Source organism: Amphibalanus amphitrite, unplaced genomic scaffold, assembly GCF_019059575.1.
Source record: "Amphibalanus amphitrite isolate SeventyFive unplaced genomic scaffold, NRLGWU_Aamphi_draft 000962F_arrow, whole genome shotgun sequence".
NCBI lineage: Eukaryota > Metazoa > Arthropoda > Thecostraca > Balanomorpha > Balanidae > Amphibalanus > Amphibalanus amphitrite.
Genome location: NW_024882456.1, coordinates 72305 through 142487, shown reverse-complemented (window position 1 = coordinate 142487; position 70183 = coordinate 72305). Strand labels below are relative to the sequence as shown.

At 49.7% G+C, this 70183-nt stretch overlaps 5 protein-coding genes and 1 non-coding gene across 9 annotated transcripts; 1 reads left to right on the top strand and 5 right to left on the bottom strand.

Annotated features, from left to right (window-relative positions):
* Positions 1–354: 354 nt before the first annotated feature.
* On the bottom strand, positions 355–427 carry Trnak-cuu. The gene has a single exon. It is a non-coding gene; the product is annotated as a tRNA-Lys (tRNA).
* Positions 428–19666: 19239 nt separating this feature from the next.
* On the bottom strand, positions 19667–24663 carry LOC122368626 (mitochondrial import inner membrane translocase subunit TIM50-like). 2 transcript variants are annotated; one of them, XM_043342767.1, is made up of 8 exons: positions 24602–24663; positions 22833–23499; positions 22505–22617; positions 22002–22229; positions 21643–21774; positions 21239–21362; positions 20350–20453; positions 19667–20211 (listed from the first exon to the last, which is right to left on the bottom strand). In XM_043342767.1, exons 2-8 carry the CDS (start codon positions 23317–23319, stop codon positions 20113–20115), a joined length of 1287 nt encoding a protein of 428 aa, XP_043198702.1. In that variant the 5' UTR covers positions 23320–23499; positions 24602–24663; the 3' UTR covers positions 19667–20112. The 2 variants fall into 2 exon arrangements, with proteins under 2 accessions (XP_043198702.1, XP_043198703.1); XM_043342768.1 differs by lacking the exon at positions 24602–24663 and adding an exon at positions 24565–24593.
* A 62-nt stretch (positions 24664–24725) lies between these two features.
* On the top strand, positions 24726–36509 carry LOC122368617 (KIF-binding protein-like). Its single transcript, XM_043342753.1, has 12 exons — positions 24726–25035; positions 27632–27838; positions 28152–28429; positions 28687–28821; positions 29127–29278; positions 29721–29822; positions 30222–30399; positions 30714–30898; positions 31135–31279; positions 31648–31769; positions 32050–32200; positions 35266–36509. The coding sequence occupies exons 2-12, from the start codon at positions 27667–27669 to the stop codon at positions 35425–35427; spliced, it is 1782 nt and encodes a 593-aa protein (XP_043198688.1). The 5' UTR covers positions 24726–25035; positions 27632–27666; the 3' UTR covers positions 35428–36509.
* Positions 36510–37711: 1202 nt separating this feature from the next.
* LOC122368620 (synaptobrevin homolog YKT6-like) lies at positions 37712–39099 on the bottom strand. Its single transcript, XM_043342759.1, has one exon. The coding sequence runs from the start codon at positions 38770–38772 to the stop codon at positions 38176–38178; it is 597 nt and encodes a 198-aa protein (XP_043198694.1). The 5' UTR covers positions 38773–39099; the 3' UTR covers positions 37712–38175.
* Positions 39100–39648: 549 nt separating this feature from the next.
* LOC122368618 lies at positions 39649–45508 on the bottom strand. Its single transcript, XM_043342754.1, has 2 exons — positions 41473–45508; positions 39649–41364 (listed from the first exon to the last, which is right to left on the bottom strand). The coding sequence occupies exons 1-2, from the start codon at positions 42514–42516 to the stop codon at positions 41320–41322; spliced, it is 1089 nt and encodes a 362-aa protein (XP_043198689.1). The 5' UTR covers positions 42517–45508; the 3' UTR covers positions 39649–41319.
* On the bottom strand, positions 39649–50959 carry LOC122368619 (dnaJ homolog subfamily C member 4-like). 3 transcript variants are annotated; one of them, XM_043342758.1, is made up of 7 exons: positions 50934–50959; positions 49905–49997; positions 47604–47697; positions 47153–47340; positions 46683–46853; positions 45515–46347; positions 39649–39827 (listed from the first exon to the last, which is right to left on the bottom strand). In XM_043342758.1, exons 2-6 carry the CDS (start codon positions 49982–49984, stop codon positions 46194–46196), a joined length of 687 nt encoding a protein of 228 aa, XP_043198693.1. In that variant the 5' UTR covers positions 49985–49997; positions 50934–50959; the 3' UTR covers positions 39649–39827; positions 45515–46193. The 3 variants fall into 3 exon arrangements, with proteins under 3 accessions (XP_043198693.1, XP_043198690.1, XP_043198691.1); XM_043342755.1 differs by lacking the exon at positions 50934–50959 and adding an exon at positions 50738–50765; XM_043342756.1 differs by lacking the exon at positions 50934–50959 and adding an exon at positions 50302–50554.
* Positions 50960–70183: the final 19224 nt, after the last annotated feature.

Genomic DNA, 70183 nt, shown 5'->3' with positions numbered 1-70183 from the left:
GAGCTCACGTGACCTATTTGACCTTAGGTGACCTTTATGAAAAAGTAACAGCTTAAAAGGACTCAGTGAAGTACCATCCCCTGGAATAAGTTGTTTTACAGAACATTGTGGAATTGTGTCATTTTAAGACGGTGCAGAAATTAACGTATGACGTCATAGGTATCATACAATTGACCTGACCTGACCTGCAAATGCGGTTGGTAAGAAACAGTTTGACTTGAATAAGAAACACGCTGCGCCGAAATTCATCGACATAGTTATCTCTCGTGCTCCGAGCGAACTTCGCGCAAACCCTGTAAGGAGTCCCATAGACAATTTTTGGGCGAGGGGGTCAAGGCGGGCCCCCAAAACCATCGCCCAACGTGGGGCTCGAACCCACGACCCTGGGATTAAGAGTCCCATGCTCTACCGACTGAGCTAGCCGGGCCTGCAGAAACACCGACACCATATTGTAACGCGCGCAGTTTGAATTGGCTCCCAGCCAGCGGGCAGTATAATTATGTGCCCCGGCCCCCGCAGGGCGGACCGGGCCGAACGCACCGGTCCGCACCTGTCGCTCCCCCTCCCCGTCCCCACCACCGCGCGGCCCTCAGCACCTGCCAAAAGAGGCCCGGGTGTCGAGAGCGCATCCTTCAACCGTTATCTTTCGTCTGACCAAAGAATGCGCCCACCGTGGAAGGCACTGGCACCGTAGAAGAACCACGCCAACAATAGAAGCCATGCGGTGTAAAAGGATGTGAACTGAGACAGAGAGTGCCAGGAGCGATGACACTCGTTGAGGGTGAACCGCAGAGTTCGGCCGTCCTCTATACCAAATCCGTTAAGAGGTCACCCGATCCGAACCAGATTCTCGGAGAGATAACCGACTCACAAGGTCGTCTGAAGTTACAGCGCGTCCTCGAGGGAGGGAATTTTGAGCACAACCGCCGATTACCACGCAAAAACAAAAGACATTTGCAACTCAAATGAGTAACGTCATAATAGTTAATTGGCTTGCTACAGTTTCTAGCGGCACTCTCGCTCGCCTCTACAATCAGGCTACCCTGGAGCAAACCTGTCTGCGCCTCTACGCGTTGGCGTTGTGTTTGGATGCGCTTCAGGCCGTATATCGTAGGTATTATTGTTTATGGGACGGTCGGAATCTGGGGCGACGCTGTTCTTGACACTGGGCTGTCACAAAGTCGAGCTGCGTCACATCAGGACGAGGTGCGTCATACATGAACTCCAAGAGACCAAAAACCATATGCTTGTGTTTGTGTATGGTTTTGTGTCACGATGCTCCGCGCACGGCTGGCTTCTGTATGTGGCGAGAGGCTGTTGTGTTGCATACAAATCATGCTAATAGGATGTTATTATTCGCCACTGCCTTTGCATGAATACACAAATCTCTTCGCACAGTACAAGAGGCACTTGGCATTGATTCTGATAGGCCACTTGTGGGGTCTCCTGGGTTAGATAACCACATTATTCACACTCAGAGACCTTCTCTTTGCTTTCTGGGCGGTGCCCCGAAACCAAAGACACATTTGTAAACAGTTTTGACTAGCCTCGCTCAACACCGAATGCTGATGCACGTATCTAATTGCACAATAATGTCCGCAGAACAAATATCAGGTGCCTACGATGAAACATTTGTATAAAATTCGGCAATTTAGTCAATAGACCATAGTCTCAACTAGCATACGGACTCCGATGACAGCACAAGTGGTTATTGATCAGCGATCACCCAATATTCATCCCCGGGCTCCATTTCTATTCCAAACACACCGGGTAGCCACACCAGCCGAACATTACGTCCTGGCGACCCGCGAGACATTCATCTCTCGGCTGATATATTGTGGCCGATTGACAGTTATGAGACACTATCTGTTCGGCTCGCAGGCCGTTTTGTCCTCCTGTCCAGGTGATACGATCACAGTGACGCGGGGCAGCACGAGTCCAGCCCGGGCGTCATGCGCCGGGGGTGGCACGCATGCGGAATGAGATTCCTCAGAGGACCGTCCGTCATGGATAACGGATGGTCATAGACCGGCAAAGGCTGCTGCAGAGTCTGCGTACCGGGCATACTACTTACCAGTATAGCGCCTTTTGGGGCGACTAACGGAGCGAGCGAGGGGGTGAGTTTTGCACGTGCGAAATTTCGCGGGGGTACCTCCAACTGACTTGTGCACGGCACCCTAGCCTGACCGGTTTCTAGCGATGTGCCAAATTTGAGCACAATCGGCCCAGCCGTTCTCGAGATCTGGGAGCGGCACCCTGCACGTGTGCACGTGCAAAATGGGTCCCAACTGACTTGTGCACGGCACCCTACTAACTGGTCCCTAACCGTGTACCAAATTTGAGCGCCATCGGTCCAGCCGTTCTCGAGATCTGGAAACGACCCCTGCACGTGCGCACGTGCAGCAGCACCCCAACTCTGGCACATGGATATGCAGTGCCTAGTGGGTGCCTACCTACATGCCAACTTTCAGCGCAATCGGCCAAGTAGTTACCGAGATATTGCAACAATTACAAAACTGACGCCTCTTCGTTTTGCACGTGGCACGTGCATAAGGGGTCACCTATATGCATCGGGAATAGTCCAATACTTGGTAGAAGGAATGAAGCTACCCTACAAAAATTACCGCGTGTAAATCGGTCAAGTGGTTGCTGAGATATAAGCCTCGCAAAAGCGTCCGCACGGCCGGGGCCGGCCGGCCGCTCATACTCAGAAATTTCCGTTAATCTAAGGAAAGACTTCGCTCGCTTCGCTCGCTCCGTAACCAATGTGTTTGAGGTCACTTATTGGACGTGGATGCCGGCCCTAGTGTAGTGACCCAAAGTGGCCACTCGGGCTGGAATGGGTGCTGATTCAGACTTACGGAGCGTTACGTAAACCGAAGGTATTTATTACGTAACGATAAATGTTCCTATACTAGGGTGTTCCCGATGGAAATCTCAATGTTCTTTCGCAAAAACATCTGAAGATTTACATTTTTGCTCTTAGTTACTACAAACGCCAAACTCAAGTTATCAAAAATAATAAGCAACTTTCGCCACACCAAACAACACTAACCTACGAGTAGACCTCGTTTCTGATTCACCATGTCTAATCGCCGGCAATCGAGTCATTTCTCGGTCAATTTTCAGTGAGCGCAATACTGGGGCGTCTGCCCGCGGCTCGTCCCGAGATGTGACAGCTCGGCAGCACGGCTCACCCGACTGTCCGGTGCCGGCAGCTTCACTCAGGACGAAAACGAAAGTCGGGTCGGGGGCCGCCGCGGCTCGAGACCTTGTCAAATACGCCCGGTATGTGACCGTCAGCTGTCGGGGGGGGGGGGGGGGAGGGGGCGCGGACGGACGACCTACACGGAGGACAAGGGTGACGGTTAAGAATTCAGTACCGTAGGTCTGTAAGTGGAGGGGTGCTTGCAAGGGGTTCAATGTTGGTCTGTAGGTGTTTGTTCAATGAATAGCTATATAGGCATACGGAGTGTGTTGACCACCATCAGATGTCTGCTATATCTCTATGAGCTGCAATAATGCCGCTGACCCTGCTCCTGCTGTATGCTGTCGACGCTCGGTGATGTGCCCCTGTGTCACGGCCCCTGAGGGACGCCTGACACAGAAGTCACAACTCACAGCAACTGATGTAAGACGTGGGACGCTCCCTATACCGTGAGTCGTGACACGTCAGCTCCAGCGCCGCCCCGCCTAATGGCACAGATAGCGAGGGTCAGGGCCGGAGCAGCATCTCAGGTAGCGGTCCCGTACTGAAACTGTCATTACAATTTATTGAAGGCACTCTGGCACGCTAGCTTCTTTTGCCATAGTAATGAGATACGTGTATGAAATAAAGCTTGACAAAAGAAAGGGCATAGCCAAGCCCGATATGCCCCCCCCCCCTCAATGTCTCATTTTGTTCCACCTTATTTTGCCTAATTACTGCAAACGCTCAGTGATCTGAATGAAAGAAAAACATCGCGTGCGTTTATCATTTATCAAACGACACCTAAGCGCCCCACATTTCGCACCAGTTCGCTGAATGTTACCTCACAAACACACCCCACAAAGCCCCGCGTTTGGCTGATTTTCTCACAGTCACAACCGTAACGAACGTGGGAGTAGTGATTCGCACGGGACTCACCAGAGTGACAGGGGTGGGACGCCCAGACGACACGCGGCGGCGGACCGGCCGGGCAGCGGGCGGGGCTCCGGACTGGGTCAGGGTCACGCCGCTGTCCCGTCTCTGTCGCGCGGCCGGTGACCCTTGATGACCCGTCCGTGTATCGGGATCAGGGCGGCGGGGAACCGTTACCATTCCCTTTCGCTCTCCGTGATGTAGAGCGCTGTCAACATGGCTCAGAGAAAATAAATCGATTTGAATGCCATGAGTTCGCGGTAGCGCTCCAAACTGAGGCCAATTGAATCTATAGGCCTCAGGTTCCAGGGGGTAAATTGGTTCTAAGAAGGTGAAAAAGACCAGCATAAATTAGGCGTTGGACTAAGTGGTAGCCAAATGCATCTTTTGCATTATGTTAGAATTTGTGTCCCTCCCACTCTTGACAGACATATCACAAAATCCTTCTCTGTTCGCATCCTGCTTTTCAGCGCCATCTCCCGCATGGAATGAGGATCCGGGTGTCTTTCAGATAGGCCTTGATTGCGCCCTACACCAGGGCGAGCCAGCGTGATGCCCACCAGACGTGAATGTATTCCAAGGCAATCGAGAAATCGTCGCCCAGAGCACCGCGACTACGTCACCTGCGCATGATACTGCAGAGACATGAATAGGACGCTCATGCTACGTTACAGTCATCAAATCTGCATCTCCGCTGTGGGTCGCCGTCGTGTGTCACCATTCTGTGTCGCCGTTAAGGCCCCCCGCGGGCCGGCGGTGCCGTCTGACCCCTCACGCGCAGACTGGCCGCTCTCCGAGTTGACCTCGGCCCGGCCACTTCCTCTCCGCTCTGTTCCGTGCCCGGAACAGTGGAGGGATGCACGCGCGCCGTCAGATCAGAGCCCGGTGACCTTTATCCCCGCGTGACCGGTCGGCAGCGCCCCAGGGACCATGACCTCGCCAGGTGGCCGGCCCGTGTGAAGATCGGCCGCCCCTGGCTCAGTGCTCACCGCCCGACAATTCGGAGGGCGGGATGGTTGTGAATACCGTCTGGGTCCCTCTCTGGCACACAAGGTCGCACGCCCACTGGCCCGCGCGGCGGCTGGCACTGCGTCCGTACATCGGAGAACGATCGTGTTTCCCAGATAAATGGTGTTGTTACATGTGGCGCTGGGTGGATGACGCCGGTTAGAGGCGTTTAATGACGGCAAACCCTAAATGGTGACAGCGGAATCGTGTTATTCGATAAGGTTTCATCAGGGCGACATCTTAGGTCCGATCGTCCTGTAGAACATTATGGGCTGCTGTTAGTATACCCACTCTGGAATATGCATAAGGTGGTAGGGCGGCACTTCTAAGGAACTGTAGTTCATGATGTCCGAAGTTTGATAACATCATGGTGTATCGTGTGTTCAAAGTTACACCGCTGTAATCCACTTGAATGAAATGCATGGATATTTTTACCCGAGGAAGCACATACGTTTCCCTAAAAATCGACGCATTAATACAACTGCTGTATTTCATTTTTACCGGGTAGGCGGCTTTCCTTTCCTCAGAAAGAAACGCCAGATATCGGCTGCTGTGCTAGTGTTCTATGCGACAATGCAGTCTCCGTCGGGCGCGTGATGTTAGTGCCCTGTGCCTGTCGCAGTCTCCCTAGTGTTATTGCCCTTTGCTTGTCGCAGTCTCCCGTGTTAACGCCCTAGACGCAGTAGCAGTCCCCGGAGACGTTACGTGGTTGTTGTCTTGTGCTGAATCGCAGTTCCCGCGGCAGCCTGGGTTCACTGTAATGACTGTGAGCTCGCTATCAGAATGTGAATGATGATTGTCTCCGTCTTACAAGTCTTCCTCTGAAGTACCTATGCAAAATGCTGCTTTTGTATGCATTTCCTTTACTTTTATAAGGCAATTATCGGCACAGTTGAGCACTACAAAGAATGCATTTTGGCCGCCACATAGCCCAGCATTTACATATCTCGTTACCACGAGGAACTCCATGTACTACTGTCTCTCATCACCTCAATGAATCGCTGATGCCCGAACACCACACATAATGCTGACGACGCCAAACGGCGCCAGCATCCTGAGCGAAGGGAGGTGGGATCCCGGTGCAGGGCCCATGGAGCCATAGAATAAGTGGTCGTCATATTTTCTGAACACGGCAGGTGAATTATTCAAAAGGTGTAGATGCTAACAGCAGCCGCGCATAAGAAAATCAGCGTTTTGTTTGCTGTCTGACGCATGCTTTATTACAGCCAAATTTCAGTACGAATTTATGTTAACACAAACGTTTCATGTACGGTTATAGGCTTGCTGCTGTCGAAGGAAAAATGGGACGAATATTGTCAATGTTTACAACCGGGACATTTTGCACAAGGAAGGAGTTCGAATATCAACAAGCCGTATTTACAAGATGCAACGTGAATAATGTAAAAGCTGATTCGAAGGCTAATAAATAGAGCAGTAGGTTTGACAATCAATTACATCGGTGTGAGCTCAACATCTGGATTTTCCGTGCTAGAACAGGGATTGTTTTACTGTTCCAGTCATCTCTCGCCCGTGCTACATCGATCCTAAGATCAGCATCGGACGGAAGACGGATGAAATACAATTTATAAAAGGTGATGGAATGATGTTTATCGTGTCAGAATTGGGGCAATTGGGTTGTTCTTTCACTACCTGCCACCAACACCAATTTAGATGTTGGAAAATGGTCTCAACATTTTGACATTATTGTAGGTATAATAATTGATACTTATTGCACACTGAAATGCATGATTGTCGATTGACTTTTCCTCAGGCTGATTAATTTCAATAAACCCAAACACCAGTTTTAATTGCAGCGAAATGGAATACACATAACGTCACAACATAAATTCAGCCTATGCATACCAGCCAATTAAAGCCGCAGTAATCAGGGTCGCTGACGAATACGATGGGCATGACGTCAGCCCAATATTCGCATGTCGGCGACGTCCCATCACTCACACTCCGCTCACTCTATAATGAGCGGCCTGGACGATTCTTTTCTCGCTTGTGTCATCATGTCAACACGAACAAGCGGCGGCCAGAGCCTCGGTCGGCCGCTCCGTCACTAACGACCGTGAGACGAGTCGAGGGGCTCTTCAGACCGACGCGAAACAATGCGTCTTCTTCGTTAATGGCACCCCGCCATCTCGGCGGCCTGACAGCTGTGGCCACGATCAGCTCTTGACCCGGTGAAGCCCAGGGCAGCGTTTATTTGTAAACACGCAGCGACCGGGGTCGCCGTGCCCCATCTGGCACCAAGAGCGAGAAATGGGCGAATAAAAAGATGAGAGTGCCGGCAGATAACAAATAAAGCAATGACAAGTAGTTTAAGGGCTGTTCTGTCGTTTTTCTTCCCTCGGTCAAGGTGAATCATAATCTAAAGAATGCCCACTTTGTATGAAGAGCTGTCTATTGAAAACGTTTGCGTGTCTGTGTAAGAAGATTCAGCCTTGTGAGGCTTGAATCGAATCATGCTTGCTTACACTTAGCACCGAATGTGTTTTTAATAGCCTAAATATCTTATATTTTACTACTTTAATCGTCTAATAATCTAAAAGTTTGTTGTAAAACATTACTAGCGTTGATTCCATGGATGCTTAGCCGGTATCAACAGGGCTAAGCACGCTGATAATTTCATTGCCGAATCCCATTTATTCTCTATATTCTCTCAACACCTGTGAATGCCGTGTAACACGACCTCAGATGAAGGCACTGTCGACCCAACTCAAAACCACACAACATGCATAAGACACTAACCAGGAACCACTCACTACAACGGCTCCATTTAGAACCAATCCAATGACGTCACGGGCCGCTCGTTTGCATGAGGCTATCCGCTGACACGCTATTGAACCGTGGCGCCCAATAAATGCTCCACGAGCGCCGTCCGCTCGTGACCGGGACGAACAAAACCGATGTCTTGGAACAATGGTCAAACAACGCTAAGCCTGTCAGGTAAATTATTTGCGCCATTGGCATGCATGTGCAACACACTAGAGGCAATTTTCGCGGTTATGCATGCATTTTCTCACCTTCCTTACTTTGCGAAACATCACTGCGAAACTATTAATTCACGCTTAGTGAGTTTTATTGGCGAATTAATGCACTAACGGGTTACGGTTGGTTAGGAAACAGCTTCTAAGTCACCATGAACAATGAACATGAACACGTTTACCAAGAATGCCCAGTGGGGCGTATCCTAGAGCTCTGGCCATATCTCACATTGACCTTAGGACGGCCACGGAGCGGAATCCACAAGGACTCTGACTCTGGGACTCCCGTCTCGGCTGGTCAACTACTCAGCAATGCAGGGCGACGCGTCACGTGACTCAGCATTGGTGAGGCGCCGGAGCCCACGTGACTCAGCGTTCGTGAGAGAGTGCGGATGACCGGCGATCACGTGACTTAATGACGTCACGCAGGCGATACCTCTGCGACAGGTGACTATTCTGCATCGTTGTTGCATGGTGGGGAATGAGATTCGATGATATTCAGCCACGTTCATCGATAACTAGAATAAGCTGCTTTGGAGACCAGCATACCGCGATGAAGCTCGTCCGCCGTAGAAATCGAAAATAAAACATGATTTCTATTTCAAATGAATAGGTGATAACAAAGTTGATAAGAAAGAGTTTCAAATGAAAGTTTTGTCCGTACCTAACTCTATAATGTCATGAGTATTCAGTGGATCAAACTCCTAGGCCGGACGCTTAAAATTTTTAAACACACATCGACCAAAAATTGACAGCCCACTTCACATGGGCCGTCTCTCTGCCGGTGTACCGACAGAGTCGGTATGAGTTGGCTAACGAGGCAGCTGCCCGCCTCCCCGTTCCCTGCCGTGGGGAAGGGGAGGGAGGGGAGGGGAGGGGTGCGTTTAGTGCGTGCGGCGCGTGCCTGCGGTCGCACCGGTGAGAAGCGGGCCACTGGGGAGGAGGGGGGGGGGGACGGGTGGTCTGTTCGGGTCAGATGGGTTGGGAGGAGCTCTCATGGTGTGTGCTCGTGACCCGAGGTCAGCTGCTGACAAGATCGAGAACTGGGCTCGGGTTAGGACACCGCAGTCAAGCACGTGATCTGTTTGATTGGCCCTTTCATCACCCTTCAGAATTATGTTTATTATTTATTTCAAAATGAAATAGTTTTAGAAAAGAGTCCGCAAACTCTCCTACACAGCAAACTTTCGCAAATACTGTGTCCCATCAGTCCAGTAGTTTAGCTGAGCGACTGTCGACTTTGCTATTGATGTCCGGCAAAACAACGATTTCCTCGCAAAAGGACATAACAGAGTGCAGTAGAAAATATTAGCATCTATTGAGGCCTACGCAATGGGGTTGTCACTCGCAACTCGCCAAAATTTAAAAGTGGTCGGCTGGCCTGACAAATTGAAAAGAAAAAAAAAGGATTTACTTAATGATGCATTTCTTTCGATACTCGTCATAACAAATTTCATACAGTTTTATTGACTTAGTTCTGCTTGGCACTTTCACACCACTCCATATGAGGGAATGTTTCGAAACTGAAGCGTTGTTTATAAAGTTCGTTGGCATGTATTAATTCATTGACCACGCTCTATACCTGCATACGGCGTGTTTGTAAAACACAATCGCTGTTGCACCTTTCGAACTCAAGTCACTTGGCATTTACGTTCCAACAAATAAAATTTATCGCAAACGAAATCCCCTCAAATTAATGTTTACGTGTTATCGTGAATGTGCTATTGAGTTGACTCACGCTCAAACCATCGTACATTTAACTTTTGCGGATTGCAGGCAATAAAATGTCAGCATACTCCATGTTCATTGCGCTTATGCCCATTTTTAAAAGATATTAGACGCACCATTATCCTTGGCTGTTGATATCCGCCCCTTTGTGCTTTTTGTTGAACATCACACCGTAACGGGTGACATCAACCCTGATCTAATCCTTGAGCTTAGAGGTATATTTGATAGAAATAAAAATAGGGCACTTTGTGGGTATGTCTGCGGCGCAATGATGCAATGAAATCCTATAATTGGACCAGTACGGAGCTGGTTGCACCATTCGGCAAGTGCTCACAATCCCGCGCGGGTCAGATTCGGCTCTCACTATCAAACGATCACAGGCAGGCGGGTATATGCGAGCGTAACTCGAGCTAACCCCACGCTCAGTGATGAAACAACCCGACCGGCACCGAGACCGCATGGAACGAACTGACGGACAGTGCCAACTGCCAGTGGTGGGGGACGCGGAGGGTGCCCCGGGACAGGACACAGCGGGCAGAAACGAGCACCAGAGCCATGCAGTCTGCCTTGCGCCCGTCTGCGTGTGAGAGTTTGTAGTGGGGGGAGGACTTGCCGTCCACCCAGTAGTGGGAAAGGTCACAGGTCACGCATCTCGGTGACAGCATAAACGCTAATGAGGGATTCAGACCTCGGTAAATGAGGCACCGCCCTACGGTGGATTCTGGTGAAGGTCAAGGGCTGTGGTGACGTGATGTACGGTGGAACAGTGTAAATGCGTCTTCTATGTTCTTGTTTTACGCGCCAGCGTTGGTAATAAACGATTGTATAGCTGAGAATTCGGCGTTTAGGGCGTCGTTAAAACGTCGTACTCGCATGATGGTCCAACACAATGGGAGTTATCCAGCATTATGTGATTCAGGGAATAATCAACAGCAACAACATACACCGGCAATGAACACCGTGACGCAATCTAGCAAACAGTAAACAGGCGTTAGACGGCATAGAGTTGAATAGTCCGGCCTTTCGTGACTAGATATGTATCCTGTACGACCTTCCTCGACGTCAGAGGCCCACTATTTCTTATGATACGATCATATGTCACGCTCATCGTGATGTTTCCTTTCAGCAGTTCGCATTCACACTATGAATAGCCGTATGGAGAACCACAGAACGGATGTCATTGAAAGAGCCACCAACAGATTAACACGTCATCAACGATTGTTCGGGTAAAATCCGAGACCCGCCCAGTACTTACAGAACTTTCAAGGGTGTCTGTAAGATCATGACACGAGATGTAAATCAAGTCAGGGTGACCCGACCCGTGACTTCTGCTTACGTCATCTACCACTCCGTGAAGTAAAACACGCTTCCACGAAAGATCGACTAATCTCCGAGAGGGACAATCAGGATATCAACCTTGTCGTACTGAGCCGTACCTGGCCAATGTGACATCACGGTATTTGCCTTAGCGTGTATTCACATACCGTTCTTATGTGATCTGCGTAGTGTAAACCATTGCTGGAAATACCGCGGAACTGCGCAGAGCCCAGTGGCGCATCTGGCCGGCGTTATAACCGGGCAGTGACCGGGTGGAGTCGGGGCCCGGTAACACCTTGGCGCCAGTGGCGTGCCATCCATCTGACGCTCGCGAACAATGCCGTCAGTGACAGAGGAGCAAATCGAGCGTCAGTGATGTCCGCCTCAGAGACGCCTTGGTCAGAGCTGACCAGGTGACTGTGGAAAAAAATCCAACGATGAAATAATAAATCCTTATATTTCAGCTTTGATTAAATAGTAACGAATATAATAAAATATAATTATTTAGCTTACTTTCACGAAGTTAATCCTAGGTACAATGTGGATTAAATCAAACTAGAACAGACTCTTAACAGACAAACGACCTCTCAGTTATTTCCAGTTGCCCCATTCTGGGTCGGTCGGCCCTGGGGCCTGGGAGGGGTCATGTGCAGTATGATCTTGATCCCATTCAGCTCCCCAATCTGAGAGCTCCGGTTTCCGATGACGGCACGAGGTCGTGCACCGGGCCACAGGTCACCAGGTCACGCAGTTAGAACGTCGACAGTTACCTGATTACGAGTTACCTGATTAAGCAAAAGGCGCCATGATTCAAGTGTTTAGGCACTTTTGCGCCAATTGCATGCTCATCTTGTTTTTATTTTCATTTGTGTTTGTAATAAAATTCGTTGTGTGTGACAGAGGAGCGCTGCCGAGGTGGCTGACCGCATGTGACCCGTTCTGACCTGACGGGAAAAATTGCCATGAAGAAGAATCAGATACTGTCTCAGAAAAGGCAAAATCTGCTGGAGGGACTTGGCGAGCATATATATGGATTTCAGCGCAAGGGATGGCCGCCTATGCCGTGACGTTGTCAGTAAAAAGACCTCGGTTGGGGACATTTGTGGGCGGCGCCCTGACGAAAAGAGCGCGGACGAGGGTCGTCTCCCATGCAGATCCTGTTCCCACCATCGCGGATGCCCTCTTGGGAGCGCCCTTGAACAGGTCGCAGACGGTGATTAGCCGTGACCCTTTGAAGCCTCCCGTTTGCACAGGCGAGCATGCGAGCACTCAGACAAAAGAGTGTCTAAACAAACGGTGCAGCACAACCGAGGGATCTGTGTGGGACTAAAAGGCTGATTACTTCAGATGATTTTTTATCTAGTGAAAATTGAAAATGAAATTTAGTGTTTTAATGCAGACGTAGGTACGAAACAGGACAATAAATCATCCAGTGAAGGTAATTTAGCAGGTCAAAGTGTTTCTATGGGTACACATCATTAGTTCACTGTTCACATTCGGCTTTTTATATAATTGCGAAGTTTGATAACTTAATGCTAAAAGCATCACTGTCTTCATCAAAATCACATAGCACCAAAGCCTTATCGTAAGACATAGATGTTTGACCCGACCTCGCGCATCACCCATCTCTCCGTGAGCAACGGGAGCTGCAATGAAGACATACGATACCATCCGATACCTCTGTTCTTTGACGAGACATGACAGATAACAGCGCCCTTGCAAAACGGGCTCCTCCCGCGATTAAATCGTCGATCACGCCTGCTAGTTCATATTCGACTCGAACCCAGCGGTCGCTCTGACCGACCTCGATAATCACTGCGCCGCAGGCGACCGGCACGTGACCAATGCAATCGCCTAGCTGTCAGGCCACGTGACATCGTCAAATTGCCAGTGTGATTGTCACGTGGGCTGAGGCGCTAGGATCTGGCCCGAGATGCAGGCGATATACATAGGGCAGTTCACAGCAGGGCGCAGTTGGGAGGCGATTAGCGCTTGGCGATACTGCAAATCGAATGACCGGGCGCGGATACAGTTATATTGGCATGATGAAGTGTGACGAAACGCCTTACGGGATCTTGATAGAATTCGGCGAAACCATCAGTGACATCTGTCGTGTATAGGGCCCGTGTATGAGTCAGTCAGAGTTGAATTTCGACTCTGATGAAATTCTACATACCTTATCTCAAAAGCGTTAGATAGCTAACGGAAACTAAATAAATAAACGTTAGCGTAAATTGCTTGAAGAATAAGCGTTGACATTGGCCTTCAGACATCATCACCCAGATAGGCACACGGGCGAGGCCTTGGTCCCCGCGTTGGCGGCTCCCAGTCGTCTGATTGAGAATTTCGTCAGACGATGTTGGACGAAGTTTGCCCAATCTCCCTACTCCTTCGGATAATACAGCATGCGTCACCCGCCGTCAGAGGTCCTGCCTGTCCTGTCAGATGCGAGTCGAGTCCCTGCGTCTTATGAGACGGGGCACAGGACGGTGACCATCAAGTGGTCATGGTCCTGAATCACCCCATAAAGCGAGCTCGTTAAGTATGTAAATCAGACAGCCGCTGCGTTTCGCCAATGCTCCGGCAGTGCTATTCTGTAGCCGTTATTTCGATACGGTGCCCTATCCCGGCCTTTGAGGGCCGCGTTCACCTGAGACCGCTCAGTCTCTGCGTCTGACACCCTGCGACTGGGCGGGGTCAGGGCGGGGTTACAGGGCGCTCCCTGCTGATTCGATATGCCCGAGACGTGTAGTGAGCACTCTCGGAGGGTGTGGTCGGGTGTCTGTGGCAATCGCACACTGTTACTGACATGGGCGGGCACTGTTCGCCTATTCAGTTAACAGCGGGCATGCGGAGTGGGTTACCGAAAGTGAACTGCTGAAAGTGAACAGTTAACTGTAGGTCATGAGATAGTCGAACACTGAAAATGTCATTTGTACAAAGCTAAAGCTTCAATAAGGAACAATAATCAGCCCATCTTTTGGCCTCTCAGAAACAATGTTTTTATTGTTTTGGTTACCTTACCTATAGGTTTGTTGAAAAGCACACTTCATGTAGGGTTTTAACATTTTATTGCTTCCCTATTTGTGAAGCAAAACGATGAGCTCGAGCCTCGAACTGGCCAAGCATCATATGCAATATGCATACATCCACGAGGTTGATTTAAATAATTGAACGCATCCTCTCTAGTATCCACTGAGAAGAAATGTTGAAAAGACATGTTGACGGAAGCCCCATTCACAAATTCCATTTTTCTTTGTGATGTCAGTAGGCCTCTGTTTTCATGACGGATAAGTTCCCCCTCTTCTGAATACTAATCATCAAATTGAAATACGACTGAAAGGGTCATAATGTACCGACAAAAGATTCTGAGATCGCGTGGAGCTCACATGACAGCATTCTCACGAGTGGGGTGATGAATATGGCCATTTGTCTGCTCGAATGTCCCGTGATTATTGCGGGACAATGAAGATGGTGGTAAGAAAACAGAAACACAACAAAGACGAGGGACCAAGGACTCACGTCTGTTACCAAACTGAGCACGGGTGTGTCCGCCTGTCTATCCTGAAGACCCTGTAGTACCTACTCGCTATTACAAAAAAAAAAAATGTTCCGGAATCTGTTAGATGTACATACTTACATGCTTCATATATCGTTTCATTCAAATGCTTGGATTGAGATTGTCGGGGAATTCCCGTAATGTTTTCTTTTTTCATTGAGAGTCGAGAGGGATGAGCTTCAATTTATTGTTTGCCATTTTGATCAAATCCCGAATTTTCATCTATAAAAAATATAAAAACTCAGAATGAATTCAGAATTTAGTAATGTCACCTCTGAACAGCGACAATCAGTAGAAGATCTACATACATGAAAACGGGCCACCAATCAACGGAGATGTATCCGATCTGTTGTTCCGTCCTCCCCTCCCTCCCCGTGGTAGGTGATTCTGATGGCGCATATCGCCGGTATAAGCACGTCATAACTGATGGAGCGGCCCGAGTCACGGCACTGCGGCCTTGTTTGCAGCCGTCCCATTACAACGGTTCGGAGCCGCAATAGTTATGTGTCGGTATCATGCGACCGAGCGGCAGCCCATCCATGCACTGACCCAGTGGAGGTCACAATGCACCCCTCACCCCCTCCCCAACATAACGAGCATCGAGCCGCAAATACACTGCAATCAATACGATTTATTCGCGTCGGCCTCAACGGATGATTATAGGTTCTGTCAAGTTATATGTTGATACTCTCACTTGCATACAAATTTGTTTTGAGACACGCGAATAGTTTGGTCGTGACTAAGCGGACGAGAGATAAGCCCATCTCTAGCTGACGGCAGCCTTGATCCAGCTGTGGGCTCCATTCATGAAAGCCGATAGCTCCAATTTTATTCGGTAACCTATTTGTAGGTCAAAGTGAGGCACTTGGCACACCTTCCGCTAAGTGGAGCTCATCAGCGGTGAAGCCATTCGATCCGAGTTATCGACATACAATTGCACGCGCCGCGCCGGGCGCCGCTGGAGTTGGAGGTCATCCCGGTGACCTGCTCGGGTCAGAGGTCGCGGGATCGGTGGTCGGGGGGTACGGGTGCGCAATTATAGACGAGGGCGGCGCGGCTCGGACGGCCCCGGCACGTCCCGACAGCCGGGAACTCTGACCGGGCCCGTGAACCCTGCCGTGATGAGCGGGGTTGGTGTCATTTAGACTGACAGGCATGCCATCCGGATAATACGGGTCTGCCACTGCTGTTTTCAACAGTGATACGAAGATCAGGGATCATGTGCATATTATTTGCAAATAAATAATGCTCATTGTGTTAAGTAAGCTCATTTCGCTTTCACAATTCAGTTCGCATGAGATCTTCTAAGTGTGCACAATGGTTTGCTTTCATATTTACCTACCTAAACGCATATGAATCGGTCGTTTATGTAGGGGTACAGGTAGGCATGCAGGAATTTTGGGAAAACGATTGATATTCAATTCGTTTCATTATACGCAGCACACACAAGACCTTGGTTGTTGGTTCGTGAAGTCTGCCAACATAACTACCGGGTAGGGATATTTTACTTTCAAAACGAAGAATTACAGAGCCCAGTCACCACCAGAGCCGGGTCGGGGTATGACCTTGACCTCACGCTGACTCACACCGACCCACACCGCATCATCACGGTGGACATCTAATGTTCCTTCGTTTTAGTTTTACATCAGTTTTTGCTTTTATAGAATAGCCAAGTTAATATAAAGACCACTCGTCCACGGTCTAAGTCATCAGCCTCATGTGCGCACATTTGTTACTTCCACAGTAAGTGCATTACATGACATCCACAAAATATATAAACAGAGCGTAAAACAATGGTAATAAAAAAACGTTTAAAAAAGACCTCGATTTAATTATGCCTCACACCTAGGGGAAGCCGGGGGAATTCGCTTCACCTGAAACAAATAAACCTATATGAATGCTACTTGTGAAGTTCCCAATAGGCAAAAAGTGGATGCAGTCTTCAGCAGTCGATATGCAAAAGCCGCTCTGACTGTAACTTTGTCAGCGATAGTGATAGAAAGCTCCCTTCCCTCGTCCCCAGGTGATGAAGACTATAGGATTGTAGTGGACAGTGTCCCTACTGCGCAGGCTTTCACTTGTCGATATAATTAATAGTGCGACCCGTTTGTCATTCTGTAACATGCGTGTGAGCATTGACAATTGCGTTTCTAATTGCACATGTTCGCACAGGTGCATAGAAAGAAGGGAGAGAAAGGAGGGAAGAAGATGAAGGGAAAGGAGAATCCGTAGAAGTGAGACAAGGTCACTGTAGTTAGGCTCTGCCCGAATGTCCATTGTCGGGCGAGAAAGAGCGTCATCGTCTAAAATGAACACGGTAACGCAGCACGAAGCGCTCCATGTCCGGCGGTGCAGGGCGCACGCAGAAATATGCGTGTTTCACGCCCGTTTCTGGCCGACGCGCGGCGATTATTCCTGCTCGTCATGCCAGGACCAGACAGCCGAAGGACGGCGAATAGGGAAGGAAACGTCTCGTCACCCGCTCGTCATACGCGGCGTGCGCGCATCCGCCTCTGGGCGCCGACAACCAAAACAGAGTCGCCGCTTCCCTCAAACACCGTCGGGGTCGCGGAATGCGTCCCTGAACTCTCCACAAAACAGCCGCATGGACGGAGAGCAGCAGTCGTGGGCGGCATCACGACCGGCGACTCGAGTCAGACTCAAATGGTCCTCAGAGGCGTCAAGACAAAAGCGGCCGTCTGTTCTCGACTCGTTAGAAATAACAGAGCAGACCGCGGAACCGGCAGCGACAGGCACGGTCAGGGACGGGGACAGGGACACCAACATGCAGAGGAGAGTGGATCACCGACCAGGATGTGCCGTCCCCGTATCCCGTCACGGATCACGAACCTCACGAATGGGACACGGTCACGAACCGCCCCGCCGAGTGACACGACCTGACCCGGGCAGTGTCACGAACGGGGTGCTCATTGCTCGAGTTTATTGTCGAGATTTTCATCACAGCCTAACGAGACATTCTTCTGCATCACAAAAGATGCGATGCAGTACCTACGTTATTCAGCAATGCAAATTAATTCATTCTTCATTTTTCTACATACAACCTTGTTTTGACTTAATTGGCGAGAAGAGAGAAGCAAGCCTCCTAGAACTATCGCAAAGAGAATTACACCTCATGCGCCATCCCGACATAAAAGTACGGCCATGAATGCTTTAACGGCGGAACAAAAAGAACGTGGCCCACCGGCCACGTTACGCAACATCCCACCGAAACTATAGCAAACCGTCTATTTTCCGCGGATTCCATCCACCACCTGCGCTGACCGCGGACGGCGCTGGGTCTGCCCCTGACCCAGACCGGCCTCGCTGACCTCTGCCGCGTCACCGCACGCCTCAAACGCCTCAAACGCGCCACATTCAGACCGTGCGCACGAGCGGCTCATCGCTCTCAGAGACGCCGCTTTGTCGGCAAACTTCAGCAGCCGGCGCAGACAGAGGCGCCACACAGGGCGCCGGTTTGGGCCTCTCCTGTCTGCGGCGGCATTCAGCTGCGCACGCGGCACAAACGGCGCAGTCGAGGGCGCCACTTTCGTCACCATGCGGCGGCCTTGCCGCCGGCTGTTCATCTCCATAGACTCCGTAAAAAAACGCGCCTCCCGTAATCACACAATTGGTGATGAGTCCCGACCGCCGGGCGCCGACTTCTCCCCGCCAGACTGCTGTAAAGTCCAGCATCGACAACGGCAGACGGGTGACATCACACGCACGGAGACAGTACGAGAACGGTAGACAGACAGCGAAAGATAAATGCCACCGATCTTCGGACATGACCGAACATAGAGACGGTGGAGGCGACTGGTCAGAGGATGCCGCCGAGTCGGGGTCGGGCGCAAGCCGCAGGGCGAAAGGGTAGGGCGGACGTAATCCACTGGACACCAAGTCAGATCACTTTAGAGTTAGTGGTGCTACCAGCGGGAGCCGGTGACCGGTGACCAGGCACGTCCCGACCGTTTTGTGCCCGCAGTGGGCAGATGGCGGCCTGACCTGACCTGTGACCTCGCCATGGGAGACATGGCTGGGTCGAGTAAGGGTCGCTGGAGGGCGTGCAATGACAAATGGAAAACATAACGGGGCGAGGCTTGACTGCAGCGTTACGCAATGCATGCTCACTTGTTTAAAAAGTAATTTGCTATAGCTGCCTTCTTGCATGGCAATATCAGCTGGTTTCGATCACCAGCTCCCGTACTTATGATATACGGTGTCATGCAACTTGACCGAATCGAATCGATTCGTCGAAATATCGAGTGTTCCATGGACATGAAATGCATTTACTTTCAACGAAATATACCTACCTACACACAAATAAATACCTACATTGCATGACAGTAAAAAGACTACCTATATGGCATAAATAGTAGCGATCGAAAATAGCCTTAGTTGGGAGCGGAGAAACTTCAGATTTCGCGTACAAAATAAGGGGCACCTCACACCGACCAAGTATCGCCTACCAGACCGTTCCGTGATGCGTCGAACCTCGAAATCCGCAACAAGTGGATCGGTTAGACACTCAATTTTTACGGAAACAACGCTTCTTGGATCAGGATGACGAATCCGAGCTCGATAGTTCGCATTTCTTGCCCATTTGTCGAAAATCAAGCTCATCGACAGGCAATGGATTTCTAATGTCACCCCGGAAATCGCATCACAATGTCAAGAAGATGCCAAATGCCGATCCCTTCGGCTGTCAGTTCCTCTAACCGTTTTAGCTCCAGTCATAAAGGCTGACGTCACCGCCACCCCAGGAGCAGAGATTGCCAGCGTGCGGCCGGCCCAACCCACCAACACACTGCATATTCACAGCACGGATTACAACTCAGCGGCCCTCCGTTAAAAATCGACAGGCCCACAGTATTGGCTGAGCCCATTACCATTGCTGATCGCGAAGGTCGTCGGCGGCGCGCCGCTGCGCCACAAACGCCGGCGTCTGTAGCTGCCTTCCGCCGTGTATTTCCAGAGGGCACCGATAGCACATGACGGAATGGCCACAGTACAAACACAGGCGCCGCGGCCGACGGACGAGAAAAGTCGCCCGACGGACGAGAAAAGTCGCCCGTCACTTGTCTTGTCGCGCCGCAAGACACTCTACATCGGCAACAAGACTCAACACTGGCGATCGACTGATTCAGCACAAAATGCCACCGTCACAAGAGACAGGAGCTCTCACAAGTCCGGCGGCCTGTCGTCGAATTATCACTGGAGCGGCGCCATGCGGCCAGCGCCACCTACGGTGAGCAGTGGCGATACCTCACGACCCGATTGTAGCGCCATTCTCAATCCCGTCCGCCGGAGTCGCAGCTCGGGAACGAGCAATGAATGACTGACTTGGTACAGCATCCTGAGCCTGAAAAAGAAGCTCGGGCACGCGACTGCTAGCGTCGCAAAAGGCTTGACGTCCATCCTCTCTTCTTGAGGAGCGCTCCTTTGCTCTCCTCCTCATCTCTTTGTCTTTGCATGGCCTCTTCTTGCTCCTGTAACGAGAAAATCGACAACATACTTGTCAAAACCTTACCACGCTTCGCACAATAAACCCTTAACAATCGTAACGCTCCCCAAGTATCCAGACCTTATCATCACTCATTTAGCACAGTTATACCACAAAGACTGACCTGAAGTCGTCGCTGGTTCTCGCGGAAGGCCTCCAGCGGGTCATCGAACTGTCGGTAGTGATCCATGACCTCCCGCACGTCTGCCACGCCCGAGCTGGCCACCGCTGTGAGGATGTAACGAGGGACGGGGTCAGCAGTTAGGTCACAGAAATTACGGAGAGTCAGAGTCTGAAGTCGTCAGCCAGCCACTGCGATGGGCCGTCGGCTTCACAAATCGACCAACAATAGTTCGACACGGACAAAAGTGGTGGCTCATAGTGAGAACAAAAAGAGTGGGTTCGTTCTCGGAAGCCAATGTGGTCTGCTAAAACGGCTTTCCACTGATCAAATGCTTTCAATTATTCACGCCCCAGCCGCCGTCCCCGGATCATCAAATGAGCAGCATCTTCCACAACAGAACCCAATCTCAAACCATCTTTTCCAACTTACTCCGTAAAACGCTTACGCTGCGACACACATCATCATCACTGACACAACTGACAAGAAAGCGACCTGAGTGACCCAGCTGTGCACCGTTCCATGCTTCTATCCTCAGGATAAAGAAATCCTCCTCCACGCCGCAACCCCCTCCGGGCTGGACAGGCAACTTTATCTCATGCGGGCTGCTCGCTTGGAGCGGCGCCGCTGCTCCCGAGGGAGCGCACCCCGTAGCCGGGTGCAGTGAGTACCTTGGGGCTGGGTGGCCTGTCCTCTGGACGGGCTCAGCCCCGGTGACTCACTAGGGTGCCTGCCCAGACCAATGTCTCCCCCTATATCCTATCATATTCCTCCCGGCTCTGAAATGGTCTCATTGGACCGAAAGGGCGCAACCCAACAAAACAAACAAACAAACAAACAAACAAACAAACAAGTGACCCTGTGTAACCTCTGGTGACCTCTGCCGACTGACCTTTGAGCAGCAGCGCCAGGTCGATCAGGCTGCGGTCGTCGTCATTGCCGGTCCACTTCTTCACTTTGAGGATGTTCCGCGGGTTCAGCTGAACAGACTTCTCGTTAAAGTCCACCATGATCACCTGGTAGAAGAAAGAGGAGCGTTTGAATATGAGTAAATCACGGTGACGTGACCTGAAGACGCGTCTGGGACCGATCACTGTTAATGCCAAAAACTGCATTATTATGACCATGACCGAAATTTTGACCTAAGCTATCAACATATGGTAGTCAAATCCCACGTAAAAATCGATGGAGCTTGCATTCATCAAAAGTTCGCGAAAGCAGTCAGCAGATCGGCTCAGGCTTTCCAAATTACGTGCATTGAGCGCACTCGTCACGGCTTATATTCGTATTACCTACCTTGCTGAGGTCCCTGTTGAGGCAGTTGAGGTCTTTGACGTGGTGGCTGTCCAGGTAGCGTGTCGAGTCCTTGAACAGGCGGTACATGATGTAGCCCTGCGGGTCCAGCGCGTCGATGATCGGAGAGGCCGTCTGCCGGAGAGTGGTGAGGGTCAGATCAGTATTTAAAGCTGTCCAACACAACGAACTGGATTTTTGTGTGAAGGTAACCACGCCAAGATATTTCCCGTCATGACGTCCGGTATCAATAAATAAGAGATTCGTCGTTATGGGACACCAGAAGCGCTTGCTCCTTTCAGCTGGTGGAATCAAGTTACTCCGGTTCGGTTACTAACGATCCGCCCTTCCCCTTTACTCACGAATCCCTGTTCGGCAGTGTAGATGACCACCTCGAAGAGGGGCGGTCCGACTTGCTGCAGGAAAAAGTCGATACCGGGCCGCTTCTTGAAGCGCCAGCCAGTCTTGTAGGTCCAATCGGGGTGGACCAGGACGCCCGTCATCTCGAGGACCAGGGTGTAGGGCGGCTGCATGTACGGATACTGCAGCGGGTCCGGCAGCAGCTGGTCCCGAGACGGGTCCTTGATCATCTGTGACGCGAGACGGGACGGTTAGAAGCGAATCGTCGGACAGGAGACGGGGAATGGTGGTTGTAGTGTGCTGTCATTATGCTCGAAACAATTTACTGCGACGTATGAACATACCCTGGCAACTGGTTCTGGTATGAACGGCGGAAGATCGCCACTGTTTCGAGAACACACAAGCCCCTGAAACATTTCTTTCAACAAAAGCTAACATTACAAAGTAACGAAGCAAGATTGCAATAATATAATTGCGTTTGCCCTTCACCGTTGTGCGACCGGACCTTGTTGTAGAGTTTGATTTCCTTCCACGTTCTGGCCAGATACTGCGTCACTATGGACATATCAGAGAACTCGTCCGGCATCTCATTCCCATCGGGGTCCTTAGGTGGTGCTCCTGTGAATAAAACAGAACAGGAGATCACACAGCAGGAACGTGAAAAATGAAATATCAATAAAGCCATCACTACACATATTCTTATGCCATTTTGGAAACCAAAACCAATAAATGTCGCGATTGTAGATTTGAGATCGATGCCCTAGCAACTGAAATATGCGCCCTAAATTGGTATAAAGTGTAACAAACCTTCCATAGTTCAGTGGAGCACTCACCGAATACTGCGATTGTCCATCCTCCGAAGCCGGCGCACATGACACCAAACAGGCCGAACGACAGTTTCATGGCGCGCCAGGACGCCTCCTTCCTCCGCTCCTCTTCCCGCTCCTCCTCACTCTTCCCTCCGTCACTCTGTTTCCCGTCTCCTCCCGTCTTCCCCGCGTCCTCCCCGCCGCTCTCGGCTTTCACCTTGGCGCTGAGGATCTGGTCGGCCAGACCGGACCCGGACGAGGGCGCCGACGTGAAGCTGGTGGTGGGCTTGCTGCCCTGCTCGCCGTCCTTCCCGGTGGAGTAGAGCGCCACCGAGGAGGCTTTGACGAGGGTCGGACCGAGCCGCTGCAGCAGCGGCCGGCGCTCGAGGCGAGGCAGCGCGGCGGCGTGGCACATCCTCTGCTGTGAGAGCCGCGACACGCTCGGGAGGCCGGAGAGGCCCGGCAGACCGGAGAGGCCGGACGCCAGGCGGATGCAGCGCGCGGCCGCCATCGCCGCCGTCAGCTGGTAATGGTGATGGAAGGGTAATTTACTGAGCCTCAGAGCCAGGAGTCAGTCCGAGCTGGAGTCAGCTAGAGCTGCCAGCAGTAGCTACTGGCCAAGTTAACTTGCAGTCCTCTAGTAAATTGCTTGCTAATAACAATATGTCCTCTAGCAAGGTGGCTAAATGCTCTGGAAGATAAAATGGGTCAATATAATCCTAAAAGATTGCACACAATAAATGGAAGGAAAATTATATAAACTGCTCATGGAGAGATTTATAAAAATGGATTGTACACTATAAAGGATGCTTAGCTTAATGAGTGGTGACATTCAACATAGTTCAGTACCATAGTTAGCATAGCTTAGATAATAATATCATCTGCGGTCAATAATATAATTATGTCAATGTTAAAAGAGCATTAGGCCATTAGCCTACAATCAGCCAAATATACCCACTCAATGATTGACCTCACTTACTATTTACTAAGCTCATTAGTCATTAGGCCCCAACATTCAAGGCAGCCAATGTTATACACATGCACTATGTTTTATCCTAGTGGGTTGCAATGGAGTTAAAGACACCCTAAATGTGTTCTTATCATTTCCTACCAAGATTAATATCCAACTGAAGAAATCATTGCATATTTTCAAATAATGAATTTGAAAATAGTCGGATCTGAACAAAAATAGCAGAGATCACTCTCGGCACTATTCTCATCATGAATCTGCCAGGCATTTGATGCGCATTTGCTTTAATTAGGGTGTAGATCTGCTTTTGTGTGGGGCCATACCCAAATCTGCTATATTTGGGTACGATGACGTCACATGCGTACCCATTTTTGGCAGATTTCTGTCAAAAATAGCAGACTGCTAAAAATAGCAGATTTTGCCATAGTTTCCCCGACTGGGTTAGAACTGTGAAGGTAGGTGGGCACCAGCACAGGGCATGCCTGTAAACCCACGTGTCCCTGTTGACTCTCTTATTGTATCCTACATTATTTAAAAAAAAGCATTCATGAATCAAAGCTGACTAGCCTAGCTTAACTTTACATTTTTTACTTCGTTGAAGCAGAAAAAAAGACAAAATCGAGCAGTTGTCATCTGGATTTGTTGGTGGCAAAGATAACCATTAGCTGCACCTCAATTATGATTTGTTGAGATACACACGAGAGCGACAGCTTGCAAAATTCGCACTCATATGTATGGAAATGGCAAAACGCTCAATTTTTTCCAATAAAGGTTTCATCTTAAAACCATTATTTCTTCAAAAAATACAAAAGTAAAATTCAACCCCCAGCAATCGCGGCACGAGATGAAATGAAACTTCTGCGCCATGTTCGGAACTGTATTTGCTGCCATATCTAAAGTCTCGGATTTGGTATTCTTTTCTTTTGCCAGAAACGCAGAATACTTTTACCCCGAAACAGCCTATATATTGTATTAGGCACTTTGTTGTTGCCGATAATGTTTGGATACTGTTTTGATCTATTTATATAAAAATTGAAATATCTTGTATCGCAAAAAAGTAATAACGCTCATCATAGATATGTTCATGCTGCCGAAGTGATTTACATGGGAGAGGTTTAAAATTCCTTCACTGAAATTCCTTTATAGGATACCGAAGGCGTGCATGTGGGGAATGGATTGATGTTGGGGTATGTGTATTTTGACGGACGGAAATTGGACGGACGGGCTGACGGATGCTTACAAGAGACATAAAATAAGGTGAGTGTTTTTATATACCTTGAGGTGAGATAGGTGAGTATTTCATGAACTCAAATTTTATGCATTCATCTACCTTAGGGCTTAGATGTATGAAATGCAGAATGAGGAGCATATAGCAATCCATGTCAACCAATCTTGGTACCAGTGGTTTATGTCAAGACCTACAACAAGCAATGTAGGCATATGAATAGAGGTATAGGTTAACACACAACATAATTTAGTCCTCCCCGTGGCCTAGTGGATAAGGCGTCCGTCTCCTAACTCGGTGGCAGCGAGTTCGCGGCCGGGGCCCTGTTTCACCGGTGATAGCAGCACGCTGCTATCACGTTTCGCGAGCTGACGTCATGTCATGACGCCATACTGTTGACGTGATGGGCAGTTCCGGCGCACGACTGCTGCGACCTTGGCCGCGGCATTAAGTGACGTGTAAGCCTAAAAGTAAGAGTTTACGCAGTCATGATATTAAATTTATTTTTGATATATATTTTTTTAATAAGATATATTTAAGAGAAGTTTGGTTTAGGGAAAATTTGGACGTAAACTTTGAACATTCAGTTGATGACGTAAAACAATATTGCGGCAATCGTGCGCCAGAATTGCCCCTTACGTCAACAGTATGACGTCATCACATTACGTCAGCTCGCGCAATTTGATAGCAGCGTGCTGCTATCACCGGTGAAACAGGGCCCGGGAAGCTCCATGTCGTTTGACCCGCGTTCCTATACTAAGCCAGCTGGCAACTGGCGAGAGAGGGCCACGCTAGACCCGGGAGGACCGTGCCGCCATCTACCTGCGGCACGTTAAACTTTCTATCCAAATTATCACCGGTGAACCGGGCGCGGGCAAGGTGGGGTGGTGGGTCCGTGGTGTCATTCGCAACAAGCACTGCTTAGCGGGGCACCCGGGCCCGTAGCCATCCATTCATCCATTCGGACAGAATTTCTAAAAAAAAAAATCCAAACAATTTTTGACAGGAATCTGAATTGGCTCCTCCTATAGTTCAGTAGCTCAAACCATTACTGCTCATCTCAATCTCGACCCATTTCAATTTCAGATGTGTAGATGCTGGTCCCGTAGCTCAGTTGGCAGAGCGTTGGACTCCGTGCGGTGAGAGCACGCGTTCCTGGTTACCAGACTGGAAATAATACACGTTATGCAGAATATGTCCGGCGTTATGCAGAATATGTCCGGCGTAGTGGCATTATTGCGCCGAAAATTTCAGTGCATGTCCGGCGTAACTTCGCATGCGCCGAATTTAGCGCATGGCGGCGGAAGAATTTTTCGGCGCAGGGCAGTCGCGTAATTTTTTTTGGCGAAAGACGGTCACCGAATTTATGCGGTACGCTGGTCAATCTAGCAGCAGATTCGCCCCGCGGTCGGCTCTGGAGAGGTTTCGGGACGAGACCTCCCCGCCCCGGTCGTCGCGTGCTCGAACTGGTGAGCCGCTCGAACTCAGCGGAGAAGCGGCTGCCCAGGGAGGCCTCAACCCTCGGCATGGAGATAGGTATGGAAGACCTTGTTGAACAGAAACGCTCCCTGTTGTTGTTGAACAGAAACGCTCCCTATCGCCAAACGTCGTTAAGCAATACTGCAGTGGGTTCCTGCCCACTGCGGTATCGAGGGGAATGAGAGCGCGGACGACCTGGCAAAACAGGCGGCCGCCCTGCCCTCAAACGCCCACTCGCTGACCAGGGCGGTTCACTGTGCGGCCTTGCATCAATGGCGCGACAACTGCTCAGAATCACTATTCAAGACACTCCTCGGGAGCACGTCGCCGCTCCCTATCCCCGGAGCGGACCGAGAGGATGCCGTTTCGGTGCACCAGATGAGGGCGGGCCACTGGGGCCGCTCGTTCCAATACGGCACCGAATCGGCTGTCTCCACTCCGCGGCGTGCCAGCAGTGCCCAGACAAGCGGTGCCCCGCGGCGCTCTGCGCCGTGTGCCGAGAAGAGGGTGATGAACCGGAGCATATGCTGCTCCGCTGCCCGGCCCTCGCTGCCACTCCCACCAGCCTCGAACACACTGCTCCGCCGATATAAACATCGGCACAAATTTGTGGCCCCGGAACTCACGGCTCCAGCTTTGTTTCACGGCATAAAGCTAGAGTGCGCTAAGACTATTGAGGTACCTATTGGGTTTCTGTGGAAATGAAAAACTCATTTGGACGCTCAAACATGGGAGAGCATACAAGGCCCCCGAACACTCTGTCTGGTTCATATAGCCTTGATCGGTACTCGGTAGATGTGCACATGTGCTTTTTATAAAAAGGGCTTAATTTTCGCACACATAGGCACCTAATTTTTGGCGCAAATCACACAGAAATTTCAGCGCAAAATTGCTTGCGCCGAATTTCGGCGCAAGAGAGTTTCACGGGCGTCCGGCGTAGTGTATGGATGTTTTCCAGTCTGGCCCGGTTATAACACCTGTAAGCCTCACAGGCTTAGGGATGATGTACCATTCCAAAGATATGTTTAAATTGACAAAGGTCGGTACCTGACTTTATTTAGCCTTACAGTATTGAGTAATGAGCAATCGATGTTGATTTTGACAAATGTATTCATTTGATCCATCTAACAACACATAGTTAATTTTCAGGTGCTGAAGTGTCCTAGGCTTGACATTTTCTCAAGATGGATGCAGAAACACAAGCCAGCATTTATGAAAAGTTCCAGAAGGCTATGCACCTTCTGGAGGTGGAGAGCCCAAAGGATCCTGAGGAAGAGCCATACAAGTCCAAATATGCTGCCAGGGACCTGCTGAATGAGATCAAGTTTCAGCTGGAACGTCACATCGAGCAGAGCGGTAAGTGCTCCATCATCTGTTACTTGTTTCTTGTCAGGTAATATTTTTTAACTGTTTACATCATCTACAAATCACTACGATTTTTCAGCAGTGAAAATGTCACTGTTTTCCTATATGCTCATCATCATATCGCGGTGTCTTGGTACGGTGTGCATTACTGCCTCCCAGAGAAGCTGTGAATAGTCCTCTGAACTAGCCCGCCCACCCCCTCAGACGTGATCACTGAGGCGGGCCACCAGTTGGCGGCCGTGCTGTTCTACCTCGGCTGAATAGTCCTCTGAACTAGCCCTGCCCACCCCCCCCCCCCCCCCAGACGTGATCACTGAGGCGGGCCACCAGCTGGCGGCCGTGCTGTTCTACCTCGGCTACATCAGCGTGGAGACGGACGAGCCCTCGGCCGGCGAGCAGCTGCTGGAGGAGGCCGTGCGCGCGGCGCCCGCGCTCGGCCCCTGCACCGTGCTGAGCACGCTGAACGCGCTCAACCAGCTGGGTCTGGTGTGGAGCCGGCGCGGCGAGCACAACCGGAGCCAGCACTACCTGCAGACGGCAGAGACCGTGTACCAGAAGTACAAGGAGCAGGTCACGCTCAAGGTACGGCGACGGGGGGGGGGGGAGGGGGGAGTCATGTGGTTGCAGTGAGATACTTGATATTTGACGTTATTGTTGGAAGTTATCGGTTTGAATGTGTTATCTGAGAGTTGAGTTGAGACAAACATGGTTGACTTTGAACCTATGATCTCTTGTGAGACTGTAACCCCTGCTACTTTCTGTGACCTCTACCACCCCCTGCTACCTCTGCTGACCTCTCTGTGACCCTCTGCTGACCTCTGTGACCCGCCGCCGCTCAGCCGGTGGACCTGCCGGACCTGTTCCGTCCGTCCCGCTCGGATGGCGAGGAGAAGACGGACGACTCGAAGGAGGGCCGCAGCGGGCTGACCAAGCTGGAGGAGCTGCACACACTGACACTCTACTACCTGGCGCAGGTCAGAAACTAGACAGTATACTGCACACGCTGACCGTCTACGTACGTAGGTCAGGAAGACGTGGCTGGTGCAGCGTTATGATCCACTCCACACTGTTGATTTTTGAGGCTGTGACTTTCGGACTTGTCCACTAGGTGGACAAGTCTAAGACGTGATGACACCAGCACATTTACTGTATCATGTAACCTCTTTTCGGACCTACGATACTTGAAGTCACAATTCTCATTTTGGTGCAAGTACTTTTACTGTATTGCTGTCGTGTCAAAACGATCAATCGGGTAATGTCCCAATGTTTCTCTCCTCAGGCGTTTAACAACGTGGGCGAGCCGGTGAAGGCGGCGCTGTACTGCCACAACACGCTGTCCCGGCAGCTGGACAGCAGCTCCTTCGACAGGGTCGAGTGGGCGCTCAACTCGGCCACCCTGTCACAGTTCTACCTGCCCAAACAGATGTTCAGGTCAGTGTGTTGTATTTGCTAAGGTTAAAGTTGAGCATATACCTACTCAACAAGTTATTGGTCAGCGATGCGACACATGAAGACACTGCTATTATCAAAGTGCTGATGTAAGTTTTACGGTGACGACAGGTAGAAAAAACGCAGTGTCTGCACTCAATTTTCATAAATTAAAACGCAGCTCAGCTGACCTGGACCAGCGCCACCATGCACCGTACACACTACACAGTGACTGTATAGCAGTCCGATATTCCCCGTGCCGCAATCCCAAGAGCGTCCTACACTACTTGACGGACGGAGTTTATGCTCCGGAGCAGCTTCTGGACAATCCCTGTCCCGTAATTCCAGGAACTCCTGACATCACCTGCTGGTGGGCCGGGCGGTGTTCGGGCTCAGAAGCGGCTCTTGAACCAGTACTGTGTGTGACAGACTCCCGTAATTCCAGGAACGCTCGACACCACCTGGCAGCCGCCATCCAGGTCCTGAACCAGTACTCGGAGGAGCTGGATGCGGCGCCCGACAAGACCTCCGAACAGCATCTGGCAAAGTAGGAATACAGCGCCCTCTGGGAGTGTTGTGATGGCTTTTCTCAGGGGGCAGCACGAACTGGTGTCTGGTAATGTGTTGTTTTGCCAGTTTACGAAGCTTGATTGCGGATTGATCTTTGTTCATTTTTTTTTTATATGCCAGAGCTTTGTTCCTGCAGAAGGCTTGTGTGGAAGATGGTCATAATTCATGGTGAATGATTCATTTTCAAAACCTCTGATTGGGTGGACGCAACTGTCACGTCATGCATCGTGTCATCAGAGGTAGTGTTTTGTCCTCTACACCTTTGTCATTTAGTTTCCTTTAAACTCTGCCTCTCTGTGAATTGATATCCCTTACAAGTTACAGAGTAACCCATGCCGCGGTTCTATGACCTCCCTCCCCGTCCCTCCCGTCCCAGTGTGGAGCGGTTCCGTCACCGGGAGGCGGACGTGGCTCGCTGTTGGGCCAAACTGGGCCAGGTGCTGCTGCAGTGCTCGGCAGAGCGGCTGGTCACCTCGAGTCCGTCGCCGCCGGCCGAGCCCAGCACTGGGCAGCTGTTCTTCCGGCAGCTGGAGCTCGGAGATCTCGAGAAACAGGTGGGTAGGCCGGTGGGAGAGAGGGACCAGATGGGGCGATAGACCGGTCAGACAGAGGGAAGCGATTGACGAGATACAGGCCAGGCCAGTTGTCAGACAGGACGGAATACTGGTCAAACGTGACACGAGACGGGGGACGAGTTACGAAGGGCCTAAGCGTTGAGACGGAGGACGGAAGACAGATGTTGAAAGGTCGGACGGTGGACGGAGGAGGTGGGAAGGTATTGAGGGTTCGGTCGTAGTTTGACGATAAAGCTCCTGTCCCCGAGGGCTCCTCCCGTCTCGCTCTAAATACACTCTCCCTCTATCGCCAGATGACGGACACGCCGGTGCGCGACTTTGAGGAGGCGCGCAAGGTGTTTCTGTGCGCCCAGCGCTGGATCCAGAAGGCCAAACAGTACTACACCCTGGAGGAGCACGCGTCAGACCATGTGGAGGTTGTGCGGGAACACAGTCAGCTCTTCAAGGCGCTCATCTTCTTCGAGAGCGATCTGGACAGGTCAGTCGAAAGTCATTCCAGTCGGCGGGAAGGACACCAACTGGCCAATGGGCCGGCATAAATGAAACTTCTTAAGCGCTGTCAGTGTGTTAGCAGAACGTTGATTGCTTTGGTTTTACCAGCTGGGCTGCTGAAATTGGCAAAACACCCAATCTGAAGGAAAAATGTCTTACAGTCAGGTGACCAATCCCGACAATTATACCTAACCGGCCATCCTCTCTGCCGTCCCACCACAGGCAGTGTAAAATGTACAAGCGTCGCGTGGACCTGCTGGAGCCACTGCTGGCCGAACTGAACCCCACCTACTACCTGATGGTGATACGGCAGCTGCAGTACGAGCTGGCAGAGATCTACAGCGACATCGCCCAGTGCAAGGTCGAGGTGAGCTATTGGGGGAGGGTGAGAGTTGGAGGGAGATGGCTGACTTTAGATGTGTCGGTATTTAGTAGTGGCCGACTGGACGAATCATAGACTGGGTTTTGAATATTGTTATGAAATAGCGGACATTTGACAACGCCGCGCAGCGTCAAAGCAGCATAAAACTAAGCGCTGGGAGATGTTGAATTGATGTACAAATATGAGCCATGAGGTGTTCTAGAACTTCTAGATTATGCAGGCTGAATGGTTCTGTAGAAGTATAGAGTTATCGAGTTGAACCTTTCTGCCAGCTTTTAGGCGTAGGTATGTATTCGTCAGTCTGTATTTGGCTTTGTTCCGACACCCATTCACGTGTGCTCTCCCTGTTACAGCTTCAGAGGGACCGCGACAAGCGCGGACAGCACGTCACGGCGCACGTGGTGCAGAAGATCAACCACTTGGCCCACCAGAGCATCAAGTACTTCGACCTCTTCCTCAACACACTCAAAGACAGGTGGGTCATCTCTGTCTGTTTCATCGTCGAGAGCGGGGATGAGAAATGCGTTATGCTGATTGTTACTGCGTGCAGCGTCCCGGGTAGAAAAGTTACAACGCGATCCAGTATAACGTTGGGCGATATGGACTAAGCATCAAGGAGTAAAGTGAATATGAAATCCAATACGTTATTAATCAACTAAAATATGTGGTGTTTTAACGAGGTTGAAGATTATCTCCGGTGTTTTCCGGGTTTTCCCCTAGCCTGCTGACCGTCGGTTATCCTCCCCTCTCCCCAGCGAGGGCCACTACCCGGACAAGTTCGAGGAGGACCTGACGCGCCCGGTGCTGATCGCCTACTTCCACCTGGGCCACCTCTACAACCGCCTGATGGAAATCGAACTGAAGCCCAAGCTGGCCAACGTCCAGAAGTCGATAGCCGCTTACCAGGTGGGTGGGCGCCGCGCGTGCCGGACGTGGACGCAAGGGAGGGGGCCGCGTCAGACAGAATACACTCGTTTTAGTATCGCCCTCTATTATTTAGCTAGGTAATACACAGGAAGTAATACCGTAGAAAACTCACTGGCGGATCCAGGGGGGGCCACGGGGGCCATGGCCCCCCCCCAAAGGCCTAAAGTGGCCGGTTTGCCCCCCCCCCAAAACGTCCGAAAAAATGCTAAGAAAATATACCTTGATGGAGGTTTTTAGCCACTTGGTGAAGTAAAGCTTTCCACAGCATAATATGGAAGCAATATGGTAGCAGTGAAGGTCAGTCAAAAGTTGCGCGAGAGGAGTCGACCTTAAAAAAAGACTGTTGTTGGCACGTGTTTATGGCGCGGCAGCTGGTAGTTGGCGGTGTTTCGCGTGGTGTGGCATCACTGGCCGATCCAGGGGGGGGGGGGGGGGCACGGGAGCCTGAGGTGCCCCTGACAGGTCCATGGTGCCCTTGCTAGGCCTGTGGTGCCCCTGGACCCTGGCAGGCCTGTGGTGGCTCTGGCGGGCCTAGGGTTCCCCTGCTAGGCTGCTGATGCCCCTGGGACCTGACAGGACTGCGGTGCCCCTGACAAGCCTAAAGCGCCCCCAACAGGCCCGTGATGTCCCCGACAGGCCCAAGGTGCCCCTGCGTGATGCCGTGATGCCTGCGAGGCCGGCAGGGCCCCTGACAGGACCATGGTGCCCCTGCGAGGCCGGTGGTGCCCCTGGCAGGTCTCTGGTGTCCCTGACAGACCTGGGGTGCCCCTGACAAGCCTGTGGGCCCCTCACAGGCCCGTGGTGCCCTTGCTAGGCCTGTGGTGCCCCTGGCGGGCTGGTGGTGCCCCTGCTAGGCCGGTGGTGCCCCTGACAGGCACCACCCGGGCACCAAGGGGGGTCATGACCCATGTGGCCCCCCTTGGATCTGCCACTGATACATAATATATTGATTTGTAAAGGCTAGACCGGTGGTGCCCCTGGCAGGCCTGTGGTGCCCCTGCTAGGCCCCTGGTGCCCCTGGGCCCTGACAGGACTGTGGTGCCCCTGCTAGGCCTCTGGTGCCCCTGCAAGGCCGGTGGTGCCCCTGTAAGGCCTGTGGTACCCCTGCTAGGCCTCTGGTGCCCCTAACAGGCCCATGGTGCCCCTGCGAGGCCGGTGGTGCCCCTGGCAGGTCTCTGGTGTCCCTGACAGACCTGGGGTGTCCCTGACAAGCCTGTGGGACCCGTCACAGGCCCGTGGTGCCCTTGCTAGGCCTGTGGTGCCCCTGGCGGGCTGGTGGTGCTCCTGCTAGGCCGGTGGTGCCCCCGGGCACCAAGGGGGGTCATGACCCATGTGGCCCCCCTTGTATCTGCCACTGATACATAATACATATATTGATTTGTAAAGGCGTTATGGCTTATGCAATATGCAATTGCAGGCACTTGGTATCCCTCACTTATCCCTCATTGGGGGCTCTGGCGGGCTCCTGAGAGCCCACGTCTATCTCCATTCTCCGGGAGCCCTAGACGGGCTCCTTTGGGTCCTTTCAGTCCACTACAGCATAAGAGGTCTCCACGCAAGTCCTATACATCTGAGGGCGTACCCTGACGTCTGAGGTACCCAACTGCAGCTCCAATGGTGTCTTACACTGGCGGATCCAGGGAGGGGGCATTTAGGGCCATGCCCCTTTCCCAGAGGCCTAAAGTGGCCCGTTTGCCCCTCCCCCAAACGATAATGAAACATAGTTCAATCAGTGCGTGGCCCAGGAGCCGAGTTAGACTGGGGGTGTTTTACCACCTCCCGGCCCGCAAAGGGACCCAAGAACTGACTCGAAGCGGGTTAACTGGTCGACAAAAGCAATGGTAAGTGTTCACAAAGTAATATAAAGGCATGGGTCGGGTGGACTACCATTTATATATTTTTCTTTTTAGTTAAAAAAAAAATTAATAGTGTCAGAGCTGTGACGAAAAATAAGTGGCCTAAATCCGATGAGAAAACAGGATTTGGGGGTACCCTAGGTTTGGCTCCGCATGAGTTGGCCCCCCCCCCAAAACGCAAGCCTGGATCCGCCAGTGAGAAAACTTATGTAGTTGACAGTCATAAAATGAGTTTGGTCGTAAGCAGGCATGCTGACATGAAAACGTTGGAACTTTGAGCGCAATTACTTTTTTAGAGCTTCCTGATTTGTCTGAAAAGTTCTCGTGGTGCGCAAGTCAAGCAGTGCTGATTCCTTCAAAATATGGCCGAACCATGAATGCCGAACAATCGTCAAATAAAAGCTAGAAATGTTGCCCCGGCATTGGACACCGATCAATGTCGCTCTCGATGTTCAAGATGTTGCGCATTCGATCTCTTAACTTCAACTTCATTCTGCTGACGAGGTTGTATGACTCAGTACGAGGCCGTTGCGGCTGTTAGTTTTATTTGGTAATTCGTGTCCAGATGAATGAACCTTTGAGCAAATTTATTGTGGTGTAATAGCTGTCATATAGCAAGACGTCCATTTTACTCAATCTGTCAGTATATATCCACATACGTGGCGTACTGTACTGTCCAACGGCTAACGACTCGGGTTTCCCGCCCATGCCAACAGTTTTCCTGCACGCTGCATGATCTGTATCGCGATACGATTATGACATGACGAAAGCGCATACAGTGTAGTTATGTTATCTTTTATCAGATGGCGGTGTAGCTCGCCCAAAACTTTGGTGGCCTGTTCCGCGAACTACTATCTGACGACGTCTGTTTATTTAGCAATTGTTGCATAATGTGTTATAGTGTGTACAGAGGGCGGGTGTAGTATTGCGCGCCGTGCGGTGGACGAAAAGGCTACTGCATGGCCGAGTCTCCGATTCGTTTGTTTTCGTTGCTTTTACGTTATCGACATCTCGTTGAAATACCGATTTGCGTTTTCATGACAACGGTTTTAACAGTTTGCTATTACGTAGTAGGTCAGTAAGCCTTGCATTAGCAGTGCGGGCTATCCCCGCCTTTTCCTGTCGCCGCTGCCAGTCGAGTCCCACATTTCCCCGTACGTGACCGTCTTTTCCCGTCGCCCGTTTCAGTTCATCATCGACTACTGCGACCGGGTACCTCTGGGTGCGGAGAAAATGGCCGAGGAACTGTCTGCGTGTCGGGAGATGGCCCGCCTGCTGCCCACCAAGATGGACCGGATACGCAACGCCATCAACGACGGTGGCACCGTCACCACCGACCTCACCGTCTAGGTCAACGACCTCACAGTCAAGGTCTCTGACCTCACCGCCGAGGTCTCCGACTTTTCCGTCTACCCCGCCGACCTCAGTGTATGAATCTTCGGCTTCTCGGTATTCAAGCGACCTCAGCGACAACCTCACGGACAGGACTGCGTTTTTAAACACCTCACCATTCACCCAACGTCTGGATGCGTTCGGGACACCTCCGTGAAAGGCTTGACGGCAGGTCACCCGTCACAGTGATCGGTGAAGTGTCGACGACTGGACACGGGCTGTGGTGGCTATTTCAAGACGTTGTCCGCAGCGGCCATGGGATGGGATAGGACGAGCGATCGTGGTCAGTGACAAAAACGATCGGCGAGTTGCGAGACCGGCGCGTTGTGATGTGATATTTCTGGAGACGGGATTAGGTGACGCTGGCGCAGCCTGGCCAATAGAAGGTTTTGTGGAAGGCCGCTGTGCAGCCTCCATGTTCCCAAGCCAGTCCAGGCTCGATCACTGGTATCTCCGCACCAGCGGTTGATTTTCAGTCGTTTCCATGACAGCCCGGCGTTCCTTTGTTGTGTATTGTTTGTTTGAGCACAGGGTGTGTTATTTGATTGTGCCCAGCATGTGGATTTCGTTTGTGTAAGTCACATTTTGGTTCATATGAGCATTTGACGTCAGTTATGCACTCCTGCAGGACTTGTGTGCGTTATCCAGTAATCTCGTCGGTTACGTCTTGTGCGCGGCCGAGCGGCCGGTCCGGCTAACTGCCTTCTATTCTCGTGTGTAACGCGGCGGCTGGGAGCGACACTGCCTGAGTCGCTGGTGTTCGCCGGCCCCGCCGGCACGGACGCGCCGTGCCGGATGACCCGGAGCCGAGTATCGACCCGCGACGGGCGTGGGCAGGCAGTGCGACGCGCTCCGCCCGGCGCTTTCGGCCACTGTAGACCGTGAGCTTGCAAACCGAGGTCTGATGACGTATCCGTGCGTGTTGCGGTCGCGCCGTGCCCGTGCGCTTCATTGCTACGCGCAGAGGTAACTCGAGTCATTCTGCTTGTGTTCCTACCATTGTTTTGAAATGAAGAGCAAACATTGCTTTGTCGGCTAAATCGAGTTTTACAGACACTGGCATCGCCCGCCGATGCGTGCCAGACGCTAGATGGATAAATCTAGTCCAGCCGCTCGTGACGTAACACCAACAGAGAGCCGGCTCGCACTGGTTGAGGCGGACGGAAAATACGGGCGATCCGGTACAACTAGTTTGTGATGCTCCCCGGGCGCTGTCTGGGATTGGATCCCATCCGACAACGATCTGCATCCAGGCTCTGGGGAGCAGCGTCATGAATTCAAACACCGGCGGTTCAATTTGATCGAGAGATCGCAATCGGTACGGACCGAATTGTCACGTCCCAATAGGTTTCAGAGGGTTATTATAACGCCAGGTCATGATCGACCCGGTCTCCACTGCCAATGAGTTCGCTGACGCGGCTGTGACGTGTGGCGAGTCATTGTTTCAATGGCTTAGTCATGGTAATGATTCTATACACGATAGTAGCAATTCTAGGAACTACCCAGATTATCGGGCGAAACTGTGCTATCTCCACATCCCGAACGATAGCAGATGAATCAGGTCAGTCTGTGTGTAATCTCGTGTTCGGTCGAAGATTCTGTGTTCCCCAAACCCAGTTCCCGCTCTTAGCTCTTCGGACTGAGGGAGGGGAGGAAAATGAGTCCCGAGACGCCGCTACCACCCAACACATCAGCCGAGCATCGTGAGCTTCGGCCATGGGGATGGGCGACTCCTTTCCACACGCTGTGGGCGGCGGCACCTCGCCCTGCGTGGGGGCAGTCTACTGACTCCTGGGAACTGCGCCCCCGTTTGGAAACCGCCGGCCTTTCACACCGCCGCGGTGGCCAGGCTCAGCCGGGAACTACTGTGGGCGTCCCCTGCAGCGCAACAGGAGCGCTATATGGCCAGGAGCGAGCAGCTGACTATTCTCAGATGGTGCCGCTGTCCGGAAGATATCGATTTTCGCGATTAATTCCCAGAACGTGACCAATTTGGGTCTAACGGTGCCTCGGTGCACGAAAAGACCCACAGAATTTGACATTGAATTGACTGATAAGTTCTGATAAAACATCAAATTGGATGTGAAGCAGACAGCTAACACCAGCTGACCCCGTATCACATTTGCTAAATTGTTATGACCAGCAATACCTGGCTGAAAGAATGAAATGAAAGTGTCTGAAAAAGACTATTCACAGTAGTGTACTCAGGATCCAATAGTATAAAAAGTTGCATTCGTGAAAGTTGTCTTGCATCCAATGTACATTTATTAACAGCTACTAACATTGACCACACAATGTCTGGCTATGTGCCATGATGGTGAGGCTCTCCAAGCCTCTGGGTAAGCATACATGAACACAATCCAGCAAGTGGTGACAAATTTTTAGGGCAAGACTACTGTGGATAGCATTGGAGATGTCACAAAAATATGGTCAACATAAGGTAAACACAGACAACTGATCATAAGCTTTAGGCAAATAAAACTGCCTATAAGAGGCACATTGACCACACACCAGCAGTATTCAATAAGTTTTAACTTTTAACCTTTGGACCAGAATGCTTCCATGTTGGCCATCACTGTACCTACCAGCATACTCCTGGAATGGAATAAACTGAAACTTCTCATAAACAATGCTTCAAAATACACAGACACATGTGACACATTTATAATGCACACATGATACCATTTCATCGCAGGCTCTTCATATCTACCCCAGATTACAGCAAGAGTTGGTTTTTCTTGCAGTTTTGTAGAAGGTCTTAGACTGTAGACTGAGATCTTCTGACTTGGAAACCAGATCATCTAGCTTCTCCCCTCTCTCCAGAACACTCTGGATTGTATTGTGCAAGATAATCTTTGTCTCATCCAGCTCACTCTGGATCTTGGTCATTGCATCAGCTTCCTTGGGGTTCTGATATCGAGCCAGCATAGCTTCAAGGCCAGTAAAGTTGATGGTTTCTGGAGTGCCTGTAGGCCAGCTCTGTGGTGGAACATTTTCAGTGAAGTCATCCAAGATCTTTGTGATCAAGGTGTGAGCAACACGCTGTGGATACTCATGGTCTGAGATAACGACTCCTGCCAGGTTATCTGACCTCACATACACATGACACATGTACTCTTGCTCCCTCACAGACTGCCGAGAAGACTGCTGTGATCGTTCTACAAGAATCTTGCTTGTAAATGTCATGAACTCTTGGACACTACCTCTCTGAAAGAAGCCAAAACTTTGCAAATCCTGAGCTGCCTTCAGGGTCTGAGCGACATGAGGGTTTTTATACAACACAGATACGCTGTAAAGCTTCATGCTTCCACTCCTTCAGTGAGGTTAAATAGTTTGTAACTAAATGCTTCGAAAAGTTAGAAGCGAAATTTCGACACTTCTTCGCCGTGCAATGAAAATTGTGCAACAAGTTGGAGTCGTTTCTTGAGCCTGTCTCAGTCTCTGCTCTTCGTTTGTTAGTTCAAATCGCCTTTCGCTGCCAGTTCCTTGACATCATCGAACTGCAACTGCTTCAGTTAATTGTTTCTTGACCTTTGAGCCAGTTGATACCCCAAAGCTTCAAATCAAAACAAGAAAATGCAAAATTCAACCACTAACAACAGCTGCAATCCGACACGGAAGCAGTCCGAGCACAAACTGACTCATATCTGCGTCTTTTTTGTACGCACATGAATGCTTCCATATATCACCTTGATAGCTTCCAAATCCTCTAGCAAAGGGAAACCTGCGAAGGTCAAAGGTGCGGATTGCAAACTCTCGCTCGCTAACGATTCTACTGAAATGTTCTGATTTCTGACCAGATTAGTCCTTCTGGATCGGTAAATAGTGATACATTAACCTCTTTTTTCACCGAATTAAAGTAGAGGAACATTATACCGTAGCCATTCCCAGAGGCGGTTTCGACTGAGTGGACACTCCAATTTGACCTTGGATGTGGGAGACAGATATACGGCCTTGGGAGACAGACTGCGAAGACGACGGGGATTGGGGAACAGGGGTTCACTGCAGCGCTGACTGAAATTACCCCTGAACACCAGTTTACGCTACACGGAATCAGTTAATTTTGCCAAACCTAAGGTTCACTGAGGCGCATTATTTCCAAATCTCGCAGGGTTTCCGAGACGTGACCCACTCTTCATGTGATACGGTACCATGCCTACTATGCACAAACGACGGACATGTCAACATGACTCCCATCATTTATTTGTTTTCTAAACAATACACATCCGGTCACCACCGACATACATACTAAACGCCTGCAAGACAGCAACTGAACCAGCCATAGACAACCCGACTGTTGCCACAATTCAGGCTTCCGGCGCATCGCTATCAGTATCGACTATTGTCCAAATGGTACACTGCCGTGCAAAGGCAAAACCTCCTATGTTCATTTTTGGCCGATTTGGCGTTTTTTATATCATTCGATTCGTGTTCCCATGTCGCGTATTTTGGTGCTGTCAGACCATTAATAAAATGTATATTTTAAGAATTATTTTGACTTAAGTTTTTTTGGAATTCCTATGTTCTGGGAATGCAACCGAAAAGCAAAGGCAAAACCACTGATGTTCTGATAAATGGCGAAATCTCCTTTGTTTAATCTCCTTTGTATACAAACCCATTTTTCAGAATAACATAGGAGAATTTGCCCATGTGGAATCGGTATCTTCCATTTGGAGGTACACTATTTCACAACGCAGGTGAGTTTTATTCGAGTTTTACCGCCTCAAACGGGCGGTTTATTTGATCTTGGCGTTGATTTAGGCTTTGATTCCTGCCGACGCGACCGGTCGAATAGTTACTGTGATTCAATTTTCTCACCGTGATTTCCTCACGAATTTAAAACATTAATCGATAATCATTGTCACTTATGTGTATTTAGGTAACCTATCGCCATGAAGCCTCGCAAAGGGGGCGTGCCCTATGCATATAACAGGAAAGTGGCCGGAAGACCTCATGTTCTTGTTCAGTGGGAAGACGTCAGCAAGGGCCAATCGCACTACGTGCCTCTCTCGTCTCTTAGAGGTTCACATTGTGGCGGTTCAGCGGTCACGATGCTTCATGGGAAGAAACTGTGGACCGGAGTCATAGTTTTCAAGCCACCGAAAAGCTTCGGCCTTGTGCAAGGTAAATACTTTTAAATGTGCAAGTACATACGTATTACATGAACCATGTTTGACTGTATTTGAAAACATTAAAAAGACAACAATCAGCGTTTCTTTTAGGATCAATTGTTTACATTGAATTCATTCAGTTCATTGAGTACCAGACATGTTCTTGGATCCCAACTGTGGATCTATGATCTCGGTGGATCCCGTGACAAAATGGAATCATGGATCCATGATCCCAATGGATCTCTGGACGAAAGCGAAGGTCGGATCTATGATCCCAGTGGATCTCTCGACAAAACCAAAGGTTGGATCCATGATCCGAGTGGATCTCTCGACAAAAACAGTTTTTGACACTTATAACTGTTAATAACGGTTAATTAACCAATTTAAGCTTGAACTTGGGCATCATTAGTCACATATTGCACTGAATCACGGTCTTGAACCTGCTATCTTGTTCTTGGATGATAGCAGGTTGGGGAGCTTGGGATCTATGATCCAAGTGGATCTCTCGACAAAACCGAATGCCGGATCCATGATCCGAGTGGATCTCTCGACAAAATGGAGACTCGGATCTATGATCCCATATGATATCGGATCCAGATCCATGGGATCAGATCTCCAGATCCATTTCTAGGATCCACGAACATGTCTGTTGAGTACATTCATACATTGAGTACATTCAGTTCATTCAGCGGCCCTGAAAATAGTAATTACAGACTCAGGAATCCCATCAACCCGCTTTTCACAGAGGTCGAAGATGAGGCGGTGACACCGACACCGAGTGGACCAGGCGGAGACGGAGCACCGAGCGTACTGGATGGAGACGGAGCACCGACTGGACCGGACGGAGACAGCACACTGACTGGACCGGACGGAGGCAGCACATCGAGCGGACCAGGCGGAGACGGAGCACCGAGCGTACTGGATGGAGACGGAGCACCGACTGGACCGGACGGAGACAGCACACTGACTGGACCGGACAGAGACAGCACAACGAGCGTACCGGATGGAGACGGAGCACCGACTGGACCGGACGGAGAGAGCACACCGAGCGAACCAGGCGGAGACAGCACACCGAGTGGAATGGACGGAGGCAGCACATCGAGCGGACCAGGCGGAGACGGAGCACCGAGCGTACCGGATGGAGACGGAGCACCGACTGGACCGGACGGAGAGAGCACACCGAGCGAACCAGGCGGAGACAGCACACCGAGTGGAATGGACGGAGGCAGCACATCGAGCGGACCAGGCGGAGACGGAGCACCGAGCGTACCGGATGGAGACGGAGCACCGACTGGACCGGACGGAGACAGCACACTGACTGGACCGGACGGAGGCAGCACATCGAGCGGACCAGGCGGAGACGGAGCACCGAGCGTACCGGATGGAGACGGAGCACCGACTGGACCGGACGGAGAGAGCACACCGAGCGAACCAGGCGGAGACAGCACACCGAGTGGAATGGACGGAGGCAGCACATCGAGCGGACCAGGCGGAGACGGAGCACCGAGCGTACCGGATGGAGACGGAGCACCGACTGGACCGGACGGAGACAGCACACTGACTGGACCGGACGGAGGCAGCACATCGAGCGGACCAGGCGGAGACGGAGCACCCAGCGTACCGGACGGAGACGGAGCGCCGACTGGACCGGACGGAGACAGCACACCGAGCGAACCAGGCGGAGACAGCACACCGAGTGGAATGGACGGAGGCAGCACATCGAGCGGACCAGGCGGAGACGGAACACCGACTGGAACGGACGGAGACAGGACACCGAGTGAACCAGGCGGAGACAGCACACCGAGTGGAATGGACGGAGGCATGACACCGAGTGGACCAGGCGGAGACGGAGCACCGGGCGGACCTGGTGACGAGCTGTTTTGTGACGAAGCCTTTGCATATCTGGAGCCAGAGAGGGAAGCAATGCCCGAGACATCGGAAATGCAAAGATATTTGAACCCACTGACTTCCATGAATGACGCGAACATGGAGTCGGTAGAACATCTGTTTCTGAGCGAAGACGAGCTGTTGCTTGAAGTGTCCCCGTTAGTAGGCATATTCACGCCAAGAGCCGCCACTAACACACACGGCGACATGCAAGGTACGACCGAGGAAACTGTTGACCCAGATGATCTTCCGGAAGCAGAAGGAGAAGTAGACTCGCCAGCGACCAGCTCACCCCCACCTAAGCGAAGAAAAACGGCAGTCAAGAAGAGAGCGAGAACCTCCGCACAGAAAGTCGCCAACTTCGCGCAGAAGCATCCGGTACTAAATGTTCCAAAACAGTGCAAGGATGGATGCCGCAATGAGTGTTTCAAGAAGGTTTTGGAATCCACTCGGATCGAGATTAACACTGAGGTCAACCAGCTCAGCCGTGAGGCACGCCAACAGTGGTATCGAACTTACGTCAAGTCAACAGACGTGCATGTTCGTCGTCCCGAACACCGGAGGGAATCTGATCCCAGGCGTACCAGGGCGTTCTCCTGGTCGTTGCCATCTGGAGACAAATCGGTCACTGTGTGCAGATCGTTCTATCTGACAACACTCGGGTTCGCGGCTGATAACGCTGAAGCTGTCCTATCAGCCGTCAAAGATGGTTCGATCCGGCCGGCAGGAGACGAGCGGGGGTGTCACTGCCCTTCGAACAAGACTGACCGCTATATGATCAAGGATCACGTCAACTTATACCACCCAATCAAGCACCACTATCGCTATATGCATGCGCCTCAGAGGATGTACTTACCCTCAGATGTAACTGTGCGTGACATGTACACAGACTACACCCGCCGTGGTGGGCAGTGCTCTTACGAGACATACAGGAAGGTCGTGCGCGAGATGAACATCTCGTTCGCACAACTCGCGGGAGAAGAGTGTGCGAAATGCTCCGTTCATCTCCAGCATTTGAAGGACTGCCATGGAAGGCAGGCGAAGGAACCCTCCGAGCACATCGAAGGATGTAGTGAGTGCTGCGCTCACGCTGAACACATGTATCTAGCCAAGATAGCTAGAAACGAGTATCGTGCCGACGCAGATAGAACATGGAGTGATGATGAGATCGTGCTGTCAGCCGATATGATGAAAGTCATGGTAATTCCGATTCTTCCCTTGAAAGAAGCCATCTTCACACAGAGACTAATTTGCTACAATGAAACTTTCAGCATCCTCATGCCGACAGACAAAGGAGATAAATCAAGCAGAAGGGCTCTCCAGAAGGAGAACAGTATGTGCGTAGTCTGGCACGAAGGACACGCTGGACGGAGCGCAGAAGAGGTCGCCGCAGCATATGTGCTGTACCTCGAGTCCGCCTGTCGGGACGTCGCTCATGTTACCATCTGGGCGGATAATTGTGGTGCGCAGAATAAGAGTTGGGCCTTGTGCAGCGCTCTTCTGAAGACGGTCAACTCTACGAAGACGAGAACGAGCACGATCACAGTGAAGTTTTTGGAAACAGGACACACGTCCATGTCGGCTGACGCTGTACATCAGACGATATCAAAGAGGTTCAAGCAACGGAAGATACAAGATTTTGAAGACTATGTCAAGGCTACGGAGGCTAGTGGCACAAAAACCATGCAAATGAGGCCACAGGTGAACATGGTAGAAGTGGAGGACGGGATCAGCCGGCAGCGACTGGCGGCGCTGTCAAGCGACGAACAGCGGCCATATCTGGCGGACCTGAAGGCTCTGAGAGTTCGGCGGGGGTCCGAGGACCTCATGATGAAGACTGACCTAAAAGGGACAACGTGGATGGCATACAAGCTAACGAAGAGCACGTTTTCAGCAGAAGAGCCGCTGCCAATGAGATCGAAGATATCTGGTATCGAGAAGGCAAAGATCAAGGCCATCTGCGAGACGCTCGTGCCTCATCTCGAGCAGCACAAGCGTGCCTTCTGGGAGACGATGGCGGCCGGCACAAGCGCGCCTGCAGGGACGACATTCGCCACCACAACTCAGTCACGCAAAAGGCGACGAACCCGATGAACATCGGGACATGATGAAGACATAGGCGTAGCGTTGCCTGGTGTTGTGATGATGCATTTGTATCGGCTCACAGTCTTGATGATTTCTTGTGGTATAGCTTGTGGTATCAATCAATCAATCAATCAATCATCAATCAATCATCAATCATCAATCAATCTGCAATATAAGCGTCAGACGATGCGTTTTGTGTAACCGCAATGTGATCAATCAATCTGCAATATAAGCGTCAGACGATGCGTTTTGTGTAACCGCAATGTTGCGTGTATGATCATTTTGACGAACGAATACATGCTTTGTTTAGACTTTGTCTTTCTGTCATGTTCGCGAGGACATGACAACCACGCATTAGAATGATTTATAACAACTGGCATACTTTCTTTTCATCGACGAAGCGTACTGGCAATAAATTATTTGATATTTCAATATCACTGGTATTCGTATTTGATACTTTGCCTTTAATCGCACCACATGAGCATCGCGTAGGTATTTGCTTTCCAACGCCCTAATTTCCCAACACAGTGTTTTTTTATAGTATTTTGCAACATAGGAGTTTTTGCCTTTGCAATGGAAAGGGATAATTTCTTAACATAGGGGATTTTGACGGCCTTTTGCAACATAGGGGTTTTTGTCTTCGCAAGGGAAAGGTATAATTTCTTAACATAGGGGATTTTGACGGCATTTTGCAACAAAGGTGTTTTTGCCTTTGCATCGCTCATAAAAATTACACTGGCATAACCTACTTTTAGCCTTTTCATGGATAGTATTTGGCATTGTCATTTTATTTTATAACAATGAAATTTCTCGTTTTCTAAGGATTCCGAGGATATACGATTTTGTGACATCTGTTGTTTCTTACGTCGACAATTACCAAAAACACAAAAACTGCTCTAGTGAAAAATAAAATATCGGCGAAAATCGAAACATAGGAGGTTTTGCCTTTGTACGGCAGTACAGTGGTACCCAACTAAGACTGTGTGATTCTTTTCGACCTAAAGGTAAACCCTCTGCATCACAGCCGCACACATTTCATCACGTATTCCATCACTAAAAACTCAAACATTATTCAGGCAACCACTGCATCCACTCGCTCCTTGCATATTCAGTCTGACATTGTAGACCTCCTAGAGACTTCAGCTTTGTGGCAAGACCTTCATTCAATCCCTTTCCTGACGTAAAATGCTTTCTAATCGTCAATGTGCCCTTTACACCAATAGGTAACTAAATATCTGATGATTGGATATCGATTCGGCAAAGAAACAATTATCCAGCTAACAGCTCGAACCTCTAACAAGGCAAGATAAACCTATCATACGAGTAGCACTCGTATGAATATGATTACCGTGTTAGTATAGTTACGGACAGATCTGACCAATGGATGGACTACTTGGTTTCAACAGTGTGCTCAAAATTGCTTTCATATATCAATGTTCGATCTGAGACGACAGGCAATCAAAGGATTCCTTCCATGATAGCTCAGTCGCACTGCAGTATCCCAACTGCAACATCCCTACTTCCCTATTATTTACTTAGTGTGGTGCCTACACCTATTCAGTACACAAAAATAACAATATTTTCACCGTAGCAAAGACATTTCACGAATGCCTTTAACCTAATTATAATCATATGAGCATATTACTCAACAGCATCTGCCTTTAAAGACTTAAGGAAACTTTCGACCTTGGTTTTATCCTTGGGATCCATTGCCTTGCTCTTGGCGTCTGAGTAAGTAGCGTAGATGCGTCGATTTTTCTCATCGATGTACGCCATCGCACTCTGGTGGGAGGCTCTGAAAACAGCACAAAATAATGCTGAGTTCATTATGGTACAAAATTGCCCGAATGAAAAGCCTAAAGCTATTCACATTCTGTTTCAACTCACTTGTATGAAAATACGCATGAATTTCATCGGATCGTTCAAATACGCAATCACTGCCGCATTATTTTATCAGTCACTTCATAGAATATAATGTCATTATACTTATTTTACGTCTTCAGCCACTCATTCAAGCATTTTTTCGCCGATTTTTGATGGATCATCACATCAAACCGAACACTCCATCACCTCACTAACATAGGAAATTTGCATCTGATCACAATATCCCCCGCGGTCTCAGTCACTGACCTGATGGCCGTCACGTGTATGAAGATGCCCAGCACCATGAAGAGCAGGCAGAACACGGCGATGGGACCGTTGGAGAGTCGCTTCACCCCGCGGATGCCGTAGTAGGGCTTGTCGCTGAACTCGCTGTCCTTGCTGCGGTCCCTCATGCCCCAGATGGTGTCGTCAGTGAACCTGGCGAGGCAGCAGAACCCGGTAAGCAGCCTGATACAACACTGTTTCAGAGACTTCCTAAGCAAATATGTTTTCACCAGGATGTCAGACAATGTAATGGATATACCCAAAACTCCCAAAATCAGCAATAAACATATAAAAGTGCGAACTCGGGCTAGCTTGATGCGTCGATTATTTTTACGCGTAACCGACCAGCTCTGACATTCAGTTCAGACATAACTACACTCCAGCCTGATAAATGGTTCATTCATCACCACTCCAGTCCATGGCATCCCTGCATGTTTGCCACAGCCACTCACACTCGGTCGTGTGTCGACTCGACGTCGCCGTGTCGTTTCCAGCTCTGTCCGGGTGGCGGCGCTGCTGTCGTCGGGCGCAGCAAACTGGCGTCGTAGAGAGCGCGCGCCTGGCGGCGGCTGAGCGTCTGGTACGCCTCGTTCAGCAGGACGAACTCGCTGTGACTCCCCGGAGACACGTCCGGATGCAGCTGTAAGAGGAATTGCATGTGGGGAACCAGGGTGCAGAGCATGTGACTTGTGAGGTATACACTCAGGAGCAACATGCGGAGAATTAAATAAAAACACCATGATAAATGAAAAAAGATTCAACTGTTCACTTATTGTAATTCCTTTGATGCATAATAGAAGAACGTTTTATATGCCTTGAAAATATCAATAAAACAGTGAACAAAGTAGGTAATGCATAATGTTATTACACCATTCACACTAAGCAGGCATAAAGCTAACAAACCTTTTTAGACAGGGTCATGTATGCTTCTCGAATGTCTTTTGTGCTGCATGTTTTTGAAACTCCCAGTACTTCATAGTGTGTTCTACTTCTAAACCTGTAAAAAAAATCCAAGGTGATGCAAGGCTCATAACCAAGTGCATCAAAGACAAATAAGCAAATGAAATGAGCACTGAGCAGGCCACAATTTCTAGTTGCCATTCTACAGGGTGGGGCAGCATAATCGGGAATAAATATCAAACGGGATTATTTGGTCATGAATTAAAAAATACAGCTCCAAGCACTATTTTAGCAACATCCCATCAATCGGTCACCTTTTACCTATCCCTCATCCCATGTGACCGCCCACGGCGTCGATGACCTTCTCAAGGCGGGTCCAAAAGCACGCGCATGCACGTGCGACCTCCTGCTTGTCCATGATCGCCCATCAGCTTCGTACTTTGCACTGAAGACCGTCTTTACTGATGATAAGTTGTTCATTAACCTTCTACCAAAAGACGCTCCATGTAAATAATTTGATCGGATTTAATTCGGCGGAGTGGAAGGACCAGAAGTTTTTGGTTCATCTCAGGTGGAGGTACCCCACACAATAACATGTCGTCCTCACTGCAGTACCAGCACGGACAGAGTCCTCGTAAGACGTGATCTGAACCGTCTGTGATCCTCTCTTCCGACGGCTGCACGTGAGTCTGCCAGATTGCGGATGTATTTATCAGAGGTGCTCATTTTATCCGGGCTCGATGAAGTAGGGTGCACCACGTGCACCTCCCTTGAAGACCACCGATAGGTCCACCACCCCACCAGGATGTTTACTTCGCATGACCGCCGGAATATTTTCGATACAATCCCCTATATGGTATGCGATTCTTTTTTTATCGTATTCCAGTCGGTGGGAAAATTTTTGGTCGCGGAAGTTTTGAACATTGTTTCTTTCTAATGTGCTCAAGAACTTCTTCCTGATATTCAAGCGAGTCATCTGTATGTCCTCTGCTAAGAATTATTTTCCAAGGATTGCGTAAACCTTTTGTCCTGAGTATTCCCACACAACCCTTATCGTTCGTGATAACATGTTGACCTGTCAAGCAATCTTTACGTGGAATTGCAGGGTTGTAAACAAAATCATCTTGTTTTACTCGTTTAACATTAGTGTCTATGGGCGCGCGCAAAGCACTTGGAGCACCGTCGAACTATTTTGCTGCTCTTTTCCAGGATGTTGCATGCTCATGGATGTAGTCATGTCAGATGATGCACAACTTTTAGGCGTTTCGTTGCCATGATATAATTTATCAAAATACTGCCATGCATACTCATGATCAGAGCCCAAAAAGCATTCCCGATTATGCTGCCCCACCCTGTAGTCACATGTCATGGTGGTGTGATGCTGCCCTGAGTTTGCATCCCTACATACATACCATTGTGGTTAACATGAGGTGAAAAGTAGCATATGAATAACCAGTATAACGCCTTTTGGGGCGACTAACGGAGCGAGCGAGAGGGTGGGCCTTGCACGTGCGAAATTGCGAGGGAGTACCTCCAACTGACTTGTGCACGGCACCCTACTAACCGGTCTCTAGCGATGTGCCAAATTTGGGCACAATCGGCCCAGCCGTTCTCGAGATCTGGAAGCGGCACCCTGCACGTGCGCACGTGCAAAATGGGTCCCAACTGACTTGTGCACGGCACCCTACTAACCGGTCCCTAACCGTGTACCAAATTTGAGCGCAATCGGTCCAGCCGTTCTCGAGATCTGGAAACGACCCCTGCACGTGCGCACGTGCAGCAGCACCCCAACTCTGGCACATGTATATGCAGTGCCTAGTGGGTGCCTACCTACATGCCAACTTTCAGCGCAATCGGCCAAGTAGTTACCGAGATATTGCAACAATTACAAAAGTGACACCTCTTCGTTTTGCACGTGGCACGTGCATAAGGGGTCACCCACATGCATCGGGAATAGTCCAATACTTGGTAGAAGGAATGAAGCTACCCTACAAAAATTACCGCGTGTAAATCGGTCAAGTGGTTGCTGAGATATAAGCCTCGCAAAAGCGTGACCACGGCCGGCCGCTCATACTCAGAAATTTCCGTTAATCTAAGGAAAGACTACGCTCGCTTCGCTCGCTCCGTAATTACTGTCACTGCTGATATTCTTTTGCAATTTCATGGAATCACACTAGCTAGCATTTGCATTAATCATTCACAAACTTCTTTTTATATACTGAGAAGTCTGAGTCTGTGACTTATTTCAAGTTTATGTTTTTAAGATCAGGTTATTATTTATTTTAAATTGGAAAGTACACTCACCTCAGTTGCTGGCAGATATATGAACCTGAACATCTTTTTAGCAATGTGCTACAACTTGATAATCTTGTAATACTGTCCATAACCTACTTTAATCTGAAAAGAAAAAGGCCTGCATTTAAGACTGAAAATTGCTTTGAAATTAATTAATCAAATAGGTACTGCTGTGCAAAGGCAAAAACAATTACATTCAGATGAGCCCTGGCTTGACACACTGACCACTGAGCTGACAATCATTTTTACCATTGCATGGCAGAATAGGTAGCTGTAATAGCTGTAATAATAGCTGTAATAGAATAGGTAATACGTAGCTATTCAGAATCAGTGCACTTGTATGACATGATATTATGATACGCCAGTACGGCCAATGCAGTTCATGGCAAATAAGAAAAGGGCTTACTTTCAAAACAGCTTCGTTTTATGCACTCATCCAAAAGAAGGAAGTGGATAGATACCTCTACGTCAATCTTGTTTAAGAAGAATGAGATCATTAGCATCCCAGACCAGATCAAGATGAGATTGAGATAAAAGTTAAAACAATAACAATATTGTTATTCTGAGAGCCTATTTTACCATTACTGTACAAAATTTTAGCTTTGAAAAACTGCTTTTCATCCAAATTACCTACCAATAATTCAAAATATTTGTTGAAAAACAAATTCATAACATTCATTACAATTTGAATTAAACTGATATCGACATGTCAAAGTGTAGTAACAATTCACAAAAAAATAGACAAAATTTATTATTTATGAGCCAGGCAGCAGCAATGTGCAGAAAAACAACAAATTCATGCGATAAAAAGTTGCTTTATCCACGAAATGAAATAACAACACCGTCAAACGTGAGCCGAGTGTGTTGTATTCACACAGCTTACGTAATAGGCGCTGCTGAAATAAGAGAATGGAAAAAGGGGGTGTTAAGGAAGCACCTCAGTTGTTATAGCTATAAAGTGGATGAAACTTGGTTGAGCTTCTATGAGCAATACAATCATAACAACTAAAGTGAACATTTACTTATTTACGACCTCACCAAAGTATTTTTGAATAAGACAAACGAAAGTAAAACACGTACTAATATTTTGACAGTCCCCTTTCTTTGAAGCCGCGCCATTATTGTCGTTCCTGCGTCAATATATGACTCATTTCTTTTTAATAAGTCAAAATATTTATTTTCACAACAAATGAAATGTTGTGGTATTTAATTGCGAACTGTTCTACCATTGTTAACAAAATCAGCTCAAAATAATTATTTTCAATCATCCGGACTACGAAAACGAATAAATATAACGCAAATGTCACGGAAATTTTACTGTGTGAATCTGCTAGAGGGCGCGGCGACTGCAGCTATGTTCCAGGTGGCAGCACCCTACGCATGATTTAGGACATTTAGGTAGGACATGATAAAATATCAGCGACAAGTCCAAGCCGAGACGTCATCATCTCTCGTTGCCCATTGCCCATTGGCCATTGCCTTCGGTTTTCTCAGGACTTTAACCACACAGTCTAGTCTCCTCCCTATCCGATCATTCCACGTATCTGCCCTTCTCCTCAGTTCTCAGCCCGAAAGAGCCTGCAAAAATGAAAAAAGAGACGTTCCTCTGATCCGATCGTTATCAATGCTCCCCGGACACGCTTTTACCCATTTTTTTTCTTATTCTTAGCCCTACCCTCCCCCTGGTCCCTTCCTTCGGACTAGACGGTCACTGACTTGCCAATGCTACCTAATACCTTTATCTGACGTGGACTGGTTAGTTCCTCAGGAAGTCAGGAGCATACTCAGGTGGGGCCGGGGGTGACCGTTAACGAGGCGAGTGTGCTCTGCGCGCTGCGGTGGCCTCAGTCAGGCCCATGGGCCTTTGTGCGGTCTTAAGGAATCTTGTCGGGGCGGACCAAGGCCTGGAGGCTCACAAGGGAGGCTACTAGCTGCCGAAACCAATGTTATAATTCTACCTTACAAATTCTTTCATGTTCATCCGGCTCTGCGATGCAGCCCTTTTGGGCTGAAAGCCCCGTATCGGTAATCTAAGAAAACATACGAATGTATATATGTACCTACTCGCCTGTTTTTCCATATCTATCTATAGGTACGAGACGGACCTTCATACTTCAGCCGTATTAGTCGGTATGGCGCACCAAACAAGACATTGGCAACACTGATATGCATTTGAAGCGTGCAAATATGAAATAGCACACATGACACAAACGCTGTAAAATCGCATTAATCGCTCAGGGCATATATGTGATTCATTTACTTATTCTGTAGTAATTTATTCATAAAATAGCACAATACCTAGTACCTACCTAGCTTTGCAAATTGAACGATACTAACGGCTTTAGGTACGAGCTCCTAAATAATAAGCAAACAACTAAAAAGACACAATATGCCGTATGCATCTTTCGTTTCTCAGATACACTAGCTCTTAGTATAGAAGGTACGTTCAATGTGGCATTGCCACTTACTAATAAAAGACCATACGATGCCGTATTACCGTAATAAGCTCGTAGCGTATTACGCTTCCACTAGGATACCCCACTGGTCAAACACGGGCTGCCGGATGCCCTTTCTCCGTCGCACTCCGTTCTCCTTTTTCGCCGCCAGCCGTCGACTAGCTCTTGTCCTGCGGGCCGGCCGGCGGGCGACGTCCCCATTGCGCCAGAGGCTGATTGTCGCTCGCTTGGGTCTGGTAGGTGATTTTGGTGCTGTCTGGCTGGATATGCCTTCAGCGAGCCCGCGGCTAGATGAGTTGATTGTATGTGTTTCATCTTGCAAAAGCCTTGCAACTTCCACTTTTCTGGTGCTCGAGTGAGTAATGGCATTTTGTGAGCCAGCTGGTATGTTTTCTTCAGTCTGGGGATGTTCAGACTTCAGCAGGGAATAGTTAGGTTCCTTCCAGCGTCCGAAGCGACCAAGATCAGACGATCCTGCGACAGGAAAAAAGAGTGTAGTAAGGTCAACTTTCCGTCCCGTCATGAACGGGGTCGGGAATTGTCTTCCCGCATTTAAAACGAGTTCAGTTCAGACAGCATGATTTTTTACAGCTAGGTACAGCGCAGGTATGTGCGTGCATAAATGTACGCAATGTACCTGTGTGCGAAATGTACAGACATTTTTTCACGCATACAGCACACCCCGCATTGACCCGGCTTACCGTCATTGAATGCAGGTACCACCGACAGGGCCGTGAACAGAAGGAAGATGACTCCAAACGTCAGCAGCGCTGTCATGGGAAGCACCCCTCGGTCGTTACTCCACAGAGTCTGAAAAAGAACGACTTCTATATGAGGCTCAGCGGGCTCAAGTGCTCGAGAAATGGTTGAAGGGTTGGGCAATGAAGCATGAACAATGAGCGTTCATCCTTTTTCATCGATGAAGCCTGACGGTAGCACAACGAGTACCGAAATTTCTAAATAAATGTCAATGTTTTATTCCTATCATCTTGAACAAGTCCGATAAAAACATAACCCATTGATGAACAATGAAAAATTTAATAACAGGGTGAAGAGGATGGCACGTCCCCTGATCTCTCTCTCTCTCTCTCTCTCTCTCTCTCTCTCTCTCTCTCTCTCTCTCTCTCTCTCTCTCTCTCTCTCTCTCTCTCTCTCTCTCTCTCTCTCTCTCTCTCTCTCTCTCTCTCTCTCTCTCTCTCTCCCTCTCGCTCTCACCTTTCTTGCCATTATCAGCTCCGCGCCTCTCCCGACTCTCCCGATCAGACTTCACGCTGAACCGTGGTGCGACACTTTCCTATCAAAGCGACAAGTGTCCACTACGGAATTTCGGGCCAAAATGCTACCCCGCTGGCAGTGGTGTCCGCTTTTATGAACACCCGTCCCCGTGTCAGTGCGTGCGCCCTATTGTTGTTGATCCGGGAGCAAGTGAACTACGCAATACACGTTCTCACGGCGATGGAATATTCAGGGACACATCCGTGACCGTGTCAGAACTGACGCACGCTGGATCGTACTGACCTTCGGTCGAAGCAGTGGGGGGGGGGGGGGGGTATGGTGGCCTCATGTGCTACCGAGCATAGTAAACTATCGTTTGTATTTTGGTAACTGTTATGGAATGGTCCAATTGATAAATTTGATTGGCCAGATTCCAGGTCAGCATTATAGTTGGTACATATAACCGGGGGCTACGGATTCGATGGATTTTCGGGTGACTCTGAATTCTGACTCGGACTCTGGCTTCAAAAATCGACGCTGACTGACTCCAGCTCCGACTCCGGACGTTTCTCTTAATATCCATATAATCATAATGATAAAGTTCAGAGTGGAGATGTTTTTATTTAACCTGAAACATTTTTTTTTTTTTAGTTCCAAGGCCCTGCTTTTCAAATATGCTTAATAAATAGCATGCGGGATTAAAGGTAGGTTCAGGTGAATCCGCCGTCTTCTACTTCTTTCGCTGAAACGCTCGTCCAAAACAGGAATATGACCTTTTTCGACAAAATCTGATTTCGAAAGGTCAGCGAGCAACCAGGTGTAGTGCATGAAGTTGAGTCTTGCAGCGATTACTCCGATTCCGGAGTCGGAGTCGTTGAGATTTGGGTGACTCCGACTCCGACTCCAACTTCGGGCAAAACTGTCGCCGCGGCATCGACCCGGACTCCAGTCTCCGACTTCGAGTTCGACTCCGCAGCCCTGCATTTAACCGTTTTCCCGTTCAACGCACTGGTGAACTTGCAGTCGGTACGCGCCATACTGAACAACATCATGCAACGCAGACCATCGAACTTCTTTCGTCTCGGCCCCGGGAATAAAGTTCATCATTTTACAGTACACATACAGGGTGTCCCAGAATTACCCGGACATTTATTTTCTGGCTAAAAGTACGACTGCGCTCGCTTCTAATGATATACAAGCATCATACTTTTATAAGATATCCCTTAGCTATCGAGATTGGGGACTGTGTGCTTTTGGTGGCCGGTATAAACGACTCGAATCAATTATTATCCAGAGTCAAGTAAGAGTAGTCCTTTTCCGTTTTCAGCTTAAGCCACTAATAGGCAACCATGGTGAATCAACTCCCGTTCTCAACTTAATAAACGGACTTTCGGTTTTAGTATCATATGACCTTTCCTCGTAAAATATAAATTAGCAAAAAGGATATATTGATATTGATATTTCGATCACAGATCTTCGTCGGAATTGTTAACAAAAGGCTTTTGTTAACAATTCCGACGAAGATCTGTGATCGAAATATCAATATCAATATATCCTTTTTGCTAATTTATATTTTACGAGGAAAGGTCATATGATACTAAAACTGCTTTTACTAATGTTCCTCGCACAAGCGCTCAACAACATTAAACACAACGGACTTTCGGCATGGTTTTTGCTGGAGAGCTTCAGCAGCTCATCTGCAAGCAGTAAGGATTGAGCAAAGCGCAATTATATCAGCTAACGAAGCCAGAGAGAGCAAGAGATAAACCTGATTGACAAGCTTGGGCTCGGCCAAAAAGGGCCATGCACCAGTTGTCAAACAAGTGGTTGCTTGTCATAGACAACAAACGTCACCGATCTAGCTAAAAACTAGCTAAACAATAGAGCAGGATTACCTACAAAACATCAGTCTACTTTGCACCACTATCTTCGACAAAATTTTGGAATTTGGGGTCCTTCGCCAAACAAACATGCGAAAACTACGGGAAAAGCAGCGCAAATCACTACAATTCATCCCAAAAACATTACATATACAACAAAACAGTATATTGAGGCACACTTTGTGGTCTAACGAAGGTATTATGTCATTTGAACCGCCCGAAAAAGGCTTGTGTGAACGTCAGATGGCTACAACGCCCCAACAGCAGAGACGGCCAGGCACCCGTCGAAAATCAAATTGTATGACATTTTGAGCCACCGTGGACTCATTGGGCTTGATATGATGGCCCAAAGACAACCGTTAGCACAGGGTACTACTGCGGTAATATTCTACCAGTGCGAAAACTGGATGCCGTGAACCAAATGGCCATGAACGGGTTTGTTTTGGAAACCAAATCTGTTGGAAGCCAAAGGTTGCGCAATGTTCAGACATGGAGCTTCTCCACTCCAGATGTAAAAAACGCAGCAAAATTGGCGTAGGCAGAAATTTTTGTTTTGGGGGATAATACCTTATGGCCTGGGAACACTTTGATGTCAAGGTTATCTTATATGATCGTATTATCCTCCGGCAAGAGGTCAAAGAAAACAGGCCTACACCCAGTTTCGGGAGACCCGTAAAACAACTGAGACCAGCAATGGCTGGCATTTTCCATCATTGTCGGCTGATCTTGTAACAAGCGTATCTATTGCATGTGCTATTGCACAGCCACCCTAGTTGACTATATAGGACGGTAAAAAGAAAAAAGCGCAATCATGTTTGCCTTATTTTATACGCTAATTAACAATGTCCGGGTACCTAATTATGGGACACCCTGTAGGTGTAGGAACGTTTTCGAAAGTGGGGGGGGGGGGCAGGCCCCAGAGGCCCAAAACCTCACCTACCCCCAAAATCCATTTTCCCCTCGGATTTCGGCCACTTTATTTTCGCAATCATGCTCAAATCGGTTAAAAAAACGTTTCAAGAAAAACAAATAGGCCAAAACCTCAGTGAGACCCTCGGCCAGAAAGTAAACCTGGTGGACGCGTCCCCCTGTTCTCCTCAGCCGCGTTAGCACTCATGCGAATTCCAGACTTCAAACTGGTTTCGAACTAAAACAATGACAATGGACCCCCATTAGACGCCAGAAACGCGCCGATCTCAAATATGCAGCTAAATGAAATAGGGCTTCATCATTTGCCATTTGGTCAACGCGGGCACTGACATCTTTCGACTTTTCTTGCTTGAAAAGTGGGGGGGCCACCAACCATTAGTGGCCCCCCACTATGGAAAGTGGGGGGGCCACTGCCCCCCCCCGTCCCCCCTGTTCCTACACCTATGACAGTACACAGTCCAACTGCTCCGACCGAGCGGACACATAGCAGCCCTCCCCTTCCGCCCCGCCCCTCTCCCTCCCCCGGGGTGTCAGCTGACGGCCAGGACGGTTCAGCTTCTCCGCCAATCAGCGTCGAGCGCGGGTGCGCAGCAGAAATTTGACGCCGTCTGCTCCTGACCAGACGAATCGCCCGAGGCAGTTGCAGAGTACGGCGTTGTGACGATTAGTGCGTGGGGACGCTTGCAGTGAAAGTGCATTTTCGTGCAAGGACTGGTGTTTGATTGCACGGATTATGTTTGTGAAAGTGAGTGCGACTTGTTATCAGTGAAACAGAGGATAACTTGGCAGTGCTTTGACGTGTACGGTGAACTGACACTGAGTCAGAGTGAATGCATCGGGGCCGTTTCGAAGTCAGTAGCGTTTAGTGGTGAATGGTGATCCACTTTGACCTCGGGTGAACTATGGATGGGAGGCGGCGTCTCTCATGCCAGATCACATCAACCCAACAGATGCAGCGCTCTTTGAGAGGACGGCTCAAGCCATGCCCGACCGCTGCCGCAGAAGGACCGGGAGCCCCGAGACCTCAAACGGTGACGTACCCAAACTGCTTTTCTCTGCAGACGACCTTTTTAGTTGTGCCGTTACAGTTCCACATTTTGTTTTCGAGGCCTCGATATGCATAGGCGGCGGAACGTGGAGGGCACCGGGGCACCGTGCCCCCCTTTGATTTTGGCATTTTAACATTAGCCCTATGGGCGTTGCATGGAAAGAATGGGACCAAAAGTCGGCAGTCCCCCCCCCCCCCCCCCCCGGCAGTGAAGGTGTTCCGCTGCTACTGTCGATATGTCCCTGTTACGCCCAATACGCCCCTGGAAGAGGATGGAAACGAATCGAGCCCGAGTAGAGACGGTATTGGATGCCACTGGTTCAGGCTGCATCTGCAAATATTTGGGCTTTTTATTGGCATATTTATTTTGATAATGCGACGAGACGATTGATGACTAGAGGTACTCAGCGGCATTCCACGGCCGTGCTGGCTAGCGCGAGCGACATCTATAGCTGATATTTCACTGAGACGCGCACCACATGCGGCAGCTCGCCCAAACTGGAATGTGGATAGGAGATGGGAACTGAGAGGAGCGGATCCTGGGGGTCACGTCTGACGGGTTGACCTGTCCGTGCTTCTATCCTCAGGATACTGAAATCCTTCTCCTCCACGCCACAACCCCCTTCCGGGCTGGGCAGGCAACTTTATCTCATGCGGGCTGCTCCCTTGGAGCGGCACCGCTGCTCCCGAGGGAGCGCACCCCGTAGCCGGGTGCAGTGAGTGCCTTGGGGCTGGGTGGCCTGTCTTCGGACGGGCTCAGCCCCGGCGACTCACTAGGATGCCTGCCCAGACCAATGTCTCCCCCTAATTCCTATCATCCTTCCGGCTCTGCAATGGTCTTGTCGACCGAAAGGGCCTAACCCAACAAAACAAAACAAAGTCTGACGGGTCGCGAGGTAACAAGCCATCTTCGCTACACAAGGCCCCTATTATGCATGTGATTTGACCCCTTATTTACAACAAATTGCGCAGCTATGCTGGCGGGTCCAGCCCCAGACTCAGAACTTTTGTGGGGTGCCTCCCATCTTTGTGCCTTTGTGCCCCTGGCACTGGTAACCCCGTCCATCCGCCCAACGACGTTTTAGCCAAAATATTCGGCCGTTAGATTGATCGGCCTCCCCATAAGACGCATGGCTAAAGGCGCCCGCGAGAAACTGTTGTGGCTTGTGAAGCTGTTGAGTGCTGTGGTGATAGAGGCTGAAGCTCGGCGATACAAATCATTTGTGTCTGTCTGTGTGACAAAATAAATCTCAAATATATTTTTGTAAACATGAAATATCGTGAAACCGCCAGTGCTTCTCCTACCATTGACAATACCCATGCCATCTGCTCCTTAATGGTCATCGTCGACCAAGTTTTCTAGACCATCTGGTGTTACTTTGATTGCTCCACCCCCTCTCATGCACGCAGCTTTCGGTCAGTTTGCGTTAGGGAGATGACACCGATAAACCTGCAGTCAGTATTCCCATGGACACTACCCGACAAAGGGCCAGCCTCGTGTCACCGCTCGGTAATGTGTCACTCCGGTGTCGCCGTACCGCTAGCGTGTCAATCCTGTGTCACCGGCCGACTAAGGTGTCAATCTTGTGTCACCGTTCTGCTAATGTGTCACTCCGATGGTGCAGACGGTCAGCTAATGTACTGCTAATGTTACTGGGACCGTGCAGCAAACGAGGTGCCAAAGTGCTCCAACGGAATGACACCGGGGAATTTACTGCCGGGCCGGGGTGTGTGAAAGTGACCGATCAGTGGCGGTTACAAGAAGCGAAGGTGTTGTTAGCTATGGGAGTTGTGGTGAAGTCAGAATGAGGTTCAACCTCAGTTGGACGGTCAAACCTTTAGAGCCCGTAAAGAATTCGTTCCAGCGTAGCGTCCGCTTTATCAAATGATTAACAGATTATATGTCGTCGGCTACATCAAATAACTCTTTCTTCTGAGAGGAATGTCTTTAATTGATGCCACCTAGTAAGAGCTGATGTCTCTCAATTAGAAGCCAAATTCTCGTAAAATATCGCTGATTCGGATCAGGCAAAAACATGCTCGTGATATGATGCATTTATTGCTAACTAAAAATTCTAAATTCTTGCTTAGGTGATCAGAGCACCGTTAACTACACGTTTTTTCATCCTCTCTTAATTGTACCACATTGCGGTTTTCTTGTTATGCCATTTGTAAAGCTGTGTAAATAAAAGGTAAGGAGCAGGAAGCCGTCGTTTTACGTTGATCATATACCTAACGATGTTTTTATTTAAAAAAGGGACCTGTAAACCTCTTTTGGGAAATTAATTATTTATTTATAGAGACCACTAACGCCAACTCGCCCTTTAGCCCACTTACAGACGAAAACGAGCTAAATATCCTATTCCAACTGATGTTGGTTTGGTGTTCTCCCTGTCTTTTCTCCCTGCAGTGTTTAAGGTCAATTTTAACAATAAAAAGTGAACAAGACCAATAAATTGTTTGGTTCTTTGCGCCAAGGCAAGATTTGACATCCAATGTCGCTTAATTAGTTAACTGCAATGTCGAATGCATGTAAAACATTCAGTGTCGGATCCAGGGGGGGGGGGCATGGGGCCATGCCCCCCCCCCCCTTAGGCCTTCCGGGGGCACCATCACTAAGTTTTTTTTTATTCATCACGGAGGTCACCGACGGGAGCTTCGACCCAGAGGTCTCCTAAGGGGGCACATCCAGAAGGTCTATCGGAATAGGGTACCGTTTTCGGCAGTGTTCGCCACGGGCCGGGCCAGCCCAACGGGCCACGGGCCGGGCTGGGCTACGGGCTGGGCCGGGCCCCCAAATATCATTAGTTAACGGGCTATGGATGGGCCGGGCCAAGAACTTTGTGCACTATGGGTTTTGCGACTAATGTCAATTTAAGAAAATTTGGAAACTGATGCAAACAAAACCCACTGGGAAAATACAAAAACTAAACCAAATTTAAGCAATGTGAAAGAAAACCTACTTGATATTGAATTTTGGGAATCTTGAGAATTATCCAATATCACATCATGTCACACATAGGAGGGTTTTCATAAAAATTCCGCAACCAAAAAGATCAGAGAATCTCTAGCATCATTAGTTTGTTAATAAAAGTTAAAATGTAGTCATCAGAACAACTTACTTAGCACTACAACTCCAAAAACTAAGAAGCCACTCAACAATGATGGGCTACAGGGCTACATTAAGTTAACACTTATATATGGCGATAGTGAGACAATTCCAACACAGTCTTTTTTCCTTCACCGACGGCTTTTTAACGAACAGAACCTTAAAAGGATACTCACAAAACACACTGTAAGTAACGAGGAACTCTACAGAGTATTTCGCGATGAAAGCTTCTTTAAATGTCCATAAATTTGTCAAAATAAATCACAACAAACCAGCCCCTTCTCAACAAAATGTGCAATCATGGCGGCGGCGCTATGTTTATGTGGCGGCATCTAGGTAGTATACACAACAGTATATCAAATAAATACGTTTTTTAAGTGAGTATCAAGGTGAAAACAAAATTAAACCAATGAAAAATAAAACCAAAATCACGAAGTCTGAAAACTCGAACGAAAAACAAAACAAAAACTTGATCATATATGTTTTATTATACAATTCGTCAGAATCGCTACCTGCCGCAGCTGCGACAATCAAGAAGTGTTCGCTCATTTTCGATTGATGATGATGATGCGTACAAGTCGCAAAAGTACCCAATGACATTTCAAGCTTACCATGTTTTCTGCTTACGCTGCTAGCGATATCCATATCTTGAAAAGAGCCTAACATAAAATAGCAAGGAAAGTAGCAGATAGTTGTCCACAGAGATTCGGTTGACACGTGGGCATGAATTGAAAATAGATTAAATCAGTTTTGCTGATAAATGGATGGATTTTCTCTTTTTTTGGAAGACAGTGCTAAAGTTAGTGTCACCTATTTTGTATGCTTTCTCAGGCTTTTGATATTGCAGCATCTATGGAGTGAATTTAACAGCAAGGTCAATCCCAGACAGATTCATCAATTCCCATAAGTCAAGCTTTTTTTCTGCTGGTAAGTGCTGGGAAGTATAGAGTATGTTGCAAATACTTCCTTCAAGTATGCATTAGAGTCACCAATTATTAATGATAATGTTCACACACATCAGCTTGCAAGATAACTTTACTCATAGAATGTAGTTAATATAATCATGTAAACTTTTTATAGGTGTGTAATCATGACCTAATTGACTGAGGTGCTTGCTGTTACTGTTAAAATTTGTGCCATAGGTGCTTGAAATGATTATATTCATTGAAAAGAAGGGAGTCATGATTGCCATGTTAATATTCATGCAATTTGAATTGTTCTCAAAATAGTGTAATCAATCATGCTTATTATAGCCATAGACTAAGACAATAACTAGATTGCTATTTTTGACGGGCCGGGCCGGGCTGGGCTTGGAATATTTGCCAAGAGCGGGCTACGGGCTGGGCCGGGCTCTGAACCCATGGGCCCGGGCCGGGCTGGGCTGGGGATTTTGGGGCCCGTGGCGAACACTGGTTTTCGGGGTCTCCCGGAGGTCCATTTCTGTCCCTCGCCTCGGGTGGGGCTATTTCCATCCCGAGGTCCGCGCGGGGGTACCATCTCGAGTTTTCCGGGGGCACCATCCCAAGGTCGGAGGGGGCACCATCCCGAGGTCTCAGGGGCATCATCCCGAGGTCTCAGGGCCACGGCCGAAATCCGTGGCTTTTTAGGGGGGGGGGCACCACAATACCGTATGCCCCCCTTGACGAAATCCTGGATCCGCCACTGAAAACATTTCACTTGAATTATGACCAATGAGTAATTGATCATGCCTGTATGCTCAGCAATCGTTCACAAGTTTGTCTGCACTTGCAGTACTCAATTTTGTATTGTTCGATTGACTCGTCAGAGTCGAATTCCAGCACGCATTCATTCCGCTCTCGCTATGCATATTGAAACATCATTCTGTTTCCCGGCCTATCTCACGGACGAGTCCGTCCACAGCCCTGGCTTGCCCTTTCTAACGGCGATGGTATCTCGCAGTGTCTACATGCGCACAATGCAGCGTGAAACGGCACAGTACGCGAGCAATCAGCGCTGTACGAAGGCAACCGGCGATATTTGCATCACAACTCTACTGGTGTGAATCTTATCGTGCCTGCCGTATGAATAGAGGTCTGTGACGGACAATCGGGGGATATTGAGCACCGGGGGATGGGGCACGACGCGCCCGATTGGGTGTGCGGCTCGGGAATACTGAGGAGGTCCGTTGGACGATCGACGAGGTGCTAATGATGATCAGTGAGGACTGGGGCCGTCCGAGGTGTGAAAAGCTGCATGGGTGTCTGTTTTCAGGTGTGAAAGAGGTGTTGGCATTTTAAGGGGTTCGTAGTAGTGCGATTGGTGTTTTGTTTCGTGTCACTATCCTCATTGCTATTGCAAGAGGAAAATTTGAATGACAACTCGTGCTTCGAACGTTTTCAAATGATACGCTTTCGTTCTTACCTCCGTTTCCGAGGGACACAGCCTCGATTATGGTGTGGAGCGGTGGTTACTAACCGTTTATCGCTGACAAGGAACCTTTTTGTTATAAATCAGTAAAGTTACAAAAAGGTCCAGAGCATTCTTTCTTTCGGTCGTATCCTTTGTAGCACTAATGCCTCCTGTCTCCGATAAGGTCTGACCAACTGTTCCCCATTTCCCACCAGTCGCTATCTAAACTCCTCTGACCTCTAATACGCCTCAGTCTTCCAGATGTGATAAACAACAAAACCGCCGCCTGGCCGCATCTCCTCCCGAATTGATTGCGGTCGCTCGCAGTGGCCAGTCCGACCGCTGACGGCCGATTGCCATCTCACCAATAAATCCGTCCACAGCCGTCCCCCCGGACACCGCTGACGAACCGACTGACACACAGAGACGGACACACAGACGGGCAGATTCGCCGCCCGGCCGCTGACTAATTGGCCGCGTCGTCCCAGTGGCTGATGACTGACACAAGACCAACGGGTCCAGCTGATGTAAATAGATTGGTTTGGTGTTCAGATGGGTCGTGACAGGCTTACAAAAGATGGTGAGACGGGGTGAGAACAGACAGCTGAGTCTACTTTACGCATACTTCTCGGTGGTAATTGATAATTTACAAGCACACATTCCACAAATTCTTAAGCTAGATGGAGGAATACATTGTTTAACACTGTTTTCTTGTTTATCTCTTATTTGTGTCCTTAATGGATCGTCGCATCGTTGTAGTGTGGTTGTAATAAGTCTCTTAGCTATAGCTTTGATCTTATTTTGAGCAGCGGCTCATTGTTGAATGAATTGTTCAACAACCAAAACGTTTTTCTCTGCGCTTTTTTTCGCATGACTAACGTTTTCAATAGCTTGCAAGTTACTCTTGCGAATGTTTGCTCCAGTTTAACTTTTAGTCACTGAAGGTTTCTGGTAGCCTTTCATGTCGGGCTTGTTTAATTTCATTGCAAGTTGCATGTGGTCTGACGATGACTTTTGCCCACAGATCAGTATAATTTGCCTAAATTAGTGGGGAACACATGGACTGAAAACCGCAAGGCTGATAACTATGGCCCCAATGAAGCTTGCTGTAGTTTTCTAAGGTATCATTTTGCAGCATCCTTGCTCAAATTGCTCCACAAAGGTCTCAAATGTGCTGAAATTAGGAGCGTTCTTAATCCTCGGCCAATTCGCGACCGCTCGATGTCATTGTATTTGCCGTTATAAAGAATTAAAATAGGTGTGTTGTTTTACACACAGTGGTGGACTGACTGTTTCTGTGCAAACTTGCGATTGCAAGCGTTCAGGGTTCTTTGTGAGGACTATATACGAGACTGAGAGGAAGTCCAAGACTTGCAAACAAAGCCCCAACAACCTCTCCCGTTCCCATCGCGGCATTTCGTCCCACCCTCTTGGAATTTTATCCCTCCGCCCAAAACCAGCAGCTCGCGCCTCCGACCCATCATTACACGCACTTTCCGGCTCCAAAACAAATCGGCTGGCCGGCAGCAGTGCCCTGCATTGGTCACGGCCGGCGGTGCGGGACGCCCCGGGGCCCAGACGCACGCCTCCGGTGTCGGACCGTGTCCGCGGGCCGCCATCGCGCGTTTAGTCTATCTCCGTGCAGCGGGTGATTAGGACGCGTTAGCGGAGCCCGGTGCCGACCGCCGAGCCATCTGAACACGCATTACAAACGATTACGATGAAATATCTCTGGGCTATTGACTGTGGTCGCCGCGGTGCGCTCGGCCGCGGCTGTAACTCAGATGAGACGCGCTCTACTCACGTGAGGAGGTGGGGGGGGGGGGGGGGGAGCGGGCACGGCGGAAAGAGGGCGATGTTCAGAGGTGGAGGAAAGGTCAGATCGGCGGAAGATAAGGTTCCGAAGGGTACCTAAGACAGTAGACAGAGAGGTGAAGTGAGCCAGGTGTGGTCCTCTTGCCTGAAAGTGAAGGGTCTCTGTGGGTGGGTAGGGGAGAAATTGAACCAGGTGCACGCTTCTTGAGCGGCAGGGTTCCACAGGGGGCTATAATGGTGGCCAAAGTGTATGCTTACAGCCCTGTGGGGACTCAGGGGTGTCTGTGAGCATGGTGTTCCGTGTACCGCCGCGGGGCCGGCCGAGAGGGACGGGGCGGGGGAGGGGTGCAGGCGGCAGGTGGTGTCCGACGTCCGAGTGATCCGGGCCCACCGCCGCTGCACTCTGCAGCCGCCGCAGCCGCCGCTGCACGAGCCGTGGGAACGGGCCGGCAAGGGCGGCTGCCAAGGCCGCCGAGCTCCTGGAAACTGGATCATGGGTGGCGGCGAAGGGGAGCTGAGTGAGGTCACCCGTCGGTCATCGAGCCAGCGGCCCTTCGCAGGTGACCGGGCCACAGCCGCTGCCTGCTGCTCATCAGTCGGTTATCCATGCACAGTTAATGACACATCAGGCTGACGTTTGATGAATGTGGTCAACAAGAGAATTACAAGGTCCGCTACTGCAAATCGAATTGGTTTGTTATTTTAACTAGCAAATATATGAGCACGTAAGAATATCCCTGTGATGAGTGGTCAACAAATAGTAAAGAGGAATTAAATCTTCCATGAATTGATCATCCATCATCATTAGTGTCAAGCATCATAACTTATCAAAGCTAACAGCGCCGCTGCTTCACCCTCTCGGACTACTATCAGGAAGCCGCTTCAGCAGTTAGTCTCTCCTCCATTCCCAGACTCCACGCGCCGGTCGTGCTTCTCTCGCGGAGCATCACCTCTCCTTCCGCCACTTCCTCTTGGCCGCGAGCTCACGCGTTCTGGCGGTCAGCGCGACCCGGTTGGGGTGGCCGACCGACCCTGCTGCTAACTACCAAACCACAGAGCGTCTGTGGTGTCACCCCCCGAGCTGTCGTGTGCAGAGACCGGAGAGACCGGCCCACCGGACCAGCTGTGGTACACGCCATCTAACGGGACGACCACTGCTGATACAGAGTCGTCCTGAGGCTGAGCGGAGAGGAGCGAACAGTTTTATCATGTTCTGGGATGACCACGACACGAATGACCGGTTTGCCGTTGTGCAAGGCCGTTTCGCGCACGAGGACCATCTTGTCCGCGCGGGGTGCGATCGCGCTCGATTCCTGCAGCCTGTGAGCCCCACGTGTCGCGATGTGTCGCTCTGAGGCTGCTCGAGATGTCAGCGCGTGTCATAAAAGTCGCGCGCCTCTGTCGCTTGATTTGAGGAATGGTCGTGTGTGGCAGGTGGTGGCCGTGTCCGTTCTGTTCAAACTCAGCGTCGGGTTCGGAGATAAGGAGTTCGCGTAATTCGGGCTGGATGGGTATGTTCGAGAGGGCGCTTTTTGATGATGGCGACGGTTGGCGATGTGGAGCTTGTTTTTGGTAACCAACAAGACAACAAACTTTCGTGACCTACCTGCGTCCCTCCCCATAGTCCACACCTACCCGTATGGCTCGGTTCAATCTGGCCCCTATATCCGCCAGCATCCCGCGCCGCTGGAGACCTCATCTGCCTCACAATCGCCGAGACGGCCGCGTCACAAACGCGACTGCGCCACAACTGTCCCCGGGAGACAGCCGATAAACTGCCGTCAGTTTGGCGTGAAACGCGAGCCTCATTGGCCTGTCGGTCGCCGCACCGGTGCCATTGAGGGTGTCCGCCGTCGCCGACTTTGGTTACCCAATACCCATCTGGTGTCGGGAGCACCGACCTACCGACGTGACGGTCGCTCCGTTCTCCTGAGGCGCGGTATACAATGTCACCTGATTGCTGGGTGGACGGTCAGCTCTGTGCGGGCCCACTGAGCCTGAGGAGCCTCTGAAGCGGGACGAGTAGTTTGAAAGGCTGCCTCCACGGCCTGTCTCGGTGTCTGTGGAGCTATGTCAGTCATGGGGTTCGGTGAGCTGAGGTTTTTTTAGGGAGAGTTTGGGTCGGGTTCCGTTACGGTTTTCCTCAAAGGGGAAGGTTTGATTAGATAAGAATGGAAGCGTGCTGATAAAGAATCATTTGCCGCAGCTATGACCCGGGTCTGGCAGGTGGCCGCTCGTCATTTTTTTTTTTTGTCGTTTGACATATAAAAAGTGTCTTGAAATAAAGTTCGAGACTGACCAATAGGTTTTCAACTATGCCAAACATGTTTCTTATTCCATGGTTTGACATTTTTAGGTCGGACAATGATTTATGCATATAAAATCGTGAAATAAGAATGGATTAATTATGCCCAAACTATTTGTATTTCATGAAAATGCATTTATTTGTGTTTTCATCTGGTCACTGTTTTTTTGCTGCTCCATCGCCACATTGTGTGCATTTCGCACATCAATTTCAGTCAGCCAAGGTGTGCCCGCGAATTCCAATATCCACTATATCAACCACACCGAAATTATGTTTATTACCCCAGCTCATAACCGACAGCAGCCTTTCAGCCAGAGGTCAGAGGTCAAATGTCACGTGGCGTGAACCCTGTCCCGTAGGCATGCAGCGGCGCCTCTCGTGTCTAATGAAGGTATCACGTTTTGCCTCCCGAAAGGAGAGCTGTGTATAAAAAGGCTGTTACTGCCAAAAATTGGCTTCTGATGAGGCAACTATTATGTGTAAACGCCGGTCACGCAGGTCTCCTTTGCACCACCAATGAGTGAGCGGCTTCATTATTTCCAAACATCTCATTTGCCTTCTGCTGCCGCCCGCACAATAAAGCGAAGCCATTTAGACATCCGCTATGGTGCATAGGGTCAACAGTGCGTGTCAAATATTTAAATGATGCGAGGGGAAAGACGTCTGAAAGGCAGGGGCCACTGGCAGCAGTCTCGCGGGCAAGACGTATGGCGCCGAAGCGGCCGTGCTGTGTAATCATATGAATTATTTTGCCCGGCAGGTGGCTTGTGGACACATCTTGGCGAAACAGACGAAAACAAATGATGGCGATGATGGCATGAAGGCTGCCGTAGAGATTTATTTGTCGAGCTACTGATAGATGGGTTAATTATGATTACTTGCCAGAAACCGTCTCATAATTCCATAAGCTACGACCATTTATCAGGTGTTGCGTATTCACATTCTAAAATGGTCTGACCTGTTTCATAACCTCGCACTTTGACATAAGAGTCCCGAAAGAGGGCAAGGAAAATTAAATTGGTCCAATCCTTGAAAATCATATCCTTCATATCACCCCATTCCAGCCCTTTCAGCAGCCGAAGCTGGAAACCCGCTGATACCGATGACTGGTCACCTAGCTGACCCTCTAGCTCGTCTTTCTGGAGCTATGTCCTACGGAGAGCGGTCCTCTCCCGTGCCCAGTCGACTCTCCGTCGACCGGCTACCATAGATCAAATGTCGGCGCGCGGTTATTTGGTCGGTCCTCGGGAGAGGCCCCCTGCCCCGCCGCCCCCTTTTGCGCCATTGTGGCCGCAGATGGAGCCGTCGCGCCACGAACGTCCTAGTCGCGGCGCGATTGTCCGCGGCGCGCAGTGATTGTTTGGGATGTGGCGAGGCCGGCTTTTTCTGCGGGTCTGTGGTGTCATGTCATTTATTCTGGGGCGCCGTGTGGGGCGAAGTCACCCGGAGAGGAGGGAGGGTGGGTGCGTATTGAGGCTGCGAGCGCACTGAGGACGGAGGGGCGTGCGGTGAGGCCGCCCGTGATTGCAAAAGCGTGACTTCGACATTTGAACACTGGACACTGCTAGTGAATTGACCTTACATGTTTGCGAGCTTGATAAATGGCACATATGTGGTTCGGTTCCCGGAACATTCTAAGACAGCTTATGTTACATGATATACGCACTCACGGAGATGGATGCTAGGAGAGGCCATTAGGAGAGGTACGATAAGATCTTACTGTACGGTTTCATGTGGAAGCAGGCAGAAACAACTTTATTTTGTTGGAAGTGCGTTTATGCAATACTATTCCTTTGCTAAAAAAAAAAAATCATTTCGTGAAGCCTTCATTCCATCATGAAAACGCTGAACCTCGCATCCAGAACGATCTGCAAGTCAGAATAGGACTTATCTTAACTATGTCTGCCGAACTGAAGCGACTTTGACTAATCTTTGAAATATGATATAAAACTTCTATCAATAAAATCCTATTAGGACTGGCATAGGAGAAAAAAGACACAAAAGGCGTATGAGATTCATGTCTTAGAATATCCTGCAATGACTTGATCTTTTCACTTGAATAACTTGATCTGACCGGATTTGACCTGACCTGACCTGACCTTGGTCTTGTGTTGAACATTTGCAGCCTGCCGGTTTGCGTATTGGGGAACGAGAATTGTGCTTAGTCAAAGTACCTATTCTGATAGGGCGATTACCGGGCTTGCGTTCGTCCTTATTACCGAGACATGCGGGCATATAGCCCTTGGTGCTGTGACATACATGAGTGTAGATCCGGGCCTGTGATTTAATTAAAGGAAGAAGAAACGGCAGCCGGTAGCGCGATCGAGAAAACTGCCCGCCTGATCGTGACGGAATCGGTGGCGTGGTAAACAATTAACCACGTGCGCTTTCTTCGGTAATCACTGATCGACATTCAGCAGTTTAATTACGGCCCGCTCGTGAATTTCACTTCATTTCGGAAATATCCTCTACCAATTCAGACAACGTCGGCGCAGATGTTCTAGCAGAGAAAACTGCTCGCTCGACAGCCGAGGTGTCTTGTCTACTGTGGAGCGCCGCGCCGGCCGGGTGATCCTACCGAACACTTTCTCCCCGTCTCTCATTATCGCGGCGGGATGTCAGCGGCAGCCGAGGCGCGTGGAACGAGCTGTGTGAGCTGTCTGCATTAACGCTGCTCTGTGCGTTTGTACTGACAATATCGACTGTCGTATCTCGGTGTGTAGCTGTCCAGTTGACCCGATATAATCCGTCGAGATGCTACCACCCGACTTCCACATACTTGGATTGGCCGATGACTTAAATTAGCAACGATGCTGATCTTGCAGGTTTAGAAAATCCTTCATCAACACGTAGGTACTGTCCTAGTGCTCCTACTAATTCCCAATGCTAGTGCGGAATCTGCTGGGTTTTAATACGAATCTCGGAGACCACGGAGGTCAAGGACCACGCGCCGAGAGGAATGTCGTCGCCCGCTGCGTCGAAAGCGTCGCTCTCGTGCGGAATTCGGCGCGCAGGTGTTGGTGGCGCACAGACGGCGAAGTGCGGTGCAGCTCACCGTGACCCATTAGTCAGGGGCGGCGCGGTTCAATTGTTTCATTATCCCATCCAATCCATCGCCGTCTCGGCGTGAATCCCATCGAATTTAATCCAAATCATCAAT

What these genes read in the sequence shown, in the direction of transcription:
- LOC122368626 (XM_043342767.1), bottom strand. Translation starts at nt 23,319, where the DNA reads ATGGCGGCCGCGCGCTGCATCCGCCTGGCGTCCGGCCTCTCCGGTCTG. An exon ending in AAATCAAACTCTACAACAAG is followed by an intron (nt 22,230 to 22,504) that starts GTCCGGTCGCAC and finishes CTCGCGTCACAG; the next exon opens with ATGATCAAGGACCCGTCTCG. An exon ending in TCAACAGGGACCTCAGCAAG is followed by an intron (nt 21,363 to 21,642) that starts GTAGGTAATACG and finishes TTCTTCTACCAG; the next exon opens with GTGATCATGGTGGACTTTAA.
- LOC122368617 (XM_043342753.1), top strand. Translation starts at nt 27,667, where the DNA reads ATGGATGCAGAAACACAAGCCAGCATTTATGAAAAGTTCCAGAAGGCT. An exon ending in ACGTCACATCGAGCAGAGCG is followed by an intron (nt 27,839 to 28,151) that starts GTAAGTGCTCCA and finishes CCCCCCCCCCAG; the next exon opens with ACGTGATCACTGAGGCGGGC. An exon ending in CTCAACACACTCAAAGACAG is followed by an intron (nt 31,770 to 32,049) that starts GTGGGTCATCTC and finishes CCCTCTCCCCAG; the next exon opens with CGAGGGCCACTACCCGGACA.
- LOC122368620 (XM_043342759.1), bottom strand. Translation starts at nt 38,772, where the DNA reads ATGAAGCTTTACAGCGTATCTGTGTTGTATAAAAACCCTCATGTCGCT.
- LOC122368618 (XM_043342754.1), bottom strand. Translation starts at nt 42,516, where the DNA reads ATGTCTCGGGCATTGCTTCCCTCTCTGGCTCCAGATATGCAAAGGCTT. An exon ending in CGGTGCTCCGTCTCCGCCTG is followed by an intron (nt 41,365 to 41,472) that starts GTCCGCTCGATG and finishes CGTCTCCGCCTG; the next exon opens with GTCCACTCGGTGTCGGTGTC.
- LOC122368619 (XM_043342758.1), bottom strand. Translation starts at nt 49,984, where the DNA reads ATGGACAGTATTACAAGATTATCAAGTTGTAGCACATTGCTAAAAAGA. An exon ending in TATATCTGCCAGCAACTGAG is followed by an intron (nt 47,698 to 49,904) that starts GTGAGTGTACTT and finishes TTTTTTTTACAG; the next exon opens with GTTTAGAAGTAGAACACACT. An exon ending in ATACACGTGACGGCCATCAG is followed by an intron (nt 46,348 to 46,682) that starts GTCAGTGACTGA and finishes TGCTGTTTTCAG; the next exon opens with AGCCTCCCACCAGAGTGCGA.